Source organism: Muscardinus avellanarius (assembly GCF_963383645.1).
Source record: "Muscardinus avellanarius genome assembly, chromosome: 22".
Taxonomy (NCBI): domain Eukaryota; kingdom Metazoa; phylum Chordata; class Mammalia; order Rodentia; family Gliridae; genus Muscardinus; species Muscardinus avellanarius.
The window spans coordinates 16669736-16740215 of record NC_137808.1 but is presented as its reverse complement, the minus strand read 5'-3'; the positions used below and the strand labels follow the sequence as shown (position 1 = coordinate 16740215).

Below are 70480 nucleotides of genomic sequence, written 5' to 3'. Positions count from 1 at the left end.
TGGGGAACTAACCCCACCAGTTCTGTTTGTCCAGGGCGTCTCCCTTAGCATTTCCCTCCTGCATCTCGTTACCATGACCACAAAATACCTGCCGGCCACGACTCAGAGGAAGACAGATGTGCTTGTTACTCAGGGCTCTGGGCGTTCAGAGGTTCCAGTCCACGTTGGGCCGGCGAAGTCTGCGGAGATCAGGGCGTGGCGTGGGAAGAGAGAAGAGAAAGGGGGCTCTGCGCTCACATCAGAGGCCAGGAAGGGAGAGAGAAAAGGAAACGCGCCGTCTATAGTCCCAAGGCCACACCCTGGGACCCCTCCCTAGCAGCCAAGCCCGCCCCCAGCATGGCTGCTTGTGCGGTCTGGGGGACATCGTAGATCCTGACCATAGCACGCTTAGACCCCAATAAACCGGGACAGCTGGTCGACCTCACGATAACTAAAAGGCATGTGCTGATACTTGAGGGACCCAGGGGAAAGGGACAGAGCAGAAGCCATGTGGTGTCTAAAAATATCAAAAGTCATAAATCAAGCTCATGTGGTACAGAATAAAAATATGCTCTACCCTCCTACCATACCACAAGTGTTCAAAACAACCTGGTCAGGCTTAAATTTTACACTCTTCCAGGCCTGGTGGCATATACCTATAGTCTCAGTACTCGGGAGGTTGAGACTGGAGGATGACAGGCTCGAGGCCAGCCTCATCTACTTGGCTAGACCCTGATTCAAAATAAAAAAAGTAAGCCGGGCGTGGTGGGCACGCTTGTCATCCCCGCGCTTGGGAGGCGGAGACAGGAGGATCGCACAGGTTCAAAGCCAGCCGCGCGCACTGGCTTAAGAGACCCTGTTTCCAAATAAAAATATAAAATAGGTCTGGGAGTGTATACCAGGGGTAGAAGGGCTTCCAGTACCACCAAAGAATAAAATAAAATAAAATAAATAAAAAGTAAGCGGGGCGTGGTGGCGCACGCTTGCAATCCCACCATTCGGGAGGCTGAGACAGGAGGCTCTGGGTTTTCAGACAGCCTCAGCTACTTAGTGAGGCCCTTTGCAACTCAGTGAGACCCTGTTTCAAAATAAAGAATAAAAATAGGGCTGGGGGTGTCACTCAGAGGTAGAAATGCCCTGAGTTCCATCTCCAGTACTGAAAAAAAAAAAAAAAAAAAAAAAAAAAAATATATATATATATATATATATATATATGAAAGAAAGAAAGAATAAAAGTAGGGCTGGGGGTGTGGCTCAGAGGTAGAATGCCCCTAGGTTCTATCACCAGTACTGCAAAAAAGTAAATAAGTCAGGCGTGGTGGCGCACGCTTGTAATCCCCGCGCTTGGGAGGCTGAGACAGGAGGATGGCGCGGGTTCGAAGCCAGCCTCAGCTACTTAGTGAGGCTCTCAGCAACTTAGTGAGACCGTGTTTCCAAATAAAATATAAAATAGGTCTGGGAGGATAGCCCAGAGGTAGAAAGCGCCTGGGTTCCACCCCCAGTACCACCAAAAAAAAAATTAAATCAATCAATCAATCAATCAAATTGGGCTGAGGGTAGAGCTCAGAGGTAGGAAGTCCCAGGACCCCTCCCAAAAGAGAGAGGAGAGAGACGTGGTGCTGGGAGTACTCTGAGTGGGCCTCTGAGGCGGTGTGTCCCGGGTCCCGCAAGGACAGAGTTTTACAGGCGACAGAGATGCTGGGTAGAGAAAGCGCTTTGGGGACAGAGCCGTGCGGGGACTAAGCCTGCGGCAACCGCAGAAAGACCAAGAACCGAGAGGCAGGCGGCGAACGGTGCCCGCCAGCAGAGGACCGCCGCACACTGGCGGGGACACCGAGCGCACTCAGGGTCACAGGGACCCACCTGAGTCGCCTCGGCCGCCCGGAGCATCTCAGATGACAGCGGGCAAGCCAGAACAGCCCAGTCACCGCCAGCTTCAGCCGCTGTCTGACGCTGGGCCCCCTTCTGTGAGATGAATCACTCTAAATCAAGCAGGGAGAGTTCCAGATTAGCTCAAAAGGTTCCCACATTTGGACGGCAGCTACACATTTCTGACTCTGGACAGGAGTTAGGGGGCAAATAGAAGGCCGACATTGGGCATGGTGGCGCATGCCTGTGGAGGCCGAGACAGGAGGATCCCAGGTTCGAGGCCAGCCTCAGGGAGTAGGGAGACTCTCATCAACCTAGTGAGGCCCTGTTTCAAAAATAAAAATAAGCCGGGCGCGGTGGGCACGCTTGTCATCCCCGCGCTTGGGAGGCTGAGACAGGAGGATGGCGCGGGTTCGAAGCCAGTCTCACTGGCTTAGGAGACCCTGTTTCCAAATAAAAATATAAAAATAGGGCTGGGAGTGTAGCCCGGAGGTAGAAGGGTTTCCAGGTATCCAAGTACCACCAAATAAATCCATAAATACATAAATAAAAGCCAGGCGTGGTGGCGCACGCTTGTCATCCCCGCGCTTGGGAGGCTGAGACAGGAGGACCGCGCAGATTCGAAGCCAGCCTCGGCTACTTAGTGAGGCTCTCGGCAACTTAGCGAGACCCTGTTCCCAAATAAAATACAAAATAGGTCTGGGAGGATAGCCCAGAGGTAGAAAGCCTCTGGGTTCCATCCCCAGCACCACACACACACACACACACACACACACACACACACGCACACACGCACACATGCCTGTGTTCTGAGAGGAAACCATTCATTTTCTTTCGAAATAAGGGACCTATTTTTATAAAAATGTCTGACTCATTTTTTTTTTTTAATCAGTGTAAAAGAAAGAGGGCTGCGTAACGGACGCTTTACAACCAAATAAAGATGTCACCGGGACGCTAGGCTTTCTAATCCCGTTTATGTGACTCGAGCCATATCTACCCGGCGCGGCTGAGCAGCGATGACTCATCTTGGAGCTCGGGGGCGGGGGATATTTTGTGGGTGACTTTCTCGAGCTTTCTGGAAGGCATGAGCGCAGCTCACCTCCCCCCAGCTCGCTGACCCCGGTCACCCCGAGTCCCTGCTCGCCTGCGCCCCTGGGCCCCTCGGGAGGAACCCCGGCCCCCCCAGGCCTGGGTTCTCGGTGCCCTTGGCCACGGTTGTCCACTTGCGGGGCTGGGCAGGGAAAGGCGCTCGTGCTCCTCCCCCAGCTCCACGCCGTGGTACCGACGTGATGGTACCACGATGGTACCACGATGGGTACCGTGGTCCCCAGCTCCACGCCATCGGCACCGACGTGATGGAGGCCTGGCTGCTGGTGCCGTCTGCGGGCCGCGAGTCTGTGAAATGGGGGCGCTCCGGGCGGCAGAGAGGATTCCTGTGACTTTCCTGGTAAAGGGCTGGGCTCAGCGCCCGGCCACTTGGCCAGCGCCCCATAACTCTCAGCTCTTACTTTTTGAGGCCGATTTGGAGAGATTTAGGCGGACCCCCCGGAAGCCTCTGGAATCTGAAGCTTTGGCGAATAGAAACTCTCAGCTCCACAGCTGTGTCCGGATGCTCGTTTACGACCTTTTAGCGCTTCTTTCTTTCGCGTGTGGCACTGGGGATGCTACGCGCCCAGCCCTATTTTCTTTTTTTTTTTTTATTCTTTATTTTGAAACAGGGTCTCATGAAGTCGCAGAGGGCCTCACTAAGTTGCTGCGGCTGGCTTTGAACCTGGGACCCTCCTCTCTTAGCCTCCAAGTGCTGGGATTACAGGAATGCACACCCCACCCAGCTAAGCCCTTTGTATTTTTCTATTCTTTTTTTTTTTTTAAATTGCAGAACTAGGGATGGAACCTGGAGGCATTCTACCTCCAAGCTACACCCCCAACTTGATTTTTTTATTCTTTTTTTTTTGTGTGTGTGTGTGTGTGTGGTACTGGGGTTCCTGGAAGCCCTTCTACCTCCGGGCTCCACTCCCAGACCTATTTTTACATTTTTATTTGGAAACAGGGTCTCCTAAGCCAGCGCGCGCGGCTGGCTTCGAACCCGCGCGATCCTCCTGTCTCCGCCTCCCCAGCGCGGGGATGACAAGTGTGCCCACCGCGCCCGGCTTTATTCTTACTTTGAAATAGGTTCTCACTAAGTTGCAGAGGGCCTCACTAAGTAGCCGAGGCTGGCCGCAAACCCAGATCCTCCTGTCTCAGCCTCCCAAGTACTGGGATTACAAGCATGTGCTACCATGCCCAGTTTTTGTAGGTTTCATTTTGAAACAGTGTGTCACTAAGTTGCTGAGGCTAGCCTCCAACCCATGTCCTCCTGTCTCAGCCTCCAACATACCGGGATTCCGGGTACGCACCATCACACCGGGGCCCCTTTCATCGTAATTACTCTTGAATGTGTATTCTCCACAGGAGAGCAGAACTCCTGCGTCGACCTCCTTTCAGTGTCTTGCCAATTCTGGGCAGAGTAGGGTGTCCAGAAAGAGATACCCGAGAGCCGCTTGTTGAACGACTTAGACTGACTCACTGACCAACGCGGATCAATAGACCGACATACGGAGCCACAGATCAAAGCGCAATAAATGAAAGGCCAACTCTGAATTTCAATCAATGAACGAATGACCTAAGCCGTTCAAACCGGTCCCTACTTCAACTGGATTATTTCAAAGTCCTTGGAAGTCGAGTCAAAAGGTGGTAACGGGGCGTCAGGTTGGCAGGGAATTGGGGCTCCTTTGGGGGAACACACACTGGGTTTTATTTATTTTTATTATTATTATTATTATTATTATTATTATTATTATTATTTATTTTTGGTGGTACTGGGGTTCCTGGAAGCCCTTCTACCTCTGGGCCACACTCCCAGACCTATTTTTTAGTTTTGGAAACAGGGTCTCTCGAGCCAGCGCGATCCTCCTGTCTCCGCCTCCCAAGCGCGGGATCACCAGTGCCCGGCACCTCACTGTGTTTTAATAGCTTCTGGAGCAGGGTCCTTTTTGCCCGTTCCCACCTGTCTGAAGCCGGGCCTGTTTGACAGCTCCTGGCCTGGGGCGGCTATTTGTGACGGGTGACATCACGGCCGAGCCATGTGTCTCGGGCTGTGACAGCTGGGGACGTGGTGGGGAGGCCCGGAGCACTGACTCCCTGGTTTTTTGATAACTAGGAATCTTTCCTGAAACACCCACCCACAACTTTCTGCTCGCTGACCTCATCTGGTCTTTCCAGAACGGCTTCTGCGTGGGACAGCCCGGCTGGGCCTCGTCAGGGGGACCTGGCGTTTCTAGACCTCTCTCAGCAGCAGACACCTGGAACTCAGCCCGGGGCTGTCTGGCCTCTCCGCCCCCCGCAGAGGCCTCTGAGGATCAGTGCAGTCGGTTTTTCCTTGAAGATCAGTCCTGTTTGCAAACCCCTTTGAACAAATGTACTCAAAAAGGCCAGTGGTCAGCCGGTGTGATGGTGCACATCCCAGAGCTTGGGAGGCTGAGACAGGAGGATCGCAGGTTCAAGGCTAGCCTCGGCTACTTAGTGAGGCCCTCAGCAACTTAGTTAGACCCTGTCTCCAAATAAAAAATAAAATAGGGGTGTAGCTAGGAGGCAGAATGCCCCTGGGTTCAGTCCCCAGCATCATACACACACACACACACACACAGGCCACCGATTGGTATGTCTGTTCCCTTGTTCACCCTAAAGAATTTGTGATGGTGCTGGGCGTGGTGGTGCACGCTTGTAACCCCAGCACTTGGGAGGCGGAGACAGGAGGATCGCGCAGGTTCGAAGCCAGCCTCAGCTACTTAGTGAGGCTCTCAGCAACTTAGTGAGACCCTGCTTCCAAATAAAGTATAAAATAGGTCTGGGAATATAGCTCAGAGGTAGAAAAGCCCCTGGGTTCCACCCCCAGTGCCACAAAAAAAAAAAAAAACACACAAAAACAAAAACTAAAAAGACTAAAACATAGGTTTGGGGGTATAGCTCGGAGGTAGAATGCCCCTGGGTTCCATCCCCGGTACTGCAAAAAATTTAATAAATTTTTAAAAAAGCAAACAGCACCTGTCCAGCAATTTTTTTTTTTTTTTTTTTTTGGTAGTAGTATTAGGGACAAAACCAGAGGAATTCTACCTCTGAGCTACACCCCCAGCCTGAGTTTATTCTTTTATCGTGAAGCAGGGTCTAAGTTGCAGAGGGCCTCACGAAGGAGCTGAGGCTGGCCGTGAACCTGCGGTCCTCCTGCCTCAGCCTCCCAAGCACTGGGATGACAAGCGTGCGCCAGTTAGCAGGTAATAATGGCAGGGCGCCCAGCCGTCTCTACCTTACAGACAGACAGATTCTCGGTAGGTCGCCAGCTATGGGTTTGCCACACATCTGTCTGATTCTACAGGTGGCACCGAAACCCACCAAGACAGGTAGAAGAGCCAAAGGCCAACAAAGTAGAACGTGCCGCAGGACTAAGTTTAGGTGAAATACGGTAATGCGAGGCCAGAGGTTAAGAGGGAAAAGACCACTGCTAAACAAGGAATTATGGTTTCTTTCTTTTTGGTACTGGGCTCAAGCCACCCCCAACCGTGTTTTATTTTATTTTATTTTATTTTATTTTATTTTATTTTATTTTGCTGGGGATGAAACCCAGAGGCCTTCTACATCTGAGCTATACTCCCAGACCTATTTTATATTTTATTTGGAAACAGAGTCTAAGTTGCAGAGGGCCTCACTCAGCAGCTGAGGCTGGCTTCGAACCCGTGCGATCCTCCTGTCTCAGCCTCCCAAGCGCGGGGATGACAAGCGTGCGCCTTGGATTACAAACGTGCGCCACCACGCCCATCTTAAAAGTATATTTTTAAAAAATACAGTGTGATAGTGTTTCAGGCTCTGGCACCACGCCCCTCTTAAAAGTATATATATATTTTTTATTTAATTATTTATTTATTTTGGTGGTACTGGGGTTCCTGGAAGCCCTTCTACTTCCGGGCTACACTCCCAGACCTATTTTATACCTTTTTATTTTGGAAACAGGGTCTCTTACGCCAGCATGGCTGGCTTCGAACCTGCTTGATCCTCCTGTCTCCACCTCCCAAGCGTGGGGATTACGGGGATTACAAGCGTGTGCCACCACACGCTTTTTAAAAGTATATATTTTTTATTTTTTTATTTTATTTTATTTATTTATTTATTTATTTATTTATTTATTTATTTATTTTGGTGGTACTGGGGTTCCTGGAAGCCCTTCTACCTCCGGGCTACACTCCCAGACCTATTTTATATTTTTGAAACAGGGTCTCTTACGCCAGTGCGTCTGGCTTCGAACCTGCGTCTGGCTTCGAACCTGCGTCTGGCTTCGAACCTGCGCGATCCTCCTGTCTCCGCCTCCCAAGTGCGGGGATTACAAGCGTGCGCCACCACGCCCGGCCTAAAAGTATATATTTTTTAAATACAGTGTGATACAGTGTTTCAGGATCCAGCACCACACCCCTCTTAAAAGTATATTTTAAAAAAATACTGTGTGATACATTGTTTCAGGCCGGTAGAGGGAAGGCTCTGTACAGCGCGATGGGGCGGAGCTGGCTGGGAAGGCGTGAGCTCAGAGATGGCGCTGGGTACCAACCTCTCTGAGAGGGTTGATGGAGGCGGGATGGTCCCCTCTGACAGACATCAAGGATCCCATGAGACTGCTCCTGAAGGAACCAGGGACAACAGCAGTGGACCCCTGGGATCCGGAACCCTGGGGAGGTTCCCACAGGTAGCCATCCTGACTGGGAAGGGGGCTGATGGAGAGGCTGTTTCCAGGGGAACAGGGTTCAGGACCTAGGGATGTAGGCAGCTGGGGACCAGCAGAGCCCAGAGCTCAAGGGCCCAGGGGCGGCGCTGTCACCAACATCAGACAGCTGTGGCTCCCAGACCCGCCAAGCCCAACAAGAGGAAGCAAGAAAAAAACATGGTAGCTCCAATCTCACACCACCGTCCCCATGACTGAGCCCCAAGGGAGGAGGGACAGAAAGCCTGGGAGCCCCTGGAGGACGGGCAGGCATCTGGAGAGCGCAGGAGATTCTAGAATGATTCCCACAGGCTGGGAGTCCAGGCTGAGCCCTCGCCTGGAGCCAAGGAGAACCGGTGATTCCTGGGATCCCAACAGGCTGGGAGGCCCAGGGCTCATTGACTCAGTCCAGCCTCAGTTTCTAGCGTTTTCTTTATTGTTGTTTGATTTTTGTGATACTGGGGACATATCCTGAGGGCTTTCTACTCTACCCAGCCCAAGAGAGAGAGAGAGAGAGAGAGAGAGAGAGAGTAATTGGGGATGGAATCCAGGGGCATTCTACCTCCAAGTTACACCCCCAGCCCTATATTTTATTCTTTATTTTGAAACAGGGTCTCCCTGAGTTACAAGGGCCTCGCTAAGTAGCTGAGGCTGTCCACGAACCACGATCCTCCTGTCTCAGCCTCCCGAATGCTGGGATTACAAGCGTGCGCCACCACGCCTGGCATACCCCAGGCCTGTTTTATTTTATTTCTTTATTTGGAACAAGGGTCTCACTAAGTTGAGGAGGGCCTCACTAACTTGCTGAAGCTGACCTCAAATCTGCAATCCTCCTGCCTCAGTCTCCCAAGTACTAGGATTACAGGTATACACCGCCACTCCTGGCTCATATTTTATTATTTTGAAACAGTCTTGCTCAATTGCTGAGGTTGGCCTTGAACCTGCAATTCTCCTGTCTCAGCCTCCCAGTGGGGTTACAGGCATGCACCACTACACGTGACTCAATCTCACCTTGGTAAAGAAAAAGAATCAATAAACGCACCGCGGCCTGCGGCCATCCCAGGAACCAACTCCTAAGAGCACTAATGTCCACAGGAGACATCTGTCCCCTCCTTCCAGCAGTCTCGAATGGGGCTCGCTCCAATTCTGCAGCTGGAAACCCCAGATAGGCTTGTGCGTGCACACACACACACACACACACACACACACACACACACACACACGATGAGAGGACAGAGGCTGCCCAACCTACACACCTAGTTAAATCTAATGTGCAATACAGTTGATCTCTCCCATGACTTAAGAGCAAATACCCGAGGCTCCGTGGAGAATGCTCGGACCACACGGGCAGCACCACACACCCGCACACCAGAGACACCAAAGCTTTCAACCGAGATTAAGTCCTTGGAACAGATACGGCAGAGATTACGTCCTTGGAACAGATCCGACGATGGTGGTTGATAGCGACTTGGTGTGCTAAGCTGGGTACTCACCGAGCATAAATTCCGCCACTTAAAGCAACACTCTTAAGTCATATACACATTGCTGAAGGCTCCAGGGCACTCAACCCAATAAGCCCACTGTAAGCTAAAATATTATAAGTCAAAAGTACACCAAAGGTACATACCAAACGCCACAGGTGGGTACCAGGGTGCAGGAAGGCCAGGCTGCTCACCTGCATGGTGATCCCGAAGCTGCCAACCACCGCTCATCGCCGCACGCATCCCACACTGCGGACATTAAAGACCTCGGCGCTGTCTCTACTGAATATCTGTCACTTCAAATTCTCGTAAAGTCAGAAGACCCCGAGTTGAAGGGTCCTGGGTGGAGAACCTCCAGGACCGGATGCAAGTCAGGGCGGCCTGGTGGGGTCCTCACGCCCAAGCGTGAGGAGACTCGATGCCAGCTGTCAGCTGGGCACGAGGTCCCCACCGTGGCTCCGGGCAGAATTTCTTCTATTGCAAGTGAAGGATTCGCAAAGATGGCTGCTTCTAAGCTATGGGGCAGGGGAGGCTCGGCGTCCATCTTCCAGAGCTTCTGGTAAACATGCTCACCCGACCTGCGCGTGCAGGTTCCGGAAAACCCGCCCTCTGACCGACTGATTAGGGACCTTAATTGCACCTGCGACGGCCCTTGGCCTTTGCAGGAAGATTCGACGGAATCCTGGGGTGATCCCCAGCGCTTCCACTGTGGTCTGTTGGTTCAAGCAAGACCGATGGTACCCAGAGTCGTGGGGAGGGGCCCTCACAAGGGCGGAGCCCCTGGGGGTCATTCTAGAACCTGCCTAAAGAGCATTATCCCCACCCCAAAGTATGCCGTGTGTCTGTGTGTCTGTGTGTGTGTCTGTGTGTGTGTGTGTGTGTGTGTGTGTGTGTGTGTGTTGGGGGTCACTGGGGACCGAACCCAGAGGCATTTTACCTCCAAGCTATACCCCTTGCCTTATTTGTGTGTGTGTGTGTGTGTGTGTGTGTGTGTGTGTGTGGTACTGGGTGTGAAACCCAGGGGCTTTCTACCTCCAGGCTATACCCCCAGACCTGTTTTATATTTTATTTGGAAATAGGGTCTCACTAAGTTGCCGAGAGCCTCACTCAGTAGCTGAGGCTGGCTTCGAACCCGCGCGATCCTCCTGTCTCAGCCTCCCAAGCGCAGGGATTACAAGCGTGCGCCGCCACGCCCGACTTTTTAAATTTTTATTTTGAAACACTCTCGCTAGGTTGATGAGTCTCACGACTTGCCGGCTCAGCCTCCCAAGTACCCATTAGGAGTGCGCCACCATGCCTGGCTTATTATCCCCATTTTAGGGGACTCCAGAGAGTCGCGCTAAGATCCTGTGGCAGACCCCAAGCGACACACAGACTTTAGATCCAAGCCTCGGGCCCTCTCCTCTCCTCTCCGTTGTTGAGCCAAGGAAATCTCGGTCACATCACTCGGGAGGCACATCTCACGCGCGGGACACATTTCCCACCCGTGACCAGCAAATGATGATAAATGCCAGACACAGCTGATGGTCAGCGACGCTGATCCTAGCAGAAGCGAAATCAATGCTCAGGGCTCCTGTCAGGCCTGGCGACACATCCCTGGAACCCCAATACTCAGGAGGCTGAGACGGGAGGATCGCAGGTTCCAGGTCAGCCTCTAAGGCCCTGTTTCAAAATACAAAAATAGCCGGGCATGGTGGCGCACGCTTGTCATCCCCACGCTTGGGAGGCTGAGACAGGAGGATAGCGCGGGTTCAAAGCCAGCCTCAGCTACTGAGTGAGGCTCTCGGCAACTTAGTGAGACCCTGTTTCCAAATAAAATATAAAATGGGTCTGGGAGTATAGCCCAGAGGTAGAAAGCCTCTGGGTTCCACCTCCAGTACCACAAAAAATAAATAAATAAATAAATAAATAAATACAAAAATTAAAAAGGGCTGGGAGTATAGCTTAGAGGTAGAATGCCCGTGGGTTCAATCCTCAGTGCCCAGGACCAAATCAAAACAACAAAAAATAAAATAAAATAGGGCTGGGGTAGAGCTCAGAGGTAGAATTTCCTGGGTCCCATTCTAGGTACTCCCCTGCCCCCTCCAAAAAAAAAAGCCAGGCCCCAAGTCCCACCCCATGGTTTGGTTTATAAGTGGAAGCTTCTCCTGTCATCTCTCCCAGCCCCTGTCAATGACTGTCTGGCAGCCATTGCTTGGATCCGACAGTCGTGTTTTGTTTTGTGTGTGTGTGTGTGTGGTTTTTTTTTCTTTTTTTTTTTTTTTTTTTTTTTTTTTTTTGGTGGTACTGGGGTTCCTGGAAGCCCTTCTACCTCCGGGCTACACTCCCAGACCTATTTTTACATTTTTATTTGGAAACAGGGTCTCCTAAGCCAGCGCGCTCGGCTGGCTTCGAACCTGCACGATCCTCCTGTCTCCGCCTCCCAAGCGCGGGGATGACAAGCGTGCGCCATCACGCCCGGCTCGTGTTTTGTTTTAATCCAGATGATTTGGCATCATAGACAAAGCCTGTCTGAGTCTAGAAGCCCATCCAAACATCTGGAGAAAATTAGATAGTTATTCTTTTTCATTCTTTTTTTCTTTTTTGGTGGTACTGAGAATTGAACTCAAGGGTGTACTAATCTCTGAGCTACATGCCCAGCCTGATTTTATATTTATTTATTTATTCATTTATTCATTTTTACCATACGGGGATGGAATCCAGAGGCATCTACCTCTGAGCTACACCCGCTACACCCCCTGCCCTAGTTTTTATTCTTTATTTTGAAACAGGGTCTCACTGAGTTGCAGAGGGCCTCACTAAGTAGCTGAGGCTGGCCGCGAACCGCGATCCTCCGGTCTCAGCCTCCCGAATGCTGGGATTACAAGCGTGCGCCACCAGGCCCGGCTTCTTTTTCTTTTGAATCAAGGTCTCATTAAGTCGCAGAGGGCCTGATGAGGTTGTAGACACCAGCCATGAACCTGTAATCCTCCTGTCTCAGCCTTCCAAGTACTGGGATTACAAAAGTGTGTCACCATGCCTGGCTTAGATAGTTATTCGAAAACTTCCAGCCGGGCGTGGTGGAGCGTGTTTCTAATCCCAGCATTTGGGAGGCTGAGATAGGAGGACCACAGGTTCACGGCCAGCCTCAGCTACTTAGCGAGGCCCTCCTCAACTCAGTGAGACCCTGTTTCAAAATAAAGAATAATAGCCGGGCGTGGTGGGCACGCTTGTCATCCCCGCGCTTGGGAGGCGGAGACAGAAGGATCGCACTGGTTCGGAGCCAGCCTCGCTGGCTTAAGAGACCTTGTTTCCACATAAAGTTAAAAAATAGGTCTGAGAGTGTAGCCCAGAGGTAGAAGGGCTTCCAGGAACCCCAGTACCACCAAAAAATAAAATAAAATAAAGAATAACAAATAGGGCAGGAGGTATAGCTCAGAGTCAAATGCCCTGGGGTTCCATCCCCAGACCCCCCAAAAATAAATAAATAAGTAAATAAATAAAATAGGGCAGTAAACAGCACTGCAAAAATAAATAAACTGAGCTAAATACCGTGCACAGATAGAATGGTTGGAGCAAAAATGGCACTGGCTTTAATCAAAGCAGCTCGATTGCACAGAACAAAGACCATTTGAGTTGGGGCTGGAAAGGCGCTTGGGAATGACTTCACTGGGAGCGGACGCCTGGGCCTGCTCTGACGGGGAGCGGGCTTGCTCTGTCTCAGTCCTGGCCTCTGTTCCCATCCTCGGAGACAGAGGGCGTCTGGCCGGCCCCTGCTCCAGGTCTACTACCGACAGGGCTCCCACTCGGAGCCCTCTCTTCCAGGTGGGGCTTCTGTGGCCGCTGTTTATTTATGCAGTGATTTAACACGCAGCCCACTTTGGAAGTCTGGACTCACCTGACCGGGTACGCCTTTATATCACATGTCCGTGTGCATGCGTGCGTGTGTGTGTGCATTTGTGTGTGGTCCTGGGCATTGAGCCCAGAAGCAGTCTACCTCCATGCTGCACCCCCTGCTCGATATTATGTTTTTACTTGAATCCCTGGTCAAGAGTTGCGATTACTGAGCTGGGCATGATGGCGCCCGCCTGTAACCCTGGGAAGGCTGGGGCGAGAGGATCACAGGTTCAGGGCCGGCCTCAGCAATTTAGCAAGACCTTGTCTCAATGTAAAAAAATAAAACAGGGCTGAGGCTGTAGCTCAGAGAGGTTCCATCCCCAGTGTCTGTCTGTCTGTCTGTCTGTCTGTCTGTCTCTCTCTCTCTCTCTCTCTCTCTCTCTCTCGCACACACACACACACACACACACACACACACACACACACTCAAATGACCAAAGAAAATGATTGGCTAAGAACTGTTATGCCAGGCGTGGTGGCACACACTTGTAATCCCAGCATTTGGGAGGCTCAGACAGGAGGATCATGGTCTGCAGCCAGCCTCCATTACTACTAATGTGAGGCCTTTTGCAACTCAGTGAGACCCTATAAAAAAAAAATAGGGCTAGGGGTGTAGCTCGGAGGTAGAACGCCCCTGGGTTCCATCCTCAAAAAAAAGAACTAAATTGTTGGGTTGCAGCTTTAAAGAAGAAAATTCCTCCCATAAGACAGCGAGCCCCAGGGTGGGACCTGCAGCCCCCAGACCCCCACATCAGGCCCCAGTGAAATCCTCAGAGACCCCTCAACACCGGGCTTTATTGTGGCCCGCTGGAGCTCTGATTTCCGGCAGGCAGTGCTTCCAGCTCAGACTCCGCGCCTACTGCTTCAGGAGACAAGAGTTACATTCTCTAGGATGAAAAGGGCTTCTGTCCAGCAGGGAAAATGCCTCTGGGAGTCGGCGTCTGCAGAGCTGGCTGCACACAGAGGCGTGCGTTTACAGGTAAGTTCCATGCATGGCGAGGGAAGCTTGGCCAGTTCTGCCTTACCAGAGTAGTCATGTAGCGGGGTGCGGGGCGCACTGCTGTCATCCCAGTACTTGGGAGGCGGGGACAGGAAAATCACAGGCTCCTGGTCAGCCTCAGCAACTCAGCAAGGCTCTGTTGCCAAATAAAATAAGCGAAGAAGAAGAAGAAGAAGAAGAAGAAGAAGAAGGAGGAGGAGGAGGAGGAGGAGGAGGAGGAGGAGGAGGAGGAGGAGGAGGAGGAGGGAGGAGGGAGAAAGAAAGAAAGAAAGAAAAGAAAGAAAGAAAGAAAGAAAGAAAGAGAGAAAGAAAGAAAGAAAGAAAGAAAGGAAAAGAAAAAGAAGAAGGAAGATTTGGGGGTATAGCTCAAAAGCAGAATGGCCCTGAGTCCTGAGATCAATTCCCAGTACCAAAAAAAAGAGGAATTATGCCGGGCGTGGTGGCGCACGCTTGTCATCCCCGCGCTTGGGAGGCAGAGACAGGAGGGTCACGCAGGTTCGAAGCCAGCCGCGCGCGCTGGCTTAGGAGACCCTGTTTCCAAATAAAAATGTAAAAATAGGTCTGGGAGTGGAGCCCGGAGGTAGAAGGGCTTCCAGGAACCCCAGTACCACCAAAAAAAAAAAAAAAAAGAGGAATTATGTTAGATGATGTAGATGATGTTAGGTGTTACAATACTCTTTTCCATGGACACCAAAAATCTAAAGTAATCTTACTAGCCCCAGCCTGCATGACCCAATTTGTCTAAAAATTACTAATAATTTCCCAAATTATGCGTGTGCATATACCAATACATAATGAGTCTTCCTATTGTGTATAATCATAATGTATCAATTAAAAATACTAGGGAAGCCGGGCGTGGTGGCGCGCGCTTGTCATCCCAGCATTCGGGAGGCTGAGACCGGAGGATCGCGGTCGGTGGACAGCCTCAGCTACTTAGTGAGGCCCTCTGCAACTCAGTGAGACCCGGTTTCAAAATAAAGAACAAAAAAATAGGGCTGGGGGTGTAGCTTGGAGGTCGAATGCCCCTGGGTTTCATCCCCTAGACCTGCAACAACAACAAAAAAAAAGAGAGAGAGAAATAAAAACTGCTAAACAAAAAATAAAAACAAAAATTACTACCTCATCTATTTGCAGTAATAATAAAGTAATTATAAGGCTATGACGAGAAAATGTGTTTCCGGGACTGTCTATAAAATGAGCGTGTTCTATTCTGTGTGTGTGTTTAGTATCAGGGTTGAACCCAGAGGCATTCTACCTCCAAACTACACCCGCAACCCTTTTAGGTTTTTACTTCTTTATTTCTGTGTGTGTTTTAGAAACGGGTTTTCGCTAAATTCCTCAGGGCCTCACTAAGTCGCCAAGGCTGGCCTGGAACCCGTGATCCCCCTGTCTCAGCCTTCCAAGAACTGGGATTGCAGGCGTGGGCAGCTAAGCCGGGCTTCTCCCCTGCATTTCCCGTCAAAGGAGTTATGGGAAAGCTGTTTAATACTGAACAAATGTTAAGTTAAAAAAAAAAAAGAAAGAAAGAAAGAAAGAAAAAAAAGTCACAGCTCGCGGGAATCGCATCTTCTCTCCGGGAACGGGAGAACCTGCCCAGGTTTGGGGAACGCGTAGCCAGGACGAGGGTGCGCACCCACCTGCACCCCGCCTGCACCCTTGGGCCCCCACCTGCACCCTGCACCCCGCCTGCACCCTTGGGCCCCCGCGGGAAGGCCGGCAAGCCCGGCACTGCTCTCCGCGCTTATTTTTAGGCCCCGGCTCACTACAAATACCTCCGCCTGGGATCTAGTTCGATCGCACCCCCTTCTGACCTGAATGGATCACCGCCCCGCCCTCCGCCGTGGTCCTTTAAAGGAGAAGGGCGTGGGGAGAGATTCCTGCGGCGACAGATGGAGCCGGTGGGCGTGGCCGCGCCGGTGTCAGCGCCGCGGGGGAGGGGCGAGGCCTCGCGCTCTGATTGGCTGGCCCGGCGAGCGCGGCCGCGCCGATTGGCTGGCGGGGTTCCAGCGGAGTCCCGCTCTCGGGTTAAAGCGGCGGCGCCGGCCCGCGGAGCGCAGAGCTCCCGCCCGGGGCCGGGAGGGAGACCGGGCCGCCCAGCCTCCGCCGCCCGGAGCCCCCCGGAGGATGGCACAGGGAGCCAAGGACCGCAGACCCGGCGTGCCGAAGGTGAGCTGACATCTGCCTTTCCGCGGCCCCTCTTTTCCTAAAGCTCGCGCTTCCCATTCGCGTGGCGATGGGAAGGACATTCCAAGACTTCACAGGAAACCAAAGCGCTGGAGTAAGGTTCGCGCTCACAGGCACACCCCCAAAGGCACCTTTAAACCACTGTTGTTGTTGTTTTTTTTTTTTTGGGGGGGTTGGAGATGGAACCCAGGGGCATTCGACCCCTGCCCTATTTTTATTCTTTATTTTGAAACCGGGTCTCACTGAGTTGCAGAGGGCCTCGCTAAGTAGCCGAGGCTGGCCGCGAACCGCGATCCTCCGGTCTCAGCCTCCCGAATGCCGGGATGAGGAGCGTGCGCCACCGCGCCCGGCTGCAAACCACTGTTATGTAAAGCCGTTGCAAAGGTCTTTGCTCCCCCAGGATGCTAATTTAGACCGCATTGAGGTAAAAATTGGGGTGGGGGAAGAGGGTCCTGCACTGGTGGCTGGTGAGGAAAGCCCCCAGCCGCTGAAGCGAGGGCCAGCGGGTGTGCAAGGTTTACCCACCAGGCATCCCCTCTTTTCCGACATCCTCGGGTTCTGTGTTCTTCCCTGAGCCCACACCCACCGGTACCCACAGTTTTAGCACAGAGAAGTCATTTCTGTCCCCGAGGTCTGCGCGATTCCTTTTTCAAGAAGGACTGGCCGGGAGCCCAGAAGGTCACGGGGAAATTGCTGCGGGAAGGCCTGCCTCTGTGCCCCGGCCGCTCTGATACCCACTGGTGCTTAGCAGACACCAACAGTGCCAGGCCAGCGTGGTGGTGCGCGCCTGTGATCCCACGACTTGGGAGGCTGAGGCAGGAGGATGGCGGGTGCGAGGACAGCCCCAGCAAGAAGTGAGTCTCCGTCAACTTAGTGAGACCCTGTTTCAAAATAAAAATAGAATAGGGCTGGGGGTGTAGCTTGGAGGTAGAATGCCCCCCGGGGTTCAGTTCCCAGTAACAGTAACACACACACACACACACACTAGAGAGAGAGAGAGAGAGAGAGAGAGAGAGAGGAGAGAGAGAGAGAGAGAGAGAGAGAGAGAGAGAGAGAGAGAGAGGAGAGAGAAGGACCACCTAGGCCTTACAAATGGAGAAACTGAGGCACTCTGTCACAGAATGTTGGTTCTGGCAGGCAGCCCAGTAGAAAAGCCTTGGGTATGCAAAGGGCAAAGGGCAAATGCCACCCCTGGCACTTTTAAGCTGCGCAGTGTTGACTAAGTCACTTTCCTGGGCCTCAGTTTCTGTCTGGAACATAGAGTGGAGAGACCCCACCTCCTCCTTTGCCATAACAGCTATGGTGCCGCTGCTGACACCCAAAGCAGGGGTCATTTAGCTCTGCTTTCAGAGAACTTGCAGGGCAGAGTTCTCCCTAGCTGTCGGCCGTTACCTGTGAGGTACAGAGGGAAAAGAAAAAGAAAAAGAAAAAAACAGCATAAAAATAAAAAAAAACGCAAGCCAATTACCTAAAGGCGCAACCTTCGCCGTCTTCGAAATTGTGCCCTTCTCTGAGAATTGTGACCTGCCCCAGACCCCACGTGAACCCTGAAGGCGTGCGCCACGTCGGGTTTCATCCGGGCATCTGTCTGCCATGCCCATGACCCACCCCACTTGCCAGACTATTTGCTGAAGGGCGTCATCTCTCCTACAAAACTCCCGTGACACTTAAGCCTTTGGAAGCTACCTACTGATGCCTGCCCGGTATTCAGGCAGGCGGGAGCTGCTCGAATTTCTCTCTACGTTTTCCTGGCCTCTAGGAGGGCATAACCTTCTTTCCCCATCTTGGCTCAGTCCGTGCAAAGCAACAGGCCACACGCACCAGAACTCGGAAAACAAGTGAAGCCGGGCATGGTGACACACACACACACACACACACACACACACACACACACCAGGAATCCCAGGACTTGGGAGACTGAGACAGGAGGATTATAGGTTCGAGGCCAGCCTCTGCAACTTAGTGAGACCCTGTTTCAAAATTCTGAAAACAGAGCTAGGGGTATCGCTCAGAGGTAGAATGCCCGTGGGTCCTACCAGCACCACAATGGAAAAAACAGCCAGTCACCAGCTAAGACCCCGTTGTTTACCTGTGTTTATCTTACCTGCACGTGCGCGTGATGTGTGTGATCTTGAACTGCCAGGTCGTAGATGAACTGCCAGGTCGTAGATGAATCCAGGGCGGAGGCGACAGAGCCTCCTCGTCCTCTGAGAAGCAGAAGAGTCCCTAGTTATATTGACGATGGGCCGGTGGACAGGCAGAGATCAAGGCGGGACCGTGGAAGCCCCTCGTCCCCCAGGCCCGGGGCACTGACCTGAGAAAACCTAGCTTGGCTTCTCCTCTGCACAGGAGCGCGATTACCCGGATTAGAGGCGGAACATGTCCTCCTTCTCGCCGCCCTTCGGCGCCACTTTCCCTGGCTCGCAAAGGGTTTATTTTCCATCGAGATCGAGTTACAGGCTTAGAGGAAGAACGCGGTCCGCAGAGATGAAAGGCTAGATGGATCTGTTTTGCCTCTTGTGATTTTGACAGTCAGGGGCGAGGTCCCCGATTTGTAGGTTATCCAAAGCCCTTGCCGAACTTTTCCCGTGGTGTTTAAGGACCGTGGCCCATCGACAGCATGCTGAAAAGATTTTATGGCTTATTTACTTTGAAAAATCGGTGGCAGAGGGGGGTTTATAACCTTTGGGCTTGGGATGCATAATAATGCTTCGGCGTTTTGGAACCATCTCATAGATTCTTGGAGCCGCAAGGGACCCATCTGCAATATGAGAAATAGCTTTAAAATGGCATAGCATGCTGTCTCCACTGCCTACCCCCCCACCCCCAGTGGCTGGGAGAGGTGGGAATCCCCAGCAGCTGAAAAGCTATAAAAATGTCTGCGAGAGAGAACAGAAAATCCCAAACTGGATTAGGTTTAGTGGTCATGTGACCAAGCCCAGACAGGCCGAGGAAGTCCCTGTGGGTCACGTATATGTGGAGACAGAGCCGCAAGTATCTCCTGAGCTGAGTCAAATCCTCCTGAAGATGACTGGACTGAGCAAGAGAAAGTTCCCAGCTGGGCATGGTGGTGCGTGCGTGTCATCCCAGCGCTTGGGAGGCTGAGACAGGAGGATCGTAAATTCGAGGCCAGCCTCAAAAAGAGTCAGACCCTCATCAACCTAGCCAGACCCTATTTAAAAAAAAAAAAAAAGTGTCTGGAGTGTAGCTCGGAAGTAGAACGGCCCCGGTCCCAATCCCCAGTAAAAACACACACACACCGGTGTTTAGTAGTAGAGGTGTTCGCCTTGGATCTGGGTTCAAATCCCAGCTCCACCCTTTCTCAGAGGTGCGCTCTTGGGTCAGCAAATTAACCTTTTGAGTTTGTGCTCTTGCCTCATTTGAAAATCGGGGAGACTGTAGCAGCACCTTCTTTTCCAGGAAGCCGTGATAATTCGACTCGATAACGTATAAAAAGGGCTCAGTACACAGCACCCGACTAAACCATTCTGGGTGCTGGCGATGGGGGCGCGGCCGTGGGCGTGCGGCCTGCTAGCGGGCGGCGGGTTCACGGTTGTGGGGACCCCCCGCTCTCAAAAGCAACGGGCCTCACTCAGCAGATGCCGGGGCGGTTTCTCGGCCTCGGCGGGCCGGGTAGCGGCCCACGAGGTCGCCTTTGCTGTTCGCAGCAAAAATCAACGTGCAGAAGCAAGTCCGAGTTTGGGGCCGGGCCGGGGGCATGGGGCTCATTTTTGCTCTTTTAGACAAGGAAACTGCAGCCCCGATGGTCAAATTTCCAGCCTGAGGCCGCCGAGAAGAAGTATGAAGCCCACTGGACATCACAAGTGCGTGATTTCTGGAACCATTATCGGAAATTTAGAAAGGATAAGGACAGAGACCCGAGCGCTGGCTGGCGCTGGCCTGGGTCCGTGCCCGGGCACTGATCCCGAATGCCCCTGCTTTTCACCCCTCAACACCATGCCCAAGGAGCGCTGAAGTTGCCACTTCTTTTTTGTTTTTGTTTTTGTTTTTGTTTTTTTGGTGGTCCTGGGGTTCCTGGAAGCCCTTCTACCTCTGGGCTACACTCCCAGACCCATTTTTATATTTTTATTTGGAAACAGGGTCTCCTAAGCCAGCGCGCGCGGCTGGCTTCGAACCTGCGCCATCCTCCTGTCTCCGCCTCCCCAGCGCGGGGATGACGAGCGTGCCCACCGCGCCCGGCTTTTATTCTTTATTTTGAAACAGGGTCTCACCGAGTTGCAAAGGGCCTCGCTAAGTAAGTAACTGAGGCTGTCAGCGAACCGCGATCCTCCGGTCTCGGCCTCCCGAGTCCTGGGATTATAAGTGTGCGCCACCACGCCCGGCTTCTATTTTTTTTTTTTTTCTTTTTCTTTTTTTGGTGGTACTGGGGTTCCTGGAAGCCCTTCTACCTCCGGGCTACACTCCCAGACCTCTTTTTACATTTTCATTTGGAAACAGGGTCTCCTAAGCCAGTGCGCGCAGCTGGCTTCGAACCCGCGCCATCCACCTGTCTCCGCCTCCCCAGCGCGGGGATGACGAGCGCGCCCACCGCGCCCGGCCTGAAGTTATCACCTCTAAGCTAGTCGCCAGGCTGGGCCGGGCGCCTCCCAACGCGTCCCCATCCTACGGCCCCCGTCCTCCAGGTAGGTCCTCCTCCCTGGCCGAGAAACTCTCCCCGCGTTCACCTCCCGTTCCTGCCGGGGGCAAAACTGTTGGCATGAGGCCCAGGGAGCCAGTCCAACATAAACACACCACTTCAAGAACCGCCCCTGCTCCCCTCGCCCTTAAAAACATATTAAGCTGTCATTTAAAGAGCTTAATAGCCAACACGTCGGGGAGAAGCCTCGTGGTGTTTAGGCCGCTTGGCCCCGAAGGGGAGCTGGGCGCGGTGGCTCGCGCCCGCAATCCCAGCGCCTGGGAGGCTGGCAAGGGGGCACCGTAGGTTTGCACGGCCACCTTTAGCAGTTTAGCAGAGATCAGTTTCAAAATCTAAAGAAAGAGCCGGGCGTGGTGGCGCACGCCTGTAATCTCGGCGTGCGGGAGGCTGGCACTGGAGGATCTCCGTTCGAGGCCAGCCTCGGCTACCGAGTGAGGCTCTCGGCAACTTAGCGAGACCCTGTTTCCAAATAAAATAGAAAATAGGTCTGGGAGGACAGCCCGGAGGTAGAAAGCCCCTGGGTTCCATCCCCAGGACCACCAAAAAGAAAAAGAAAAAACAAAAGAAGGAAGGAAGGAAGGAAGGAAGGACGGACTGTCAGGCAACTCCAGTGGGTGCGCTTTCCTTTGTGGTCCCTCTCCTGGCAATTTCCAGTTCCGACCACTTCCTCTTCCGGTGAAAAACTGGGTGCAACGCACTATAGATTCCCCCTGGCCCCAGAGGAGGCTTCGATTTGACCCTAGGAAACGGAATCCATCTTTTTTATTCTGACTCTCACGTTGAAGAGTCTGTATATGTTAAAGTGGAGATCTGTCATGATGACTAATATACGTGGATATTTACTTCAAGACCCGGCTTCACAGTGGCGCACGTCTGTACGCCTGGCACTCGGGAGGCTGAGACAGGAGGGTGCCAGATTGGAGGCTAGCTTCAGGAACCTGGTGAGTCTGAGCAGTGGTGGGGTGCAGCTCAGAGGTAGATGCCCCTGGGTTCAATCCCCAGCACCAAAAACAATAAAGAAAAAGAAAACCATTTTCTGGCCAGGGTGTTAAGGCATTACCATACTTATAGGCCTGAACTTTGCTGGTGGCCATAGGCTCCTTTCCTAGGAAGTGGCAGAACCCGGTGGCCATCCTTCTGCCTCCGAACACCGCCCCGTCCTTTAGACCAGTTCTCAGAGAACAAGCGTTTAGTGTAAAATAGACCGCAAGGTCCAGCCCACGGAAGGAGGATTACAGGGCAGCTTTTCAGGGCTTCCCAAAGAAGACCCAGCTCTTGCTCTTAAAATTACTTCCCCTGAAACATGCCTCTCCCTTTTTCTTTTCTTTTTTTTTTTTTTTTTTTTTGGTGGTCCCAGGGGTTTTTCTACCTCCGGGCTATCCTCCCAGACCTTTTTTATACTTTATTTGGAAACAGGGTCTCACTGAGTTGCCGAGGGCCTCACTAAGCAGCCGAGGCTGGCTTCGAACCTGCGCGATCCTCCTGTCTCAGCCTCCCCAGCGCGGGGATGACAAGCGTACGCCGCCACGCCCGGCTCGCCTCTCCCTTTTCTTTCTGTGTGTGTGTGGGGAGGGGTGCTGGGGATTGAAGAGGGGGGGTTCTGCCTCTGAGCCTTAACCCCAGCTCTTTTAATTTTATTTATTTATTTTGATATTAGGAATTGAATTCAGGGGCATGCTACTTCCAAGATCCAGCCCCAGCCCTATTTTATTTTGCATTTGGAAACAGGGCCCCACTCAGTGTTGGAGGGCCTGCCTTGCTGAGGTTGAGTGTGGACCTGCGGTCTTCCTGTCCCCGCCTCTCGGGTACGGGGATTATAGGCATTCACCGCCATACCTTGCCTGTTTTTATTTTATTTTGGAACAGTCTCCCTGAGTGGCCGAGGCTGACATTGAACTTGGAATTCTCCTATCTCGGCCTCCCAAGTACTAGGACCAGTGCACCACCGTGCCAGGGACTATGAAACCTTTATTAAGAGTGAGAAACTTTTATAAGAAGTTTCATGTATACACTGAGACTTTTATAGTAGCTGAAACATGTATTTGGTATCGTGTGTGCGTGTGTGTGTGTGTGTGTGTGTGTGTGTGTGTGTGTGTGTGTTACCGGGGATTGACTGCAGGGACATTCTACCTCTTATCCACCCCCACATCTTTGCTTTTATTTCAAAATACGGTCTCTTGAGCCGGGCGTGGTGGCGCACGCCTGTAATCCCCGCGCTTGGGAGGCTGAGACAGGAGGATCGCGCAGGTTCGAGGCCAGCCTCGGCTACTGAGTGAGGCTCTCGGCAACTCAGTGAGACCCTGTTTCCAAATAAAATAGAAAATAGGTCTGGGAGGATAGCCCGGGGGTAGAAAAGCCCCTGGATTCCATCCCCAGCACCACAAACAAAACAAAACAAAACAAAACAAAACAAAACAAAACAAAACAGGGTCTCTCTTGGTTGCTGAGAGTCCTGCTCTGTCGTTGAGGCCGGCCTCAAACCTGTGATCCTTCTGTCTTAACCTCTGAAGTACTGAGATTATAGGCCTATGGCACCGCACCCCGCATATTTGGTATTTAATATTTAAGCCTAAATATTTGATGCAGAAGTTATGTCTTAAAAAAAAGAAATGATGCGTGAGTAGGGCTTTGTAAAGACTCTCAAATCACCTCCCAGCTCCTGGGCCTGCGCTCTTACACAAGACACGAATCCTGGAACATCTATTTTTTTTTTTCTCAAAAAGAATGTGTTTGTTCTTACTTTTATCAAGTGTTTGGATTCCTGCCTCCCCAAGGACGTCTCTGTTCAGTGTGAAGACAGGCAAGTTTAAGGAAAAAAAAAAAAAATCTCTAGGGTACAAAGGAGCCTGGATATGAGTGCCCTCTGTTCTAATTTTTTTTTTGTGGTACTGGAAATTAAACCCAGGGGCATTCTACCTCCAAGCCCGACCTCCAGCCCTATTTTTTATTCTCTAAACAGGGTCTCACTAAGTAGCTGAGGCTGGCTGCGAACCTGCCATCCTCCTGTCTCAGCCTCCCAAATGCCAGGATGACGAGCCTGCGCCACCACTCCCGGCTCCCAGTATCCTTTTTATATACAAGTCAGTGAACACCAAGAAGCCTCACATGAGTCAGGCGTGGTGACGTATAACTGTAATCTTAGCGCTGAGGAGGCTGAGACCAGAGGATCCCCAGTTTGAGGCCACATTCAGCAACTTAGTGAGACTGTTAGCAACTTAGCAAGACCCTGTTTCAAAATAAAAAATATATATATAATAATAATAATAATAATAATAACAACAACAACAACAGCTGGGCACGCTGGCGCACGCTTGTCATCCCCGCGCTTGGGAGGCTGAGACAGGAGGGTCGTGCAGGTTCGAAGCCAGCCTCAGCTACTTATGAGGCTCTCAGCAACTTAGTGAGACCCTCTTTCCAAATAAAATATAAAATAGGTCTGGGAGTATAGCGCAGAGGTAGAAAGGTTTCCAGGAACCCCAGTACCACCAAAAATAATAATAATAATAATAATAATAATAATAATAATAATAATAATAAAATAATAATAATAATAACAACAACAGCATAATAAGGCTGGGGTTGGCCGGGCGTGGTGGGCACACCTTGTAATCCCCGCGCTTGGGAGGCGGAGACAGGAGGATGGCGCAGGTTCGAAGCCAGCCGCACGCGCTGGCTTAGGAGACCCTGTTTCCAAATTTAAAAATATATTAAAAAAATAGATCTGGGAGTGTAGCCCGGAGGTAGAAGGGCTTCCAGGAACCCCAGTACCAAAAATAAATAAATAAATAAAATAAGGCTGGGGTTGTAGTGTAGAGGCGGACTGCCCTAAGGATTGATGTCTAGTACCTCAATAAATAAGTAAATAATAAATTTTGAGGTTCCGCACCCACAGTCCAGGAGATCCCGGCGTGGGGCTTCACTTGGTCTAGGACTGCGCACCTCACCTGCCTGGTCAGCCGGAGTCACGGTCCACCAGAGAATACGTGACTCAGACGTGTGGACCCCAGGGCAGGCCGGCGCCAGGGTATAAACTGTCAAATGAAATAAAATGGCTGAAGTCGGGAGAACAAAGGCCCCGCGTGGCAAGTTATTCTTTTGAAAGGTAAACTAGTGTCCAGCCGCGGGTACTGTTTCCAATCCACGTGGTTGATACCTCCCCACCCCCAACACACACACACACACACACACACACACACACACACACACACACACTTACGGTTAGTCTCTCTCCAAGCTATAATCCCAGCCTTATTTTTCAATTTCAAAATAGAGTCTTGCTAAGTTGCCGAGGGCCTCGCTACACTGCCGAGGCTGGCCTCGAACCCCCCAATCCTCCTGTCTCAGCCTCCCAAGTACCGGGATGACAGGCGTACGCCGCCAGGCTTGCTTTATTTATTTATCCGGAGACCAGGGAGGGAACCCAGGAGCGCTCTACCCCTGAGCTACGCCAGAGCGCCCCCTGCGTTCAGTCCTCGGCACTGCGCCCACAAATGATAGTTTAATGAAGTGCCCAGACACAGAGTAGGTGCTAAGTATTTCTTCTGCTGTTATTAGCACGAATTTAAAATATCTCCTAGCACAAAGCAAGAAATCTTACAAGGTTGTTCTGTGCGGGAGACCGGGCCCAGCCTGCCTCCATCGCACGGGCCTTCTGAGGAATCGGATTACAGGAACTTCCGTGTGGGCTCAGCCCAACCTGGCCATAAATATCCTCATCATGCGAAACGGCAAGAATGGTAATAATTCATCCTGGGTGTCTCGTGGACGCCCTTTCAGAAGGAACCTTCGCCTTGTCCGGTGCTAGTGGGTGACCCCAGCTCGCTCAGCTTCTTTTTGGTGTGTGTGGGACTGGGGATCGAGCCCAGGGACATTCTATCTCTGAATGATTCCCCCGGCCCTTTTTTTTATTTCTTTTAATTTCAAAATAAAGTCTTGCTAAGTTGCTGAGGCTGGACTCCAACTTTCAACCCTCCTATCTCAGCCTCCCAAGTACTGGAATGATAGGCCTGGACCACCACACCAAGAACAATGATTTCTTTCTTCTTTCTTTCTTTCTTTCTTTCTTTCTTTCTGTACTGGGGATGGAACCCAGGGGCATTCTACTTCTGAGCTACACCCCCAGCCCTATTTTTCTATTCTTTATTTTGAAATAGGCTCTTACTAAGTTGCAGAGGGCCTCACTAAGTAGCTGAGGCTGGCCACGAACCGTGATCCTCCTGTCTCAGCTTCCTGAACGCAATGATTTATTTATATTTATATATATATATATATATATATATATATATATATATATATATATTTTTTTTTTTTTTTTTTTTTTTTTTTTGCGGTACTGGGGAAGGAACCCAGGGGCACTGCACCTCCAAGCTATACCCGTAGCCTTATTTTTCAGTCTTTTGATTTTTTGAAACAGGGTCTCACTGAGTTGCGAAGGGCCTCGCTAAGTAGCCGAGGCTGTCCACAAACCACGATCCTCCGGTCTCAGCCTCCCGAATGCCGGGATTACGAGCGAGCGCCACCACGCCCGGCACCATGATTTCTTTTTAATCAGGACCTTTGGGGAGTATCTGAGGCCCCGGGTGGGAGCGAGTCTGAGGCAACGGGGACTAGTGGTGCTTCTCGGGAGCCTGCGGTAGACCAGTTGCCCGGGCCTAGCCTGTGTCTTCAGGGCAGCCGGATTGCCTGGGCTGTATCTCCCATGATAACACAAAGCACACAGGCGGGGGACAGGGCTTCTTGCTGACTAATGTTCCCCTAAGAAACCTGTCTTGGAGAAGAAGGTCTGTTTGGGATCATGACTCAGTGGCGATTTTAGGTACTGATTCACGAGGCTGACCACTGAGGTCGCCGCACCGGGTCATCTGTTGGCTGAGAGGCGACGGGCAAGCAGATGCCAGTGTGTACAGCCTGCCAAGGCGCCTGTGCTGCCCAGGCTGCGGCTCTGTGGCCAGCCAGAGCCTTGCTGAGGGAATCTGGCTCTAATGGGAGCCTTTAAGGGGAGGATTAGGGCGCCAGCTCTGGGGTGTTCTACCTCTGAGGTTTTGTTTGGTTTTTTTTTTTTTTTTTTTTTTTGGTGGTCCTGGGGTTCCTGGAAGCCCTTCTACCCCCGGGCTACACTCCCAGACCTATTTTTACATTTTTATTTGGAAACAGGGTCTCCTAAGCCAGCGCGCGCGGCTGGCTTCGAACCCGCGCCGTCCTCCTGTCTCCGCCTCCCCAGCGCGGGGATGACGAGCGTGCCCACCGCGCCCGGCTACCTCTGAGTTTTATTTGGGGCTTTGAAATGGGGTCTCCCTCAGTTACCGAGGGTCTCGGTAAATTGCTGGTGCTAACCTTAAACCTGTGACCCTCCCAGCTCGGCCTCCCAAGTATCCCGGGCTCCAGGCCTCTTTTTGGGGGTGCACTCTGCCCAGGTGCAGCTGTGGTGGTCTGCGTCTCCTCCCCGGGTGCCCCTCTCTGTCAGGAGGGCTGGAGCTGTGCCCTCTACCCCCACACTTTCTTGCCCCGGTTTCCCACCTCTGTCCCCTTTTCGTTGAACCCTAACTACGCGCCGGGCTTTCGGGGAGCACTCGGCGGGCACGGCCTGCCCTCTGGCCTCGGGATCCTGCAGGTGAGATGGGCATCTAAAGCCGGACGCCAGGGCCAGTCACACGGCCAGGACGGCGACCCGATGCTCCGGGCCCTGCAGAAAGGCAAACGTGTGCTGGCCGGGAGGGTGCTCGCCTACCAGGCTGGGCGCGGGGGCACGGGCTCGTAACGTGTACAGGTGTTCCTTCTAGAAACTTCTCTCGGGTTATAGTGGGGCTGGGGGAGTAGGAGGCAAACACGCTGGTGATATTTTAAGAGAATCTGAAGATGGAGAGAAAATGAAGGAAGCTGGGCGTGGTGGTGCACGCCCGTGATCCCAGTACTGGGGAGGCTGAGACTGGAGGATGGCACAGGTTCGAAGCCAGCCTCGGCTACTTAGTGAGGCTCTCGGCAACTTAGTGAGACCCTGTTTCCAAATAAAATATAAAATAGGTCTGGGAGTGTAGCCAGGAGGTAGAAAGCCCCTGGGTCCCATCCCCAGGAACACACATAAAAATAAATAAGCCGGGCGTGGCGGCGCACGCTCGTCATCCCCGCGCTCGGGAGGCCGAGACGGGAGGATGGCGCGGGTTCGAAGCCAGCCTCGGCTACTGAGTGAGGCTCTCGGCAACCTAGTGAGACCCTGTTTCCAAATAAAGTATAAAATAAGTCTGGGAGTGTGGCCCGGAGGTAGAAAAGCCCCCGTTCTCCACCCCCAGTCCCACACACACAAATAAAATAAATAAACCTCGCTGTGACGTACAGTTACAACATACCAGACTACGAGTCAAGCAAACAAACCGGGCCTGCACACTTCACACACGCACGCCCGCTTTCTCCCCCTCTCCACCCAGGCGGGGGGAGGCTCGGCCGAGGGCTGGCAGGTGGGCCCGCCTCGACTCGGTTTCCTTTCTCCAGCTGCTAACCAGAGCGTTCCCCCAAGGCCCGGGCCGTCCCTCTGGCTGGACGCGCCAGTGGCCTCTGCGATCCGGGGCGCCGGCTGCAGCGACCTCCCCAAGCGCCCAAAAAGAGCCAGGGGGAGGCCGGGGCCAAACCACGCCTGGCCCAGCCCCATATCTACTGGAAGTTTCTAGCCCTTGATGAATATTTATACCAAAATAGGGCCAGTGGCAGTGTTTCATCTGGGTGGATCTTGCCAGTATTTGCTCTTTGAAGTATGAGAAATTCTCAGAAGGCCCAGGACCGTCTTATCCTGAACACAAGAACTGGCTTTCTCTTTGTCTCGCCCTCTGTCTCTCTCTCTCTTCCTCCCTTCCTCTCTCCTGTGATAAGGTATTCTACCTCCGAGCTCACCCCAGTACTTTTTATCTATTTATTTTAATTTTGAATTCGGGGTCTCAAATTGCTGAGGCTGGCCTCAAACCTGCAGTTCTCCCGTCTCGGCCTCCGAAGTACTGAGACCACGGGCATACGCCACCATGCCCGGCAACGTTTCCCTTTTTTAAATTTTTTTATGTTTTTGTGGTACTGGAGATGGAACCCAGGGGCTTTTCTACCTCCGGACTACACTCCCAGACCTATTTTCTATTTTGTTTGGAAACAGGGTCTCACTAAGTTGCCGAGAGCCTCACTCAGTAGCCGAGGCTGGCTTCGAACCCGCGCGATCCTCCTGTCTCGGCCTCCCGAGCGCGGGGATGACAAGCGTGCCCCCCACGCCCGGCTAGGATTTATTTTAAAGACAGGAAAAATTAGCCCGGCGTGGGGCGCACGCTCGTCATCCCCGCGCTTGGGAGGCCGAGACAGGAGGATCGCGCAGGTTCGAAGCCAGCCGCGCGCGCTGGCTTAGGAGACCGTTTCCAAATAAAAATGTAAAAATAGGTCTGGGAGTGTAGCCCGGAGGGAGAAGGGCTTCCAGGAACCCCAGTACCACCAAAAAAAAAAAAAAATCGGGCTGGGGGTAGAAAAGCCCCTGGGTTCCATCCCCAGGACCACAAAAATATATAAATAATTAAATACACCACATGCTGGCAAAGAGGAGGGGGAGAGAGAGGAGAGGGGACTTATTTATAAGAAGGGTGCCGCTTTCAAACCAGAAAGACATCTTGCTGTGTGTGTGTGTGTGTGACTAGGGATTGAACCCAGGGGCATTCTCCTCTTAGCTATACCCCCAGACCTTTTTATTTTTTATTTTGAAACAACGTCTCGCTAAGGTGCCGAGAGCCTCGCTAAGTAGCTGAGGCTGGCCTCCGACCTGAGATCCTCCTATCTCGGCCTCCCAACTACCGTGATTCCAGGCGTGTGCCACCCCCACCCCCCAGCCCCCGCTTCAGACTTTTTGAATCGCAGCGCGGTGCGTTTATCCAAGCACATTTCCTTTCAGGATGTTAAGATCCAGACAGCCAAGATTTGGTTCACCCAGTCTCCAGCTAGTTCCAAAATTAACTCCAACCAAAGTGTGTTATCCTTGGAAATATCAGAAACACGGCAAATTTAGAATTCACACACACACACACACACACACACACACACACACACACACCAAATTACATTCTTAGCATTTCCGGCTGCTAAAAGCAGAAATGTCTCATAAAATTGAGCGATCCGTATCACAGTCAAGTATTTGTTTATGAAGAGTCGGCACCTAAGAGCCAGGAGGCCAGTTAGATTTTAATTTCTAAGCATCACTCGAAGGCAGGAGGCCTGGGATCGCCCACAGCACGCTCGCACTGAGGAACCGGGGTCCCGGGGAATAAGGGATCCCGTGGGGACTTGGTTCGATGTTTTAGAAACAGGATTTTGCTCTCTATGGTACTTAGACTTCCACTAAGCAGCTGAGCCTGGCCTCGAAGCTGCGATCCTCCCGCCTCGGCCTCCCAAGTTCTGGGATGACAGGCGAGGACCTGGAGGCCCGCCGAGCCTGGCTGGTAGTGTCTGCATTGGTACAAATTTTCTGTGCACAGGAGCCTGGCTCTTGGCTTAAGTGTCAAAGTAAATATATCAGTTCAGCACATCAGCCTGGCCGCGTCTTTCAGATTTAAGATGCGCGCGCTTGCTTTGGACCCGGGGATTGTGTAAACACGGCCTGTCAGCAAGAGGCCGGCCGAGAGCTGTTTCCTCTCTCCCGGCTCCGCTTTTGCACGCCGACGTAGAATGGTAAACAAAAAACTGTGTCCAGACGGGAACTATCAGTGTCTTTTCCATTGCACAGATCGCTCCGTTGAGAATTTGTAACTTTTTTTTTTTAATTCATGGCGGCGCCGGTGATCAAACCCAGGGCCTCATGCATATGAGGCAAGCCCTCCACCACTGAGCCAAAAGCCCCTGGGTTCCACCCCCAGTACCACAAAAAAAAATAATAATAAAGATAAATAAAGAAAACAGGGCTGGGAGTGTAGCTCAGGGGTAGAATGCCCTTGGGTTCAATCCCCAGTAGCAAAAAATAAATTAATTAAATTTTTTTATTTATTTATTATTATTTTTTGTGTGTGTGTGTGGTACTGGGGTTCCTGGAAGCCCTTCTTCCTCCGGGCTACACTCCCAGACCTATTTTATATTTTTGAAACAGGGTCTCTACGCCAGCGCGGCTGGCTTCGAACCTGCGTGATCCTCCTGTCTCCGCCTCCCAAGCGTGCGCCACCGCGCCCGGCTTTAAATTAATTAAATTTAAAAATAAAAATCAGGAACACTAAGAGATGAACAGCAGTCGCTATAATAAAACTGAACAACCTACACAATGCACTATAATAAAACGGTCGGCATCACTCCTTTGGGGTTTTAGGTACGTTATCAAGTCATAGTAAAGGGACTGGCACACAAGCCCCTGACAGTCCGTGTTAAGCGCCATCGCTCCCAGTGACGGCCGGGAGGGTAGCGTCTGTGGGTGGATCCGCTGCGGCGCAGGGAAGTGCACATCTGGATGCAGCATCCTGCCACGCGGCGAAGCTTCCATCTCGGGACTCTGAGTGCCGATCCACTGGGCACCGAGGGGTTGTTTCTTTGCGGAATTTCCTGCTTAATATTTTTGAACTCGTTGGGCGTGGCAACGTGTGCCTGCGATCCCTGTACTTGGAAGGCTTGAGACAGGAGGATCGCAGGTTCGAGGCCAGAGCCTCAGACACTTAGTAAGACCCTATTTCGAAATAAAAAATAAATGCCAGGCGCGGTGGCGCGCGCTTGTCATCCCCGCGCTCGGGAGGCCGAGACAGGAGGATGGCGCGGGTTCGAGGCCAGCCTCGGCTACTGAGTGAGGCTCTCGGCAACTCAGTGAGACCCTGTTTCCAAATAAAATAGAAAAAAGGTCCGGGAGTGTAGCCCGGAGGTAGAAAGCCTCTGGGTTCCACCCCCAGGACCACCAAAAAATAAATAAATAAATAAAAACCAAAATAAAAAATAAATAAAGGTCGGGCATGGTGGCACACACCTGTAATCACAGTACTCTGGAGGCTGAGCCAGGGAGGTCACAGGTCAAAGCCAGTCCTAGCAACTTAGCGAGGCCCTCGGAAATTAGCAAGACACTTTTTTTTTCTAAATTAAAAAAGACCTGGAGGATACAGCTTAGAGGTAGAATGCCCCTGGGTTCAATTTCCAGCATCATACACGCACAACAAATAAATATAAATAAAAAGGGCTGGGGATACAGCTTAGTGGTAAAGCGTGCCTGACTTCCAAAATACCAATAATAATAATAATTACTATTATTTTATTATTATTATTATTATAATGATACTATTTTCAGACCATGGCAGACCATAGGTACTGAAACCATAGGAAGCAGACCCACAGATAGAGGAGACCGCTGTAACAAGTTATTATTATTTTTTGTTATTACTATTATTATTATTATTTATTTTTATTATTATTTATTTTTCATTATTATATTTTATTATTATTTATTATTATTTTATTTTATTATTATTTATTATATATTTTATTATTATATTATTATTTTTATTATTTTTATTATTATTTATTTTTCATTATATTTTATTATTATTTATTATTATTTTATTATTATTATATTTTATTATTATTATTTATATATTTTATTATTATATTATTATTTATTTTTATTATTATTTTTTATTATTATTATTTTTTGGAAAACTGGGGGTGAATCTCTTATGTTACGCAAAGCCTAAGCAAATACTCTGCCACTGAACTCTATCCCGCAGCTCTTTTCTTTTCTTTTCTCTCTTTTTTATTTCTTTTTAATTTTTGAGACAGGGTCTCACAGAGCTGCTGAGTCTTGCCAAGATGCTGAGGCTGGCCTTAAAACTTGGAATCCTCCTGTCTCGGCCTCCCCAGGCCTGGGCTTCCAGGTGTGCGCCGCTCTGCCTGCCTTAATCTTACCTATTACCCGTGACATGCTGAAAGAGAGCGTGACATATTTTGCTCCAAACCTGAATTTTACTAAAGTCGAGCCTGGACAGCTCATCTTTTTTGTACGTGCGTGTGTGAGGTTCTGGTGATTGAAACCTACAGATCCAGTCCTAGTTTATTTTTTTTTATTTGGAAACAGAGTCTCTCTAAACTTCTGAGAGCCTTGCTAAGTTCCCGAGGCTGGCCTCGAACCCGCGATCCTTATATCTCAGCCTCCCAAGTACTGGGACTGCAGGCGTCTGCCACTGCCCCCGGCTTGGACGAACCATTTTAAGAGACGAATTGAGTGGGCGAATGAAAAATATAGCCCTTAAAGGGAATACTACTTCTTTTAGGGGAAAATGTCTTGTTTTGTTTTGGGGTTTTTGTTTTTGTTTTTTTGTTTTGTAGTACGAGGGATGGAACCCGGGGGCATTCTACCTCTGAGCTGCACCCCAGCCCTATCTTTTTTTTTTATTATTATTCTTTCTTTTGAAACAGGGTCTCACTGAGTTGCAAAATGGCCTCACTGAGTAGCTAAAGCTGTCCTCGAACCCGCGATCCTCCCGTCTCGGCCTCCTGAATGCTGGGATTGCAACTCTGCCACCATGCCAGGCTAAAAAAGTGTATTCTTTTGTATAGCATTTGATACATTTGAGATGCCAGAAACTTCCTTCTCAGGAGAAGCACCCAGCTGCCTCTTTCAGCTGCAGCGTTCCCGAGAATAAATATCAAACACACAAATCCACTTACTGGGAATATGACCGACTCTCCAGAAGTCTGCCGGGCGCGGCGCCGCTGCCCCGGCTCCGGCCCCAACTGTAGTCCTATCTGTTACTTTAAATAGGTTGGGGTTTTTTTTTTTTTTTAAGTTTTCCATCCACAGAATTCTTAAGTATCCGACCAGGAAGGCTAACCTCCATTTGTTTAGTCTGTGTATTTTTATCTGCCTTAAACAATTCCAAAAGAAAAGAATGAAGTTAAAGAAATTCATTCACACCCATTCTGGGTCAGATGGGGGAATGAGAATGTCCATGGAGCTGCCCCAGGGACAAACCAGAGATCTGGGACACACTCACTCACACACACACACTAACACACACTCACATACACTCACACACACACTCACACACACTCACACACACTCACGCTCACACACACTCACACACACTCTCACACACACTCTCATACTCACACACACTCACACTCACACACACTCACACATACACACACACACACTCTCACACTCTCACACACACACTCACACACACACATTCACTCACTCACTCCTGGTCCTGGTGGGGAATGGTGGTGCACACCTGAAATCCCAGTACTTGGGAGGCTGAGAAAGGAGGACCGCGGTCCGAGGCCAGCCTCAGCTACTTGGTGAGGCCCTCTGCAACTCAGAGAGACCCTGTTTCCAAATAAAAAGAAAGAAAGAAAGAAAAAATAGGGGCAGAGAGGTTAGCTCGGAGGTAGAATGCCCCTGGGTTCAACCCCCAGTACAGAAAGAAAGAAAGAAAGAAAGAAAGAAAGAAAGAAAGCCAGCCAGCCACCCGGGCGCGGCGGGCGCGCTCGTCATCCCCGCGCTCGGGAGGCGGAGACAGGAGGATGGCGCGGGTTCGAAGCCTCGGCTACTGAGTGAGGCTTAGGAGACCCTGTTTCCAAATTAAAATATAAAAAATGGGTCTGGGAGCGGAGCCCGGAGGTAGAAGGGCTTCCAGGAACCCCAGGACCACCAAAAAAAAAAAAAAAAAAGCCCCTGGGTTCCATCCCCAGTGCCAATAAATAAATAAATAAATAAATAAATAAATAAATAAATATGAAAGCCAGTGCCCACCATAAATAAATAAATAAATAAATAAATATGAAAGCCAGTGCCCACCATAAATAAATAAATAAATAAATAAATATGAAAGCCAGTGCCCACCATAAATAAATAAATAAATAAATAAATATGAAAGCCAGTGCCCACCATAAATAAATAAATAAATAAATAAATAAATAAATATGAAAGCCAGTGCCCACCATAAATAAATAAATAAATAAATAAATATGAAAGCCAGTGCCCACCATAAATAAATAAATAAATAAATAAATAAATAAATATGAAAGCCAGTGCCCACCATAAATAAATAAATAAATAAATAAATAAATAAATATGAAAGCCAGTGCCCACCATAAATAAATAAATAAATAAATAAATAAATAAATAAATATGAAAGCCAGTGCCCACCATAAATAAATAAATAAATAAATAAATATGAAAGCCAGTGCCCACCCCAATCTGCACAGGCCCCCGCTGGGCTCCTCCCTGGAGCGGGCTCCTCACGGGGGGCTGGAGGCGCTGTGAGGACACCCGGCCTCGGGGATGGGGCGCCGGCGCCAGCGCACATGTGACGGAAACAATATGACGACCCAGGCCAGGCCCCTGCCGGCGGCCGCCGTGGAGGAAGGCGACCGGGCGCTCGGCCTCCGAGGGGACAGTCGCTCTTGTCTTCTCCAGGCATCGTTGAGAAAAATCTGAATGCGTTTAAGGTGCACGCGGTGACGTGTTGACGTCCATATGCAAGGCTTACTAATGGAACTGGTCAAGTACCCGTCATACAGACACGTCTGCTCTTGTAATGAGAACTTTTTATCTTTTTATTTATTTATTTATTTATTTTTGTGATACAGGGGGTGGAACCCAGGGGCCTTCTACCCCTGGGCTACACTCCCAGACCCATTTTCTATTTTATTTGGAAACAGGGTCTCACTGAGTTGCCGAGAGTCTCACTAAGTAGCTGAGGCTGGCTTCGAACCCGCGCGATCCTCCCGTCTCCGCCTCCCGAGCGCGGGGATGACAGGCGTGCGCCACCACGCCCGGTTCACTAGGACCTCTAACATAGACAAACTATGAAGAGTTGAGGGAAATATAATCAGAAATGACTTTCGTCTTGGTTTGTGGGGTTTGTTCTTATTTTATAAAGTAATGACAATCGTGGGGGGGGGGGGTACTGGGGATTGGATCCAGGGGCATTCTGCCTCTGAGCTCCACCCCCAGCCCTTTTTAGTTTTTGTTCTGAAACAGGGTCTTGTGAGGCTACTGAGAGTCTAAGTAGCAGAGGCTGGCCTCAAACTTCCAATCCTCCTGTCTCAGCCTCCCCAGTACTGGGATTCCAGGCACTCATCTCCACGCCCGGCTTTAAGCCACTGTCCGCGCGGTTTCCCCCGGGGTCCCTGCGCCCACGGCCCCAGGCGGCCTCTTTTCTGGTTCTAAGTCCTCTGAAGTCCCACATCCTGTCGCCTGAGTCCGAGAAACCCACCTGGACGTTCTGTTCCCCCCACTTAGGGGAAAGTCGAGCTATCTGCCGCATCGCCAGGCCGCCTCGTTCTCCGGGACGGTGTTGGGGTTTTTTATCTGTGCTAGTCTCCGCCGCTGGGCCACGGGGCGCTCGGAGCGCGGCCTCCCGATAAACAAGCCCATCGTTTGCTCTGTGCAAACACAGAGCAGCCCGTCTGGCTCCCGGACTGACAGCGCGCACAGAACAGATGGCTGTTTGGCGTGCCAAGAAGCCGCCGCGACAGCTCCTCTCCCCCCAGCGACTTCTGTCGCCATGGAAACCGTCCCCTTCGTGAGATGCTCTTCCTGTACCCGCATCTTTTTTTTTTTTTTTTTTTTTTTTGGTGGTCCTGGGGGTGGAACCCAGAGGCTTTCTACCTCCGGGCTATACTCCCAGACTTTTTTTTTTAATATAGATTTTATTTGGAAACAGGGTCTCACTAGGTTGCCGAGAGCCTCGCTAAGTAGCGGAGGCCGGCTTCGAACCCATGCGATCCTCCTGTCTCAGCCTCCCGAGCGCGGGGATGACAAGCGTGCGCCCCCACGCTCGGCTCCCAGCCCTATTTTTTATTCTTTATTTTGAAACAGGGTCTCACTGAGTTGCAGAGGGCCTCGCTAAGTAGCCGAGGCTGGCCTCGAACCCGTGCGATCCTCCTGTCTCAGCCTCCCAAGCGCGGGGATCACAAGCGTGCGCCCCCACACCCGGCTACCTGCATCATTTAAGGTTTTATTTGTCCTTTTTTTTTTTTTTTTTTGGTACTGGATATTGATTGAACCCAGGGGCAATCTACCTCTGAGCTGTATTCCCCAGCCCTATTTTATTTTATAATATTTGAAACAGGGTCTCGTTGAGTGGCACAGGGGTGCGGAGGCTGGCCTCCAACCTGTGGTTCTCCTGTCTCGGCCTCCCAAGCACTGGGATGAAGGCGTGCACGGCTGTGCCTGGCTCCCGGGCGCATTCTGCTGGGAGGACCTGCCAGTCGCGCTGCGGGCCCCGTGGCCCAGGCCCAGCCCGCCTCTCTGTTTTGGATCGACCGCGTTGGCTGCCCGTGAAACCCGCACCGGCTCTCCTGGGAAGGCAAACCCCTTTCTGTGTCCTTTTCCAGGTGTCCCTGGGTCAGCAGACAGCAGCACGGAGTGTGGCGTGTCTGAGGTGCAAGGGGACGTGTTTGGGCTTTGAGCCGCATTCATGGAGGTAACGAGTGGGTTTTGTCGAGGGATGGAGGCTCTGCTGGCCTCCTTTTCTTGGCTTCCTTCCGGGAGCCCTGGGCTTGCTTTCTGCTGGGGCTGCTCGGGACGCTTGCTCTGCCAGGGAGGGGAGGCTGTCCGGCCTGCCCCCGCTGGGGATCAAGAAAGAAGCCAAGCCAAGGCTGGTGGCTGGCACGGGTTTATAATCCCAGCACTCGGGAGGCTGAGACAGGAGGATCGCAGCCTCAGCTACTTAGTGAGGCTCTCTGCAACTTGGTGAGACTGTTTCAAAATTTAAAAATTTTTTTAAAAAAGGGCAGGGGGTGTAGCTCGGAGGCCAAATGCTCCTGGGTTCCATCCCCAGACCCACGGAAAAAAAAAGAAAAAAAAAAAAAAAGAAGAAGAAGAAGCCATTGAAGCTAGGCATGGTGACGCACAGCTGTCACCCAGTAGTTGGGAGGCGGAGACAGGAGGATTGTGGGCTTGAGGCCAGCCTCAGCAATGTGTCAAGACTCAGCAACTTAGCGAGACCCTGTTTCAATAAATAAATAAATAAACAAACAAACAAACGGGTAGGGGTGTAGCTTAGAGGTAGAGTGCCCCTGAGTTCAATCCCCAGTAACACACACACACACACACACACACACACGCACACACGCACACACGCACGCACACACACGGCAAAGACGAACATTTTAGTTAGAGGAAGGCTCCCAACCCAGCACTGTTGCTGTTCGGTCGTTCTGTGCCGTGGGAGGCTGTGCTGGGGACTGCAAGGTGATTCTCAGTGTAGGTGCAATAATATCGCTTCCTCCGGTATAATCCCAGCGCTTGGGAGGCCGAGGCAGGAGGATCGCAGGTTCTGCGTCAGCCTCGGCAACTCAGCGAGGCTCTGAGCAACTTAGTGAGACCCTGTTTCCCAACAAAAAAGAAAACAGGTAGGGCGAGGGTGTAGCTCAGACAGTGAACGCCCCTGGGTTCAATCCCTAGTTCAAAAACAGAGGGGCAGATACTAAATATTTTAGGCTCCGGGTCCACATAGTCTCAGCTATAACTACTCAAGTCTGCCACCGAAGCCTGGGAGCAGCCACAGACAAGCTGTAAAGGAGAGGACTGGGGCTGTGTGCCAATAAAACTTTATTTATAAACAGCAAGTGGCGGGCCGGGTTCCAGCCCCGGGGCCGCGGGTACTCCCGCTCTAGCGCAGCCGTGCTAAATGACTTGGCTGTTGGCACTGGCAACCATCAGGAGATGAGCAGCTATTCTAGTCACTGATGGCAAGCTCCTCCATGTTCACATCCCGCGAGCAGACGCGTTTCCCAAGCACCATCCAGGCCGGGCCGGGCTTGCCCACGCCCGCGCGGCGCCGGGAGCTCGCTTTCCTCGGGGCAGATACTTTCCCGGATGCCGAGCCCGCCTGACCCCGCTCTCTCCCCAACCCAGGAAATTATGCAAGTCGTGCAGATGCAGCCAGGAGGACCACTGCTTGACCTCAGACCTGGAAGACGACCGGAAAATCGGCCGCTTGCTGACAGACTCCAGATACGCCACGCTCACAGCCCGGGTCAAGGGCGGAGATGGCGTCCGGATCTACAAGAGGAACCGAATGATCATGACCAACCCCATCGCCACGGGCAAAGACCCCACCTTTAACACCATCACCTACGAGTGGGCTCCCCCCGGGGTCACCCAGAAGCTGGTGAGAAGGCTCTCCCGCCCGACCGAGGGGCCATCGCCCCTGTCCCTGTAATGGCGGCTTCCTGTATCTCAAAGACGAGGTCGTCATAAAATAGTAGGAGAGGCCTTGGTTTCGGCTCATGGTATTGAAGTAAAGACCGTCTGGGCCTCGGCAAAAATGATCTATTCAAAGCCGGGCGCGGTGGCGCACGCCCGTCATCCCAGCACTCGGGAGGCCCGAGACCGGAGGATCGCGGTTCGCGGCCGGCCTCGGCTACTTAGCGAGGCCCTCGGCAACTCAGCGAGACCCGGTTTCAAAATAAAGAATAAAAAATAGGGCAGGGGGTGGAGCTCAGAGATCGAATGTCCCTGGGTTCCATCCCCAGTACCACATATACACAGACATAGAACATTTTTAATAAATCCACCTATGAAAAAGTCTAGAAAAATAGACCCAGTGTTACCAAGTCCCCTCACACAGGTCAACAAGGTATCTATTTTAAAATGCTTTTCATTTACTAACTTCTTATTTTTTTTGCAGTAGTGACAATCAATCCCAGAGGTACCCTACCAGTGAAGCTCACCCCCTGCCCCTTTTACTTTCTATGTTATTTATTTATTCATTCATTTATTTATTTTTGCATTACTGGGGGATTGAAGCTAGAGACGTTCTAGCTCTGAGCTATACCTGCAGCCCTTTTTATTTATTTATTTATATTTTTATTTATTTATTTATTTTTGCAGTACTGGGGATGGAACCCAGGGTCATACTATCTCTGAGCTATACCCCAGCCCTATTTTTTTATTCTTTACTTGGAAACAGGGTCTCACTGAGTTGCGGAGGGCCTCACTAAGTAGTAGCCGAGGCTGGCCGCGAACCGCGATCCTCCCGTCTCAGCCTCCCGAGTCCTGGGATTACAAGTGTGCGCCACCAGGCCCGGCTTTCTTATCTATTTTTAAATTTTTTATTCTCTGTTTTTGCAACACTGGGGATGGAACCCAGGGGACTTTTCCCACTGAGCGACACTCCTGGCCCTTTTTCTTTTTTATTTATTTATTGTGTGCGACTGGGGATTGAACCCAGGGGTGCTCTACCACTGGGAGACACTCTCAGCCCTTTTTATTTGATTTTGAGATAGGGTCTTGCTAAGTTTCCGAGGCTGGCCTCGAGCCTATGATCCTCCTGCCTCAGCCTCCCAAGGGCCGGACTGACAGGCATGCCCCACTTTCATCCGCCTTTCCCTACCTGTGATCATGGACAGATACTATTGTTTTTGATGAGGAGGGAAAGAAAGCAATATTGAATTCACAAATAAGGACTCTGGCCATTTGGGTTGCTGGTAACCCCGAAGGGCGCCCGGGGTGCGCGCTGCAGGTGGGGTTCGGGGGGCCTCTTGGGCTGCGGGGCCGGCCCCGTGACCGGTGTCCTGCCCCCACCCCAGGGCCTGCAGTACATGGAGCTCATCCCGCAGGAGAAGCAGCCGGTGACGGGCACCGAGGGCGCCTTGTACCGCCGCCGCCAGCTCCTGCGCCAGCTGCCCATCTATGACCAGGACCCTGCGCGCTGCCGCGGCCTGGCCGACAGCGAGCGGGGCGCCATGGAGGAGTTCGTGAGGCGTTACAAGAGCGAGGCCATAGGGGTGGGCGAGGTGGCCCTCCCGGGCCAGGGCGGCCTGCCCAAGGACGAGGGCAAGCACCCCGAGCAGCCGGAGGGCGCAGAGACGACGGCCGCCGCGCCCAGCACCAATGGCAGCCTCGGGGACCCAGCCAAGGAGGCAGAATACGTAAGTGTCCCCACCTCTGCCCCGGCCCTCCGCGGCCCTCCTCCCACACGCGGCCATCCACCCATCCCTCCGTCCGTCCATCCACCATCCCTCCATCCGTTCCTCCATCCATCCATCCACCCATCCCTCCATCCATTCCTCCATCCATCCACCCATCCCTCCATCCATTCCTCCATCCATCCACCCATCCCTCCATCCATTTCTCCATCCCTCCATCCCTCCATCCATCCATCCACCCATCCCTCCATCCATCCATCCATTCCTCCATCCCTCTGTCCATCCATCCACCCATCCCTCCATCCATTCCTCCATCCATCCACCCATCCCTCCATCCATTCCTCCATCCCTCCATCCATCCACCGATGCATCCATCCCTCATCCATCGATCCATCCCTCTGTCCACTGATCCATCCCTCATCCCTCGAGCCGTTATTCCTCCTTCCACTCCTCCATCAGCATCCCTCCCTCCCTCCCTCCCTCCATCCCTCTGTCCACCCATTCATTCGGCGGCCATTCAGCAGGTAGCTGGTGCTCAGACACTCGGTCCCAGGTACTATCCCTGGAATACAAGGTCACCACTGGCAGAAGCTCGCGGTATAAGACAAGTCACAGAAAACTAAACCGTGCGCCTTAGAAAAAGGGCGCCCAGCCTGGGGGGCGTGGGGACTGCAAGATACTGGCCTGTAAAGAACAACTACGGCCCCCCGAGCCTTGAGGTTGGCGGGAGGGGGGTGCCGCTCCTTAAATAGATGTGAGCACGCCTGTCATTCTAGTTCATGGGAGGCTGAGACGGGAGGATTGCAGGTTGGAGGCCAGCCCCAGCCACTGAGCCAGCCAGGCCCTCAGCAACTCAGCAAGACCCTGCTTCAAAAGAAAAAAAGAAAAAGGGCTGGGGATTGCTCGGCTCCCGGCACGCTCCCCCCACCACCCCCCGGGAAAAATCGCCTTACACACGTACGCTCAGCCAAAATGATACCAGCAGCCTGGTCAACCGCGAGCGCCCAGGAAATGGCAGCCGCGTTTTCTAAAGTGATCCCCCCGGCTTTACGGCCGCTTCTGGTTTTGGTGGATTCCCCCAGGGGAACCTCCTTCGCGCCATCTGTGGGAAATGCTAGACAGACAGGCACAGAAGCCAGCTCACCCCAGCTGCGACCTCGACGCCTCCGGCTCAGCCTGAGGCCAGGAGCTGCTGCGGTCAGTGCAGCCTCCAGCTGGGGGCTCCAGGCCCCCCGCCCTGCTCCCCGCGAGGGAACCTCAGGAAACGCCAGAGGAAATTTAGCCTCCTCCTCTTGGCCTCAATTATCCAATGGAGGCCGACACAAGAGGCCCTGGGCAAAATATCTCCTAAAATGTTTGTGGCAACTGTAAAGGGGAATTGGGGTTCCGTTTTCTTTTTAGGGGGGGGAAATAGCAGGGATTGAACCCAGGGCCGTTCTACCTCCAAGCTACACCCTCTACCCTATGTTATTTAGAAACGGGGTCTCGTCAGGTGGCTGAGGCCGGTCTCAAAGCCTGCCATCCTCCTGTCTCAGCCTCCCAAGTACCGGTGTTACGGTGAAACCGTTCCGCGCCCCCGTTGGGCCCCGAAACTGTAACAGTGACCTGCAGCTGTGGGTTCTTGTTCTCAGCTCTTTGTAGGAAACAACGGCCAGAACTCCTTTCTCCTAGAAGCTTAAGCGATTTTGTTAGTACCAAGACAGAAAGACAGGAGTAGATTAAGCGCTGCGTTAAAGGAATAAATCCAGCGAAGTAACTTCAAAATTAGTCACTAAGTTTTTGGACACGGACCGGTTTTATACCAATAATCTTCTGGCCGACCAGCTCCGCCCCTTCTTGGGGCGCGCCTGTTGATGTGGGGATTCCTTCCCGTAGACCCGCCCTGTCTCTGGTTACGGGCCCCAAGCCTTTTGTTATCCCCCAAATGTGTTCATTGATGATGGAGTCTGGGACCTCCTGAAGGCCCGTGGCATCCCCCCACATCCTTGGGAAGTTTTGCTTGTCTTTCAAATGCAAAAGCTCCTCGGCCTCGCCGACCCCCTCGGTGCCTGGGATTGCGCGGGGTCCCTGCCCTGTCCGAGGCTGTCTCTGGCTCTCCAATACCAAAGCCATCTCCCAGTACCGGCGCGCTGGGATTACAGGTATATGCTACCATCGTGCCCGGCTTGGGGCATCCATTTTGCAGATGAGAAACCCAGGTCCCAGCCAGGCTCGCTGGGGAGGGGAGAGGGGTCCCCCGGGTCTTTCTGCTTCGGGAAGGGGCGGAGGCTAGCGGGGGTACGGGGTGAGTCCGCCAACAGGTCCCCGGGCCACAGGTTGGGGGGGGGTGTCTCTTGGAATCTTGGGAGCATCCGGGGCTCTGCAGCCGCAGAGATGCCAACCCTGCAGCCTGGACCATTTCTCACCATCTGCTCAGAGCCCTCCGCTCTCTGGTTTGGGGATGGATGGGCATCTGCACGATGTTGGACCACAATCTGTGTGTGTGTGTGTGGGGGGGGGTGCCTGGCACTGAACCCAGAAACATTATACCTCCGGGCTCCCGCCCCCTCCAGCCCTATTATTTTTTTTTTTTTAATTTTGAAACAGGGTCTTGCTGACACGCTGAAGGACCTTGCTAGGTTGCTGAGGCTGGCCTCCAACCTACGACCCTCCTGCCTCAGCCTCCCAGGTCCTGGGATTACAGGCACGCGCCTCCGTGCCTGGCTTCGACTGTAAGCTTTGCCGTTCTCTGACAGCTAACAGTTCGGTGAGCCTGCCGGCTGCATTCCAAGTGCTCGGAGGCCTGGAAGCTTTCTGGGAAATTAAATATGCAGATTTCCTGGGAGTGGTCTGGTCCTCCTGCCCGCGCGTTTCCGCCCTGCCCTTCCTGTGCTGGGGAAGCCAGCCAGAGCAGAGCTCTTGGGCATTTACCATTCCTTACAGGGCCCTCCCCCTTCTGCAGCACCCCCTTTCCCCTGCCAAGTGATCGCCCCAAGGAGGGTACACTGGGAGAAGTAGGGGTGCTTCTCATCCCGACTGGGAATGGGCTATGAATCCCTTTTACCTACCCCCACACAAACGCAAAGGCCGGCCCGGGGAGGGACATATTTGTGGGCAAAAAACTTCCAAGTCTTCCTCCCAAGCAGATGTTTGGCCTGTGGGCCGGGCGGGGCTTTTCCTGCCAATTACCACTTGGGAACTTGAAGTCGCCCCAGCCCTCCTGAGCCTCTGCTCACAGCCGAGGGAGGGCGGCGGGGCCAGAGGTGGGGGACAGACCTGGGTGCACAAAGCCAGAGGAGTCCCTGGCCCCATCACTTCCCCACCCCGGGGTGCGGCAGGAGGACCTGGGAGCAGCTGCTGAACACACCGACATTACTAGGTGCTTTCTCTTCCTAGTGGGGATATTTTAATGATATTTCAAGGAGGTCTTTTTTCCCAAAAAATTTTTCTTTTTTTTTTCTGGTACTGGGGATTGAACCCAAGGGCATTCTACCTCTGAGCTAAACCCCCAGCCCTTTTGATTTTTTTATTTTTTTGTTTCAAAACAGTCTATTAGGTTGCTGAGAGTTTTGCTAAATTGCTGAGGCCGGCCTCGAACCTGTGATCCTCCTGTCTCAGCCTCCCGAGTACTGGGATTACAGGTATGAGCCACCATGCCCGGCTTATCCCACTCGAAGTATTTTTCCATGTTGCCACCCGGCCTTTACAAGCAGTTTTTCTTCTTTTGAGAGGGTTGCATAACTCTCCACTGACTAAAACAGAGGTTGCAAAATTTTTCTGTAAAGGGTAAGCAGTGAATATATTTAAGTCACTCCAGCCCTGCGGCCTCTGTCGCCTCCATTCAACTCAGAATCTGTAGCACTGAAGCTGCCACATGCCGTATCTGAGCAGGTGACCGTGGCTGTGTGTCAGTAAAACTTTATTTACAAAAACAGATAGTGTGCTCGACTTGGTCCATGGACTCCTGAACGATAAGAATCCGACAAGATGATTTTAGCTTTTCACTAATGACTTTGTATCTGATTTAGTTTGCTTTCTAGTTTAAGTGATGATTATGGTAATGATGACGGTGGAGATGGTGATGATGATGTCAGTGATGATGATGGAGACGATGGTGCTGATGGTAGTCATGGTGATGATGGTGATGGAGGTGATGGTGCTGGTGGTAGTCATGGTGATGATGGTGATAAAGATGGAGATGATGGTGCTGGTGGTAGTCATGGTGATGATGATGATGAAGATGGAGATGATGGTGCTTGTAATCACCATCATGATGATGATGAAGATGGAGATGAATGTGCTGATGGTAGTCATGGTGATGATGGTGATGGAGGTGATGGTGCTGATGGTAGTCATGGTGATGATGGTGATGGAGGTGATGGTGCTGATGGTAGTCATGGTGATGATGGTGATGGAGGTGATGGTGCTGATGGTAGTCATGGTGATGATGGTGATGGAGGTGATAGTGCTGATGGTAGTCATGGTGATGATGGTGATGGAGGTGATGGTGCTGATGGTAGTCATGGTGATGATGGTGATGGAGGTGATGGTGCTGATGGTAGTCATGGTGATGATGATCATGATGGTAGTGATGATGATGGAGGAGATGGTGATGAAGATGGTAGTGATTGTGAGGATGATGGTGCTGGTGGTAGTCATGGTGATGATGATGATGAAGATGGAGATGATGGTGCTGGTGGTAGTCATGGTGATGATGATGATGAAGATGGAGATGAATGTGCTGATGGTAGTCATGGTGATGATGATGATGATAAAGATGGAGATGAATGTGCTGATGGTAGTCATGGTGATGATGGTGATGGAGGTGATGGTAGTCATGGTGATGATGGTGATGGAGGTGATGGTGCTGGTGGTAGTCATGGTAATGATGATGATGAAGATGGAGATGAATGTGCTGATGGTAGTCATGGTGATGATGATGGAGATGGTGATGATGGTCATGGTGAAGATGGTGATGGAGATGGTGATGATGGTTATGATGATGGTAGTCATGGTGATGACTGTAATGATGGTAGAAATGGAAATAATGACGGTGACGGCGGCGGTGGTGACGGCGGTGGTGACGATGGTTACAGTGTCAGTGACGATGCCGATGATGGTGACGCCACGGGTGATAGAGGTGATGTCATCATCTGCCTGTCATTACTATCTAGATTGCGCTGACCTCTGTGCCAAAGATTTTCCATCTTATTTTATTTGATCCTAAGAATTATCCTACAAAGTATTTTGGCTCCCTTTTTATAGAAAAGGAGATGGAGGAGCCAGGTATGGTGGCCCATGCCTGTAATCCCAGTACTTAGGAGGCTGAGAGGAGGATCACAGGTTCGAGGCCAGTCTCAGTAACTTAGAGAAGCCCTTGGCAACCTAGGGAGACCCTGTTTCAAAACAAAAAATAAAAAAGGCTGGGGGAGTAGCTCAGAGGTAGAATAGCCCTGGATTCGATCCCCAGTACCAAAAATAAATAAGTAAATGAATGAATGAAAGAAAGAAAAAGAAAGAAAATAGAGGCATTCCAAGCAAAGTTAAACGGTGCTTACAACCGTGAAGTTACCATCCCACAGTATACGGTACATCAGCGCAGTGGGTTACAACTGGAAAGTTGTCTTTATTTTTTTTAAAGAAGCCAGGAGTGGTGGCTTGTACCTGTGATCCCACGACTCCGGAGGCTGAGACAAAAGGGTCTCGGGTTTGAAGCCAGCCTCAACAACTCTTAGTTAGACCTTGTTGCAAAATAAAAAGTAAAAAAAGAGCAGGGGGTTTAGCTCGGTGGTAGAACGCCCCCGGGTTCAATCCCTAGTAACCACACACACACGCGCACACGCACACATTGTAATAAAGAAAGACTGTTTGGGAGGTAGCAAATATTTTTCTGGGAAATGCTTGTTTCAGGGCTGTATGTATGCATTCGATTAGGAAATAAAAATGTCTTTTGAGTCACAGACAAGAGCAAAAATTCCAGAAAGCCATAAAACCGTCTAGTCACCTCACGGCCCTGACCTGCCGCCCCAAGGCCACCCGGACGCCCAGTGACGCGCGGGCTGGTCCGAGCGCGTGGGGCTGCGGGCATCACAGGCCGTCAGCACGCGGAGGGAGGGACGCTCCGCGGCTCTGTGCATCCTCACCCTGGAGCTTGTGCCTGTCAAAGCTGGGTTTGAGAATCGCAGCACAGACGGGCGCCCAAAGCCGGTGACCTCGACCACATCACACCAAGCCTGCTTTACCTGCGCCATAAGGAGTCTCCGGAAGGCAGTGGCGCAGCGAACGGACTTAGGAGACTTAAAGCTACTGAAAAGCCGGCTCGGTGGCGCACGCCTGTCATCCCTGGAGTTGGGAGGCTGAGGCAGGAGGGCTGCAGGTTTGAGGCCAGCTTCAGCAACCTAGCGAGACCTTCTTTCAAAAAAGGGGGGAGGGCTGGAGTTGTAGCTTGGAGGTAGGCTGCCCCTGGGTTTAATCCCCAGTACAAACAAACACAAATAAGTAGTTGCAGAAATGATAGTAGGCCTGAAAAGGAAAAAGAGGAGGAAAAGGGGAAAGGAGAGGAGGAAGACGAGGAAAAGAACCACCCTCTGGGGTCCACCAAACAGCAACAGAGAGATGTAACCATAAGAGGCGATGGGAAACGCTGTTTATAAATAAGTTGCTGAATGTTTGCGCTGGGGAGAAGCCAGCGCCTGATGGGAGGCCCTTGTGCTAATATTTACTACACTGCCCTGGTGAGACCCTCTGGGTTTACACTGGGCAGAACGCGGCGAGGAGGCAAGATTCCTGGGAAGCCGGGAGAGATGCCCACTGGGCCCTGAGGGCCGTCCCTCTGAAGGCCAGCAGTGCCCGGCCTCACGGCCAGCGCAGTGCCACGCACCCCGGGCCACCATCCCCAATCCGCCGCCGCCTGTGACCCCCGGTGACGAGGTCGCTTGTGTCGCCGTGGTGGTCGCTATCGCGGGCATTTCCCACTGGACTTGCCCGAGGCGGAGGCAGAAAGAACTCCGAGGATGAAATGGCTTTTAAACAAGGGTTTGGCTCCCTCCCCACGGTGGCCCGGGTTTGTTTTTTGGTTTTTTTTGTTTTTTGTTTTTTGTTTTTTGTTTTTTTTTTTTTGGTGGTCCTGGGGTTCCTGGAAGCCCTTCTCCCTCCGGGCTACACTCCCAGACCTATTTTATATTTTTATTTGGAAACAGGGTCTCCTAAGCCAGCGCGCGCGGCGGGCTTCGAACCTGCGCCGTCCTCCTGTCTCCGCCTCCCCAGCGCGGGGATGACAAGCGTGCCCACCACGCCCGGCTAACGCTTTCAATTAAGAATCCGGCACCACTTGAACGCTGGCACAGAGGGCACCTTGAGCCATTCTACCCCCAGAGGATTGTTCCACACCTCTGCTGCCCAGGGAAGAAACAGCCTGCCAACTAGGTTCCTCGGAAAATGACAGAAACATTCTCACGAGCAAAGTTCAATTTAAGATAGTTGGGCTGGAGCCGGGCGCGGTGGCGCACGCTCGTCATCCCCGCGCTTCTGAGACAGGATCGCGCAGGTTCAAAGCCAGCGTCCGCTGGCTTAAGAGACCCTGTTTCCAAATAAAAAAATATAAAAAATAGGTCTGGGAGTGTAGCCCAGAGGTAGAAGGACCTGGGTTCCATCCGCAGTACCACCAAAAAAAGAGAGAGAGAGAGAGAGAGAGAGAGAGAGAGAGAGGTAGTTGGGCTGGGTGTTATAATATATGCCTGTAAGCCCAGCACTCTGAGGCTCAGACAGGAGGATCATCAGCTAGCCTCAACAACTAAAGAGAGACTGTTTCAAATTTTTTAAAAAGCTGGGCCTGGTGACCTTTGCCTGTAATCCTAGTACTTGGGAGGCTGAGACACAAGGGTCGCAGGTTCTCAGCCATCCTCAGTTACTTGGGCCTTCTGCAACTTAGTGAGACCCTGTTTCCAAGTAAAAAATAAAAAGTAGGACTGGGGATATAGCTGAGAGGTAGAATGCCCCTATGTTCAACACACACATACACACACATACACACACATACATACACATACACACACGCACACACATATACACATACATACACACACATACACATGCACACACATGCACACACACGCACACACATACACACACGCACACACATTCACACACGCGCACACACATACACACACACGCACGCACACATACATACACGCACGCACGCACACATACATACACGCACGCGCACACACATACACACACATACACACACGCATATACACACACACTTTGCCTCTACCCCAGTGCCAAAGAAACCCGCCTTGTCCGGGGACACCAGTCCTCAGAGTGATGAACCCTAAGAATGGCAAATTAGTGATACAACCCCAATAAGCAACTAAGTGCTTGGTGCGGGGCTTCCTCGGAACCGCAGCATGCCGGGAATTCCAACTGGTCTTTGCCTATCCAGGCCAACCCGGGGACACTGGTTTTGCTGTGCTTTGACACCAGCCATTTTCAGCCCTCTGCTGGGGCCCGCGCTTACCAGCCCCCCCCCCCCCCGCCGGCCTCCTGAGTCGGACCCTGTGTCGGCAAGTCCCCAGGGGTGGGGGGTCCAGTCGGGACCCGCCCAGCCAGGCGCCACGGGCTGGGTGTACGAGCAGTCGGACAAGGACTGCGCGTGCGCCCCTGTTCTGTGGCCGGGCACAGAGGAGAAATTTTACCGGGACAGAACACTGAGGCCCGGCGTGGTGGGCACGCTTGTCATCCCCGCGCTTGGGAGGCGGAGCCAGCCGCGCGCGCTGGCTTAAGAGACCCTGTTTCCAAATAAAAATGTAAAAATAGGTCTGGGAGTGTAGCCCGGAGGTAGAAGGGCTTCCAGGAACCCCAGTGCCACCAAAAAAAAACCAGAACACGGCCTTCAACTTGAGTGTGTTGTGTAGGAAGGTAATTAGCCTTGGCCCAGCCATGCCTTTGGGTCCTAGCCTAGGAGGAGGCCTGGGGTCAGGGTGACAGGTGATTACAATTCTTCATCATTATTTTGTGTGGCACCGGGGGTCTAACCTAGGGAGCACAAAATAACCTACGAGGGAGACAACATAATTTTCCTACCCTGCCAGTGATAGAACCGAGGAACAGAGAGGTTGGTTCACTTGCCCGAAGTTGCACAGGGAACGGCTGGGTTTGGAACCGGGTGCACCGTGCTCGCCTGACCGCCTTTCTCCCCCTGGCCCTCTCTGACCTTTCCAGGTCTGTGAGCTGTGCAAGGGGGCGGCCCCTGCCGACAGCCCCGTGGTCTACGCGGACAGGGCCGGCTACGACAAGCAGTGGCACCCGGCCTGCTTCGTGTGCGTCCAGTGCTCCGAGCCGCTGGTGGACCTCATCTACTTCTGGAAGGGTGGTGCTCCCTGGTGCGGGCGTCACTACTGCCAAAGCCTGCGGCCTCGCTGCTCCGGCTGCGACGAGGTGGGAGTCAGGGAGAGTGGGTCAGGTGCACGGTCACAGAGCCGGAACGTTAACTTCTACGTGAAAACGCATCTTGGTTGCTCTTTGACTCCAAAGTCCAAAGGTCTGCTTAACTGCGAAGCCTTCAAAAGTCCTGACAAGCCGGGCGTGGCAGTGCGCGCTAGTCATCCCAGCATTTGGGAGGCTGAGACCGGAGGATCCCGGTTCACGGCCAGCCTCAGCTGCTTAGTGAGGCCCTCCGCAACTCAGACCCGTTTTCAAAATAAAGAATAAAAAATAGGGCAGGGGGTGTAGCTCAGAGGTCGAATGCCCCTGGGTTCCCTCCCCAGACCTGCAAAACAAAACAAAACAAAAAAAGAACAGCCTCAGTTATTTAGTGAAGCCCTTTGTAACCTAGTGAGACCTGGTTTCAAAATAAAGAATTAAAAAAAAAATTGGAACCGGGCGTGGTGGCGCATGCCTGTAATCCCCGCGCTTGGGCAGCGGAGACAGGAGGATCGCACAGGTTCGAAGCCAGCCTCGGCTACTTAGGCTCTCAGCAACTTAGTGAGACCCTGTTTCCAAATAAAGTATAAAATAGGTCTGGGAAGATAGATAGGTCTCGGAGGTAGAAAGCCTCTGGGTTCCACCCCAGTACCACCAAAAATAATAATAATAATAAGTTAAAAAGTAATAGGGCTGGGGCTGTATAGCTCAGAGTTAGAATGGGTTCTATCCCCATTACCCGGTACCGGGGATGGAACCCAGTACCATCTGGGTTCCATCCCCGGTACCGGGGGGAAAAAAGAAAAAAAGTCCTACCAAGAACAGGACCACCGTGGCGTAGCCATGGCCCTCGACGTGGGGACAGAGTCTGAGACATGCTTTTCTCTGCTCCTCTGTTCCCAGATCATATTCTCCGAGGACTTCCAGCGTGTGGAGGACCTGGCCTGGCACCGGGAGCACTTTGTGTGTGAAGCCTGTGAGCAGCTGCTGAGCGGCCGGGCGTATATCGTCACCAAGGGTCATCTCCTGTGCCCCACCTGTAGCAAGTCCAGAAACTTCTGAAGGGCCGCCAGCCCGCCCGCTGCAGGAGCCCCGCAGGCCCGCAGGCCGGGGCCGCCCGGCAACATGCACAGGGATTTTATTTTCCAGCAAAAACGTATCTGTGTGTGTTGAGTCGTGGTGGGTCCCTGAGGGTCGGTAGTGTCAAAGCCAAGAATGTTCTAAGAAGTCTTAGGATAGATCTGCTTCTCTTGTTGGTTCCCAGCCGTGACCTACTCAAGGTACAAGTGGCGCCCGGCAAGAAGGAATTTCCCAGCATGCAATCTGGAGTGGCCCAATCACGGGATGCGCGTGCGGTGCGGGCCGCACCGGAGGGCTCCTCCCGGGCAGGCTGGGGAGGTGCAATTCAGATTTTAAATAAAGAATGGATTGGGGGGCAGAGGGGCATGGTCAACATATCAATAAAAGTTTCGTGAAGTCCACATACACCTTTACCTAATTATTGATGGGGGGCCGAGGGGAGGCGACCTTGCCGCATCCGGTTAAGCCCCGTCATCTGGACGGCGTTGGCCGCAGGAAAGTCCGAGTGCTGAGGGATGAGGGATGCTCCCTCCTCCCCTCGTCCACTCCTGCTTCCAACCCCGTGAAGTGGGAGCGAAGCGTAGGCTTGCCCTTGCTCTACTTCCTGCGGCTGCACCCTGAGATCCAGGGCCCCTGGCCTCAGAGGGACTGGACCCCCAAACCGTGAGCTAACACATCTTCCTCTGAGTTACGTGGTCAAATCTGTAGGTTACAGCCACAAGAAAGCTGAAGAATACGGCAACCAGCTGGAATCACGTGGGGTGCAGTGAGCACCGCGCTCGGCTCTTTAAAGATGTCCGCCGCACGCTTGTCATCCCGGTACTTGGGAGGCCGAGACAGGAGGATTGCAGGTTCATGGACAGCCTCAGCTACTTAGTGAGGCCCTCTGCAACTCAGTGAGACCCTGTTTCAAAATAAAGAGTAAAGCCGGGCGTGGTGGCGCACGCTTGTCATCCCCGCGCTCGGGAGGCCGAGACAGGAGGATCGCGCAGGTTCGAAGCCAGCCTCAGCTACTTAGTGAGGCTCTCGGCAACTTAGTGAGACCCTGTTTCCAAATAAAATTTAAAATAGGTCTGGGAGTGTAGTCCAGAGGTAGAAAGCCTCTGGGTTCCACCCCAAGTACTACCAAAATAAAAATAAAAATAAATAAAGAGTAAAAAAATCAGGCTGGGAATGTAGCTCAGAGGTAGAATGCCCCTGAGTTAAATCCCCAGTACTGCAAAAAAAAAAAAAAAAAAAGCAATTTTAAGCCAGGAATGGTGGCACACACTGTCCTCTCAGTACTTGGGAGGCTGAGACGGGAGAATCAAAGAATTCAAGGCCAGCCTCAGCAACTTAGAAAGAGGTGAAGACCCTGGGTTCCATCCCCAGTGCCCACACACACACACACAAAAAAAAAAACAAAGCATGGAATTTTTACAAGCTACTTCTTGATTTGCTGGGGATGGGACCAGGCTCACACGTGCTGGGCAAGTGCGCCATTTCCGAGCCGCATCCCCAGCCCCGGGAAACCTCCATTTTAAATCCTGCCAACTGAGCGTTGAATCAGCCAAACAGAAGAGACCTCCGGGCCACATTTTATCTCCCTTTTATGGTTAATATTTTCAGCCCTCAAATTTATTGCCTTCCCATAAAGAAAAAGAAACACTTTTTTTTTCTACTGAGGATAGGCAGATGATTAAGACCCAAATCCTAGGAGCTTGAAATCTGGTCATCAATGATATCTATCTCTCTTCTCTCTCTCTCTCTCTCTCTCTCTCTCTCTCTCTCTCTCTCTCTCTCTCTCTTTCTTCTTGGTACTGGGGATAACCCAGGGGCATTCTGCCTCTCAGCTACACTTTCAGTCCTTTTTTATTTGTTTTACTTTTAAAGAGGGTCTCACCAAGTTGCAGGGGAACTCGCTAAGCTGCTGGCCTTGAACCTGTGAGCCTCCTGCCTCAGCCTCCCGAGTCCTGGGATGACAAGCGTGCGCCACTACGCCCAGCATGCTGCTCTGGACTCTTATTGTAGACTCGAGAGTCAGACCTGGAGTTACTTTGCTTCTAAATGGTAGAGTCAACCCAAGCACATACACTGAGAACAAACAACTCCTCCTCCCCCTCCTCCTCTTCTTCTTCTTCCCCCTCCTCCCCCTCCTCCCCCTCCTCCTCCTCCTCCTCCTTTCTTTGTGGTACTAAGGATTGAACCTAGGAACATTCTATCACTAAGCTATATCTCCAACCCTTTTTTATTTTATTTATTTATTTATTTATTTGCGGTACTGGGGATGGAACCCAGGTTCGAAGCCAGCCTGTGTGATTCTCCCGTCTCCGCCTCCCAAGCGCGGCCACGCCCAGCTAACAAAGTAACTTTTACAAAGTAACTGTAAAGCCAGGGAAAATGGTTGCTTGCAAAGGCCTGAGCTTTATAACATACTGTGTAACAAAGTAACTACGAAAATGGCGATGCTTCTAAAAGTCTGAGCTTTTTGTAACTGTATCATGTCCTCCCATCCTGCGGAGACACCACCAGCGCTTTCAGATCGTCTCTTTCAGATCAAAGTTCCCGGCGGGACCCTCCTTATGGTTACATTCTACTTCACATGCTGGTCTGGGCAACTTGGCCCAGAGTTTTCACCTGTCTGTTTTCTCTTCTGGAAAATAGAGTCATATCATTTTCCTCCTGTGTTGATTTTCTCTCTCCTCTCCTCCTGATACACTCGTTCTTAGAGCCTCGTGGTTGTCGGGACAGGACCTTTGCACCTACAATGTGCCAAATTCATGTTTTTTCTATCAATGCTTGGTGCTAAATAAATACTGGCTCCAGGTTAACTGACCTAGCTGACTAATTTAGCAAACCTTGTAATTCAACAAAAAAAAAGTCATTTCCAGCTGGGCGCGGTGGCGCCCGCTTGTCATCCCAGCCTTGGGGAGGCTGAGACCTGGAGGATCGCGGTTCGAGGACAGCCTCAGCTACTTAGTGAGGTCCTTTGCAGCTCAGTGAGACCCGGTTTCAAAATAAATAATAAAAAATAGGACTGGGGGTGTAGTTTGGAGGGAGAACGCCCCTGGGTTCCATCCCCAGTACTGAAAAAAAAAGAAAAGTCATTTCCTGCTCAGCATCTTCCTCCCCAAATTCCTGTTCTCTTTCATGCAATCCTAGAGAAAACGAACTGAAAGCCATTTGACTATGAAAAAGCCATAAGCTAGAGGCTGAGGCAGGAGGATCGTAGGTTTGAGGCCAGCCTTGGCAACCTCATGAGACCCTGTCTCAAAATGAAAAAATGAATTTATTTAGGCCAGCCATAAAGTTAGAGGGTACCGTTCCCCCAACGGCCACTTTCCTTCCTGAGGCCAAACGTACACGTACTCAACCCTCAGATTCCATCATGTCCTAGAAGAACTCCAGACCTCGATGGAAGCCGTTCTGCCCACAGCCCAGCGTATCGCAGAGAACAGACGCAGGTTCGAGTCAGGGTGAGGATGTGCGTGAGGCGGGGCACAGGGCACGCCTCGGCATGGTGCTCCCCATGGACCTTGGCTGTGCTCAGTGGGTTTAGTGGGGCCCCACTGCAAGGGCTCGATGGGTGGGTGGGTGGGTGGGTGGATGGATGGATGGATGGATGGATGTGTGGATGGATGGATGGATGGATGGATGGATGGATGGATGTGTGGATGGATGGATGGATGTGTGGATGGATGGATGGATGTGTGGATGGATGAGTGGATGGATGGATGGATGGACGGATGGATGGATGAGCGGATGGATGGATGGATGGATGGATGGATGGATGGATGGATGGATATGTGAATGGATGGATGGATGGATGGGTAGGTGGGTGGATGTGTGGATGGATGGATGGATGGATGTGTGGGTGGATGATGGATGGATGGATGGATGGGTAGGTGGGTGGATGTGTGGATGGATGGATGGATGGATGGATGTGTGGGTGGATGGATGGATGGATAGATGTGTGGGTGGATGATGGATGGATGGATATGTGGGTGGATGGATAGATATGTGAATGGATGGATGGATGGATGGATGGATATGTGGATGGATGGATGGATGGATGGATGGATGTGTGGGTGGATGATGGATGGATGGATGGATGGACTGTTGGGTGGGTGAGTGGTGAATGGAAGAATACATAAGTGGGTGGGTAGCTGGACTGATGAATGGATGGATCGATATGTGGATGGGTAAGTAGACGGGTGGATGGATGAGCAGATGAGTAGATGGACAGATAGATTTCCCACAAGGCTGACATAGTCTCCACATCTGTTGCAAGTGCATGACCCAAATACCTACCTCAAATCACATCTTTGGTTTTTCTGGTGCGGTCAGACCCACCCAAGGCCACACTTGCTATCTGCCCAGACCTAAAGGCCTCCTGCCTGGAGCAGAAGGCAAGAGCCAGATGTCCTTTCAGGCAGTTACAATCTTCACTGCATCCCACAAACACACACATTATGTCTGTATTTACACCAACAACACAATGTGTATAAACACAGAAAAAAAAATCGGAACCAACCAAACCAAACCACTATCAGGTAGAACTGAAACACCATGGGCTGTTTACAACAGGTATGGGCAATGTCTGGCTGCTATGATCCAAAATGCCTGACCACAGAACGTACAGGAAGGAAGATATATTTGTGAGGCCGGGTCTGTGGATCTCAGGACAGGACAGCGGGAAGCACACGGGCCCTGCTCCTCACAGCACAGAGGCCAAAGCCAGAGAGCCAGCAATGGGGAGGAGATTCAGAGACAGAAGCACGATGGCTCAGGCCGCCCCACCAGAGGCCCGCTTCTCTAGCCACTGGCCTCAGTGACCACGCAGCGAATCTACTTCAATGGGTTTTTCTCCCGATGACAGCACAACCCCATAACTCAATGACACCAGCCCTGAGCCTTAGACATGAGCTCTTCGGGGGCGGGGGCGTTCTCTGGCTAACCATGACAAGATCCTTCCAATATTTATCGATTTTCATTTCCGACGAGGTTATGTTACCGCGCGTATCTCTGAGCCTTTGGAGAATAAAGAAAAAAGAAAGCACACACGGTAGCTGCCGCGGCGGTGCCAGGCCTGCACGGCGCCATGGTTCTATAAATAGGACGGACTCTGCCGACCGACCTGGTGTCCCAGGGCTGCGTGGCCGCGACGCAGGACGGTGGCGCTGGGAAATTCATAGGAATCAGCGCAAGGCTGGCTGGCGCTCAGGAGGAAGGAGAAGGAGGGAGACCTCGGTGGGAGGGAAATTATCATCAGACCAGGGTCAGGTTGGCCAGCAGCCAGATAGTAAAATAATCGCGCCAACCCTGTACCGAGTGCCTGGCGTGAAGTTCAGTCAGTGACGCCGGGGCAAGCCGGATGTCCTGCCCCGTTGGACAGATGTGGACGGCTGGGAAGCTTTAAGGCTCAGGACCACACAGCTGTCTGACATCAGTGTCTCCGCTCCCGCCAGAGGGTCCTGAGAACCCTGGCTCCTTCACGATCCCAGACCACAGCTGACCCGGCCCCCAATGTCACCTGGACCTCCGGTGGGGGAGGGTCCTGGGCGGGCACCGTCTCCAAATCCAAATGCATCCTGAATCTCAAAACCTGATTTGAGAAAAGGTGACTTTAAGGTCACCTTTGAGAAGGAGACATTTTCTCAACTGGAAAAAAAAAAAAAAAAAACGCCAGACAGAATGGTCATCTAAAAGAGTAAAAACACTAACGAATGCTGGCGAGGAGGTTGGGGAACGGGAACCCTTAGACGCTGTGGCTGGGCCTGCAAATGAGCACAGACACCATGGAAACCCAGGCAAAGGCTCCTCGTCGACTTGGGAATGGGAAGACCATACGATCCAGCCGTACCGCCCTCCGGTTCTTTCCAAAGGAACTGACGTTAGGATACTAGAGTGCAACATGCATACCTGTGTTTTGTTTTGTTTTGTTTTGTTTTGTGTGTGGTCCTGGGGGCGGAACCCAGGGGCTTTTCTACCTCCAGGCTACACTCCCAGACATATTTTATATTTATTTGGAAACAGGGTCTCACTGAGTTGCCGAGAGCCTCACTCAGTAGCCGAGGCTGGCCTCGAACCCGCGCGATCCTCCTGTCTCGGCCTCCCGAGCGCGGGGATGACAAGCGTGCGCCGCCACGCCCGGCTCATACCCAGGTTTATTGCAGCATAATTCATGATAGCCAAATCTATGGAGCCAGCCTCGGTGTCCATCCACAGACAAATCAATAACAAAAACATGTCTACACACAGTGTGTTTATATAGACACAGAATGGAATTTTACTCAAAATTTGAGCCAGGCGTGGTGGCGCGCGCTTGTCATCCCCGCGCTGGGGAGGCGGAGACAGGAGGATCGCGCAGGTTCGAGGCCAGCCTCAGCTACTTAGTGAGGCTCTCGGCAACTTAGTGAGACCCTGTTTCCAAATAAAGTAAAAAATAGGTCTGGGAGTATAGCCCGGAGGTAGAAAGCCTCTGGGTTCCACCCCCAGTACCACACACACACACACAAAGAACAAAATTTGTTATCACTTGCAGGAAAATGGGTGCAATTCGACAAAATGATGCTGAGAGCAGCCAGTCTCAGAGAGCCAGGCGTATGTTTTTCTTTCCTATGTCAAAGCTAAAGAGAAAACAGCAAAGAAAAAGAAACTTCAGATAAATGAGGAGAGAGACCAGGAGAAGAGTGTCAGAGGCTTGGGGAGGGGTGAGGGTAACGTGAGAATTAAGGAAAGAGACAGTTTAAATATTGTTCTATCTTTTCGCTTGGGAGGCGGAGACAGGAGGACCGCGCGGGTTCGAAGCCAGCAGTGCGCGCTGGCTTAGGAGACCCTGTTTCCAAATAAAAATGTAAAAATGGGTCTGGGGGTGTAGCCTGGAGGTAGAAGGGCTTCCAGGAACCCCAGTACCATCAAATAAATAAATAAAAATAAAAAATAAGAATAGGGCTGGGGTGTAGCTCAGAGGTAGAGTGCCCCTGGGTTCAATTCCCAGCACCAAAAAATAAAATAATAAACAATAAATATAAAATAAAATAAAAGCACGGAGTGTCTGCCAGGCAAAGCTGAGATGGCCGTGCGGGAAGGTCAGGGTAGAGCGAGCTCCACTCTCCTCTGCTCGGAGCAGGGCCCCGCCGGACAGTGAAAACTGGTCACCGAGGACCCCGGGGGCTCCCGTGTCCAAGACCCGCGTCCCCAGCAAGGCGCCTCCAACCTCCACGGCCCCGGCCGAGACACAGGAGCCCTCGCAACAGCTGCCGCCGCTGACTCTGCTGCTAAATCGGGCCCAGGGCGGGCGCCGGCCTCGGCTGCCGTTCTCCTGCCCACTTGGGCTCCTGTCCCCGCGCTCCGGCCAGCAAGACAGAAATAGAGCTGGGCTCCTGCACCCGGACGGACGGACGGACAGACGGACGGACGAAGGAGACACTCTCGGTCAAGGACGCGGCCAAGAGGCTCCGCCACCCCAGGCCTCCCGCAGGCCTTCCTCTTCCCCTTCTCCTCCTCCTCTTCCTCCTTCTTCCCTTCTTCCTCCTCCTCTTCCCCCTCCTCTCCCTCCTCCTCTCCCTCCTCCTCTTCGCCCTCCACCTTCTTCTCTTCTTGTTCCTCCTCTCCCTCCTCCTCCTCTCCCTCCTCCTCTTCGCCCTCCACCTTCTTCTCTTCTTGTTCCTCCTCTCCCTCCTCCTCCTCTCCCTCCTCCTCTTCGCCCTCCACCTTCTTCTCTTCTTGTTCCTCCTCTCCCTCCTCCTCCTCTCCCTCCTCCTCCTCTTCTTGTCACTCCTCCTCCCCCTCCTCCTCATTTTCCTCCTCCTTTTCCCCATCTTTTTTGGGGGAAGCGGGTCCTGGGGGTTGAAAGCAGGGGCTTTCCATCTCTGACCACACCCCAGCCCTATCCTGTTTTTTTATTTGAAACGGAGGGATGAATAGAGAGGGCTCTGCTCGAGTCGGGCTGAGAAGGGCCGCCGGCCTCCGCGGCCCCCACGCTCCTCCCTGCGGGCCTGTCCTCGGGTCTGCGGCAGTCGTCATGGAGGCCCGGCCTCTGGCGCAGCCTCACGCCCCAGAGCTACCCAGAGACTCAGCAACGCGGCCAGGCTGTTTCCAAATTAAAAAAGGGCTGCTAGGTAGAAAGCCCCAGCACAGCCTCCATTCGCCCCCAAAAGCATATCTAGAGATAAATACATGGCTACGTGTGTGTGTGTTCATGGGAATGGGACCTACGGGTGTTCTACCTCTGAGCCACACCTCCAGCCCTTTTTATTTTATTTTTATTCTTTATTTTTGTGCGGTAAGGGGGATGGAACCCAGGCAGGGGCATTCTACCTCCGAGCTCCACCCCCAGCCCTATTTTTTTATTCTTTATTTTGAAACAGGGTCTCACTGAATTGCAAAGGGGCCTCACTAAGTAGCCGAGGCTGGCCTCGAACCGCGCTCCTCCTGTCTCAGCCTCCCAAATGCTGGGATGACAAGTGTGCGCCACCACGCCTGGCCTATTTTTTATTCTTTAACTTGAAACAGGGTCTCACTAAATTGCTGAGGGCCTAAGTAGCTGAGGCTGGCCGCGAACCTTCGGTCCTCCTGCCTCGGTCTCCCAAGTAGTGGGATTACAACTGCGTGCCAGCACATGTGGCTTTTTTGTTGATTTTTGTTTCTGTGTTAAACAGGGTCTCTCTAAATTACCGAGGCTGTCCTTGAACCTGCGATCCTCCTGTCTCGGCCTCCCTGGCACGGGGATTACAGCCCGGCTGTGGTTGGCTTCTTGTGGGTTAAGCAGGCTTCGCTGTTAGGGCTCCGGGGATGCGATGGACCGATTTTTCTGGAAGGAGAGCCAGCCCCTGCGTGCGGCTGACAGCCAGGCCGCAGGGACCGTGGCGCGGACACCGACCGTGGCCTCACAAGATGGCGCAGCCGCAGCAGTAGCGCTCGGGGTAGTCCCCCACGTACACCTGGTGGTCTGTGCCATAGATATAGTAGACGTAAGCCTTCCCTTGGTAGCAGGAGCGGACTTCCGTGAGGGGGACCAGCTCGATGGTCTGGCGCTGAGAAAAGAAAGGGCCGCAATGCGTCAGGGCCGGGGGCAAGCCGCTGACCTGCTCCGAAGCCTTCAGGGGCTCCCTGTTGCCTGCGGAAGAAGGTCAAGTCTCCGGCTGGGTGCAGCTCATGGGGTTTCAGGAGTGGAAAGTTGCTGTTTCACCCCGTCTCCTCCCCATCACCGTATGCACTCAAATCCCCTCCCTGGCATCGACCTCTTTTTATTTTTATATTTATTTATTTATTTGTTGGTTGGTTGGTTGGTTGGTTGGTGGTGCTGGGGTTCCTGGAAGCCCTTCTACCTCCGGGTTACACTCCCAGACCTATTTTTACATTTTTATTTGGAAACAGGGTCTCCTAAGCCAGTGCATGGCTGGCTCCGAACCCGCGCCATCCTCCCGTCATCGCCTCCCGAGCGCGGGGATGACGAGCGCGCCCGCTGCGCCCGGCTCTACGGCCCCCTTTAGTGAGATCCCCCCACACACAGCAATTTAACAACACTGATTTCAAAATAAAAAATGCAAAGGGCTGGGGAGTAGCTGAGGGATAGAACACCCCTGGGTTCAACCCCCAGGACCACACAAGAAAAGAAAGATGTGCCAGGATTTGGAAGCTGAGACAGGAGGATCGCAGGTGCGAGGACAGCCTGGCGGTTAGTGAAACCTTGTTTCAAAAATAAAAATAAAGCCAGGTGTGGTGGCGCAGGCTTGTCATCCCAGCATGCCGGAGGCTGAGACCGGAGGAGCGCGGTTCCAGCCTCAGCTACTTAGTGAGGCGCTTTGCAACTCAGTGAGACCCTGTTTCACAAATTAAAAAGACTAAAAAATAGGGCTGGGGATGTAGTTCAGAGGTACAATGCCTCTAAATTATATCCCCGGTACCACCAAAAAATAAAAAATAAAAAATCTAGATGTGCAAAGATATATGAGGTGATACGCCCCCTGCGGGTAAAAATTCAGAGAAAACAAAGACTTTTTTGTGTGTGTGTGTGGTGGTGGTGGTACTGGGGTGGAACCCCGGGGCTTTTCTACCTCCGCGTTACACTCCCAGACCTATTTTTTTATACTTTATTTGGAAACAGGGTCTCACTAAGTTGCTGAGAGCCTCACCCGGCAGCAGAGGCTGGCCTTAAACCTGTGTGAGCCTCCTGTCTCAGCCTCCCAAGCGCGGGGATGCCCGGCCCACAGGGACACTTTTGAGAACCAGCTACCAAGGACTCTAAGAAGTATTTCCTCTCTACACAGCAACCTGGGAGAGGTGCAGGCGGGGCTGGGGACTGGAGAGAGAGTGACCCCGGGACCCCGACCCGCCCGGCCTGGGAGGGAGCACCACCCCAACCCCAGGAATCGCCGGGAGAGCGGCGGCCGACGGCGCCACCTCGTGGCCATAGGAAGCCATTGCCCAAACAGGAGAAGACGGGGCGGACGGGGGCTGGAGTTGCTGGGGTCCAGATGCTGGGGTGCAACCCGGCCGAGAACGAGGATCCCCAGCTTCTGTCCCTCTATCCGAATACCAGCGAGTCAGCCGGGCGTGGGGCGCACGCTCGTCATCCCCGCGCTTGGGAGGCTGAGACGGGAGGGTCGCGCGGGTTCGAGGCCAGCCTCAGCTACTGAGTGAGGCTCTCGGCAGCTCAGTGAGACCCTGTTTCCAAATAAAGTATAAAATAGGTCTGGGAGTGTATCCCGGAGGTAGAAAAGCCCCTGGGTTCCACCCCCAGTACCACCAAAAAAAAAAAAAAAAAAAAATACCAGTGAGTTAGGGTCAAAATCACTCCAGAGCCCGGTCATCCCAGTACTCGGGAGGCTAAGATAGGAGGATCCCAAGTTCAAGGAGAGCCTCACCACCTACGGAGACCCTGTTTTAAAACAAAAATAATTTTTTTAAGCTGGGTGTGGTGGCGCACGCCTGTAATCCCAGCATTCCAGAGGCTGAGACTGGAGGATGGCGGTTCAAGGACAGCCTCAGCTACTTAGCGAGGCCCTCTGCAACTCAGTGAGACCCTGTTTTAAAATTAAAAAAAAAAGGTGTATTCATTTCGAGTCGCCCCCTCATGCCATTTGGGCATGGGGCTGTATTTCTATTTTCTGTATTTCTATCTTTTAATAAATTTATTTAAAATAAATAAATAAATAAATAATAAAATAAATAAAAAGTAGGGCTTGGGGTATAGCTCAGAGGTACAGTGCCCCTGGGTTCCATCCTCAATACCATAAAATAAAAATAAAAAAAATTTTTTTTTAAAAAGGGCTGGGGGTATAGCTTGGAGGTAGAATGTCCCTGGGTTCAATCCCCAGTACCACAAAATATAAAAATAAAACCCCAGCCCTCTCCAGTATCCTGGGGCTCAGCCCTGACACTTCGGTCTTCCTCCGTCTTCCCGGTTGGGCCTTCCCTCCCTCGCCCAGACTCCAGGGAGAGAGGAGGGAGGGCTCAGGCTCCTTCTCCTGGCCCAGGAGCCTCCCCTCTCAACACCCCCTGGCCAGATCTCCAAAGCGTCAGCAGCCCCAAGAAGTGAGGTCAGGCCCCGGCCGCCTCCGGGCCTCTCCCTCACCCGGCCCGCCCAATGCTTTTACAAATAAAGTTTTATTGGCACACGGCCCCACCCTTGGGCCTGGTCCAGCTCACCTGCTGCAGGATGCGGGCGCGGGAGGCCAGGGCTGCGCTGTGCTCCGCGATGCCCCTCTGGGAGGCCAGAGAGATCTCTCTCAGGGGGAAGTCCACAATGGGGTACACCTGGGGGCAGAAACGCACGTCGTGTCCCTTCCTGGGACCCAGAGCCCCAGAAACTGGAAACAAGGTCTTTTATTTACGTTGCCGAGAGCCTCACTACGAGATTGCTAAGGCCGACTTGGACCCGCGATCCTCCTATCTCAGCCTCCCAAGTACTGGGATCACAGGCATGCGCGAGCCCACCCAGCTCTTTCTCTCTTTCTGGTACTGGGGATCGAACCTAGGGACCTTCTACCTCCAGGCCGCACGCTAGCTTGATTTTACTTTTTGTTTCTTTCGAAACGGAAGTCTTGCAAGTTGCTGAGGCTGGGCTGAGGCTGGTCTCCACCCCGCGATCCCCCACCTCGGCCACCCAAGCCCTGGGCTGACAGGCAGGCACCGCCATGCCCGGCTCTTAGTTTTGATTTCCAAACAAGGTCTCACAGCTGAGGGCGGTGGCCCATGCCCGTAATCCTAGCACTTAGGCTGAGGCGGGAGGACCATAGGTTTGCAGCCAGCCTCGGCCACTTAGTGAGGCCCTGTTTCCAAAAAAATAAAAAATAAAAAACAAAAAATAACAAGGGCTGAGAGTGTAGTTCGGTGGTTCAATCGGACGGAGGGAAGGAAGGCAGGCAGGCAGGCCTGTCAGTAAATTGCCAAGACTGGCCTCCGAACTGAGAGCCTCCTGCCTCCCCGAGGCCTCCCCGTTCTGCCCGGCCTTGCTGACTGATACCTTTTCTTCTGGCCCGCTGGACACTTTGCTCAGCACCCCTGGGCTCGGCACCGCTGCCCAGCCCGGGGCCGCCTCCCAGCGCACCCTTCGGCAGGCCGGAGCGCCCCGACGAGCAGGACAGGGGCTGCGCGGGGCGCCTGTCCCGGGCCGACCCGCCGCGGGGTCCTGCAGCCTCTCTCCTCGCCAGTGCAGCCCCCGCAGGCAGCGGAGACCCCGCCAGGGGCAGGGCCGGGGACCCCGCTTCTCTGGCCCCCTGGGTGGCAGAGCCCCCCACTCACAGCTGAGTCTTCGTCCCTGAAGAGGCTCTCTCCCCTGGCCTTGGTGAGAAGTTCCCCGGGGCAGCCGAGCTGGCACTCAGACACAAACTCGAACAGGCTGTTCTTCCTGGGGTGGGAGCGGGACAAACACGGGCCTGGGGCCGCCATCTTGGAATCTGATACACCTGGTGGAGGCCTAAGCGCTCACCTGTGAAGTGCGGCTCGGTCGTCTCTCTCTCTCTGAACTTGGGGGAGTCCAGGGGTGTTCTACCTCTGAGCTACACCCTCCCCCAGCCCTGTTTTATTTTCCATGTTGAACCAGGGTCTCACCGAGTTGCAGAGGGCCTCACTAAGCTGCTGAGGCTGGCCTCCAAGCCTGCGATCCTCCGGTCTCAGCCTCCCGAGTCCCCGATGACAGTCCCGCACCCCCACGCCCGGCTTAATGGTGGAGTTTGAACCCAGGTCTATTCTCAAGTCCGCCGCAAAGCTTGACCCCACGCCACCTCCCCCCGGGGGGGGGGATTCTGCCCCCTCTTCCGAGGCCTGGCCGTCCCCAAAGCCCCCTACACAAAGGTTTCTCTGCTGCCCTCCCTTCCCGGGGTCCCGGCGCCCAGGCTTGGCCTCTACCACATCACGACGAGCTGGGCAAAGTGCAGCAGCCTCTTCTCCCCGTTGCATGTGGTACACGTCTTGTTCCCGCTCCCCGAACACGTGCTGCACCTGCCGGGGCCACCCAGATGAGCCGGGCCCGGGGAGGCCTCAGCCCCGGCCGGCCTCGGATGGACGGGCGACCAGCGCCGGGCTCTGGCGCCACCGTCCACCTCCTCGCTCCCGCTGGGGCCAGCCCTTCCCCTGCGGCCCGCGAGGTCCAGTCGGGGCGCCTACCTGCGTCTGCCGGCGCCCGAGCACGTGGGGCACCTCCGGGGCCGCCTGGCTCGGCGCTTGGCCCCGCTGCAGGACGAGCACCGCACCTGGGGACGCCGCAGCTCAGCCCCGCGGCCCGGCACCCCGCGAGTGCCCGCCACCCGCGGACCCTCCATCCACCCAGGGAAGGGAGACCCAGGGCCCAGGAAGAGAGGGAGGGAGAGACGGACAGCCGGACGAGGCCTGAGCAGTGCGTCTGTCTCGGGAGCCTGAGATGGGAGGATTGCGGGCTAGAGGCCAGCCTCAGCAATTTGGGAGGGCCTCAGCAACTTAACGAGGCCCTGTTTCCAAAGAAAATGTTTAAAAAGGGCCCGAGGAGCCGGGCGCGGTGGCGCACGCCAGCATTCTGGAGGCTGAGACAGGAGGATCGCGGTTCGCGGGCAGCCTCGGCTACTTAGTGAGGCCCTCGGCAACTCAGTGAGGCCCGGTTTCAAAATAAAGAATAGAGCCAGGCGTGGTGGCGCGCGCTTGTCATCCCCGCGCTGGGGAGGCTGAGACAGGAGGATCGCGGGTTGGAGGCCAGCCTCAGCGTCTGAGTGAGGCTATCGGCAACTTAGCGAGACCCTGTTTCCAAATAAAATGTAAAATAGGTCTGGGAGAGTAGCCCGGAGGTAGAAAAGCCCCTGGATTTCATCCCCAGCACCACAATAAATAAATAAATAAATAAATAAATAAATAAATAAATAAATAAAATAAAATAAAAAATAGGACAGAGGGTGTAGCTCAGAGGTCGAATGCCCCTGGGTTCCATCCCCCAGACCCGCAAAAATTAATAAATAAAAATAAAAATAATTAAAAAGGGCCTGAGGGTGTGTTGCTCGGGGGTAGAACGCCCCTGGGTTCAACTCCTAGCACACACACACCCAAAATTAAATAAATGAAAAATAAAATTCAAGCAGGAACCAGAAGCCACACCGGATGGGGTCCCGGCAGCCCCTTCACCGCCCGGGCGGCTCTGTCCTCCCTCTCGCCCGTCTACAGATCCTAAGATCCAGCCGGGCATGGCGGTGCGCGCTGGTGATCCCAGGCTGAGCCGGGAGGATCACAGGCTTGAGGCCGGCCTCGGCGACTGAAAGGTCACAGATTTCTGTCATTTTGTTCGTTGGGTTCGATACTGGGCGTGGAACCCGGGGGTGTCCACCTCCAAGCTCACCTTCAGCCCTTTTGATTTTTTATTTTGAAACAGGGTCTCGCTAAGTTGCCGAGGCCGGCCTCGCACGTGGGGTCCTCTCGTCTCGGCCTCCCAAGTTCTGGGATAAGAGGTGCGCGCCATCGTACCCGATCGGCTTCTGTGGTTTTCAGCCGCCAGGACCCGGTGGAGACGGCCCAGCCTAACCCTCCCGTGTGATGGAAAGGAGGATGGCGGCCCAGGAGCGAGGCCAGGCCGCGGAGCCCCAGCCCGGCCACGCACACACACACACGCGTGCACACACACACACGCACACGCACACCCCCGGCAGGGACTCACCGTTCCAGGCCCGTGGCAGCTGCTGCACTTGTACCGTCCACGCCCGTGGCACTTGTAGCAATCCTGAAAGCCACGCGCGCCTGAGACCCCGCTGCCGAGCCCCACGGCGGCCGGGACGGGAGGAGACGACTGGGCCCTTCCCCGACCAGAGACAGCCCTGCGCCCCCGATGCCCGGCTAAGGCCCAGGCGCTTAGGAGCCAAGTGATGCCGGCGCGGCGGCGCGCCCGGCATCCCGGTACGGGGGAGGCCGAGACCGGAGGATCGCGGTTCACGGCCGGCCTCGGCTACTTAGCGAGGCCCTCGGCGACTCAGTGAGACCCGGTTTCCAGATAAAGAAGAAAACACGGGGCTGGGGGTGCAGGTGGGAGGTAGAATGACCCTGGGTTCCATCCCTAGTGCCGCAAAATAAATAAATAATTGAATAATAAAAACAGGGCTGGGGGTGCAGCTCGGAGATAAATGCCCCTGGGTTCCATCCCCGGTACCGCAAAAATAAACAAACAAATAAGTAAATAAATAAAAATAAGGAATAAAAAATAGGGCTGGGAGCATAGCTCGGAGGTAAAAATGCCCCTGGGTTCCATCCCCAGTACGTCAAAATAAATAAATTAATTAATTAATTAATAAATAGAGGATTCTATTTTCGTCAAATGGCCTGGTGACTTCCAAGGAACAGCCCAGCAACACGTGGGCGGTTTGTTTCATATTAATTTCACGCATTGTTCCAGTTATTTACTGTCAGGCGGAGAGAGAGAGAGAGAAACAGAGAGAGAGATAAAAATACCCTGGACCGTCCTAGTAACACCACTGCCCACTATTTAAAGCCGGGGACATTTGTAAACGGGATGGCCCCGTGCTCTCTGGACGCTGAATACTCGCTCCCTCATTTGTGTGGAATTTTCTGAGACCACATTCCAGGCGCTGTTTTCTAGTGAGGCTTATTTATACCCAAGGGAAGGGAACAAGCCACCAAGCTGAATTTGGATTTTTCTTTTTTTTTTTTTTTCCTGACCTATGCCCCCAGCCCTTTTTATTTTTTTATTTTACTTATTTATTTATTCTTAAATTTTTTTTATTGGTGCGTTATATTCACCCTCTTTATTTCTTATTCCAAAACAGGGTCTCGCTAAGTTGCCGGGGCTGGCCTCGAACCTGCGACCCTCCTATGTCTGCCTCCCAAAGTACTGAATTCTTTTCTAAAAAGAAGGTGTGAGGCTCCTTATCTAACAGGATAGAGATCAAAGGGTCAAAGAAAAAGACAGACGGGGCGGAGAGGATTACCTTGACCAGCGAGGAATGCGGGACTTGGAACTTCTTGGTGTCCTGCTGGAACATCGGGGGGACCTGCACCTCGAGGTCCCAAAGCCCGGGGCGGGCGCCTCTTTGGGGTCCGTCCACCGAGCGGCCTGACCCCGGAAAGAGCCATCGTGAGAGCCGCTCGGGACGGCAAGAAGAAACTTCCATTCAGTCAACAAGCAGCGCCGAGCCTGGGTTAGGCGCTCCGCCGCCGTCAGGGTGGGAAACGCCGCCTTGGCAGGCCTACTGTGATCCCAAGTACCTGGGAGGCTGAGACAGGAGGATCTCGGGAATAGAGGCCGGCCTCAGGTCCTCAGCCACCTGGCAAGATCCGATTCCCAAATAAAAAACATAAAACAGGGCTGGGGGTGTAGCTCAGAGGTGGAATGCGCCCGAGTTTAAATGCTCAGCAGAACACACACAAGAATTCAAGATAAAACGGGAAGCCGGGTGTGGTGGGCTCGCGATGAGCGGCTCACGACTTGCTGCGGCTGTCCTCGAACCGGCGGCCCGCCCGCCTCAGCCTCGAGGAGGATGCCGGCTGGCTTGCTTTTCCCTCTGTGGCTCTGTGCATGGGAGCCAGGCCTGTCCTACCTCTGCGCTGCACCGCAGCCCCTCCCCGTCTTTTGAGAACTTGCCGCCCAGGCTGGCCTCCAACCCGCGGCCTCCTGCCTCGGCCTCCCAAGCATGGATGGAGGGCGCGAGGCGGCTCTGAGGCCGCCTGGGCCCGTGCTGGCGGGCTGCCTGACGGACAGACGGACTTACTGCCGAAGGGCTGGGACGCCCACTCACTGGTCCTGGACTCGGCGAAGGTCTCCAGCCGGTACTGCGGAGGAGAGGGGACAGGGTCGGGCGGTGAGCCCCTGCCACCCCTGCCGGGCCTGGACTGCCGGCACAGGCCCACACGGGGAGGGGGGCTTTTATTCAGCCTTTTTAAGTTTTTTTATTTTTTATTATTTTTATTTTATTTATTTACTTATTTATTTACTTATTTATTTACTTGTTTATTTACCTGTTCATTTATTTATTTGCGGTACTGGGGATGGAGCCCAGGGGCATCCGACCTCCGAGCTCCACCCCCAGCCCTATTTTTTTATTCTTTACTTTGCAACCAGGTCTCCTTGAGTTGCAGGGGGCCCGCACCACGTGGCTGAGGCTGGCCTCCGCCCTCGGAGCCTCCGGCCTCAGCCTCCCGAGCCCCGGCAGGTGCCCGGCCCCTCACCCGGCACAGCGTCTGCTGCCGCAGCTCTCGGATGACCAGGCGGCCGGCGGCGGCGCGGCCATAGCAGCACCTGGAGCTCACGACGCGGAGCAGGGCCTCCCGGGCCAGCGCCTCGGTCACCGCGGGGACCCTGCGGCCAAGCTCGGCGTCGGCAGGGGCGCCGGGGAGGACGGGCGGGGAGGACGGCGAGGAGGGGGAGGACGGTGGGGAGGACGGTGGGGAGGACGGAGAGGAGGGGGAGGAGGGGGAGGACGGGGAGGACGGGGAGGAGGGGGAGGACGGCGGGGAGGACGACGGGGAGGACGGGGAGGAGGGGGAGGAGGGGGAGGAGGGGGGGAGGACTACGGGGAGGATGGAGAGGACGATGGGGAGGACGACGGGGAGGACGACGGGGAGGGCGACGGGGAGGACGGGAGGACGGGGAGGACGGGAGGATGGGGAGGACGGGGAGGAGGGCGAGGAGGGCGAGGAGGGGGAGGAGGGCGAGAACGAGGAGGAGGGAGAGGACGGGGAGGAGGGGGAGGATGACGGGGAGGACGAGGAGGAGGGGAGGACGACGGGGAGGACGGGGAGGACGGGAGGACGGGGAGGAGGGCGAGGAGGGGGAGGAGGGGGAGGAGGGGGAGGAGGGGGAGGAGGGGGAGGAGGGGGAGGACGGAGAGGACGGGGAGGAGGGCGAGGAGGGGGAGGAGGGGGAGGACGAGGAGGAGGGCGAGGAGGGTGCCCCGGGGCGGAGGCACTGTGAGCGTGGCGGGGGGCTGCGGCTCAAGAGGAGGCGGCGGAGGTGCCGCGTGCGGGCGGCTGTCACCCCAGGACTTGGGGGCTGAGACGGGGACCGCAGGTTCGCAGCCCGCCTCAGCTACCTAGCGAGGCCCCCGCCACTTAGTGGGGCCATGCTTCGAAATACAGAATAAAACCTAGGGCTGGAGGTGTAGCTCGGAGGTAGAGCGCCCTTGAGTTCAATCCCCGGTACCCCACACATTATAACAATATAATAATAATAATAATAATAATAATAATAATAATAATAATAATAATGATGATGATGTAGCAAATCCAGACCAGGTTCCCCGCCGTCCCTGCTCAGGGGCTGGGGTGCGAGCCGCCCTGGGCCCCGGGGCTCAGTCCTCACCTGTGCTCCAGCAAGGAGGACCAGGACGCCGGGCTGGCCAGCGCCTCCGGGGGCGGGGAGAAGGCTTGTCCTGGAGGAGGCGGGAGGGAGCGGGTCTGGGCCCAGAGGGGCAGAGATGGTGGGTGAAGGGGGAGAGGTGGCTGGGGGCCCCCCAGTGAGACGCCTGGGGAGGGCTTCAAAACAAACAAGTCGAGGAGGTGGGGTGGAGGCCGAGAGAAATGCCCCTAAGTGTCATCTCCAGTGCCAATAAAGGGGGAGGAGGGAGGAGGGAGGAGGGAGGAGGGAGGAGGAGGGGAGAGGAGGTGGAGGAGGGAGAGAGGAGGAGGGGAGAGGAGGAGGAGAAAGAGAGAATGGAGAGAGGAGGAGGAGGGAGAGAGGAGGAGGATGGAGAGAGGAGGAAGAAGAGAGGAGGGAGGCCGGCGTGGCGGCGCACGCTCGTCATCCCCGCGCTTGGGAGGCGGAGACGGGAGGATCGCGCAGGTTCGAAGCCAGCCGCGCTGGCTTAAGAGACCCTGTTTCCAAATTAAAAAAAAAAAAAATATATATATATATATATATATAT

General features: G+C 53.0%; 2 protein-coding genes across 2 annotated transcripts in view; one reads left to right on the top strand and one right to left on the bottom strand.

Moving 5' to 3' along the window:
* Positions 1-16111: 16111 nt before the first annotated feature.
* On the top strand, positions 16112-51149 carry LMCD1 (LIM and cysteine rich domains 1; the record flags this gene model as incomplete). Its single annotated transcript, XM_080718246.1, has 6 exons — positions 16112-16153; positions 37146-37234; positions 38671-38926; positions 40347-40688; positions 49887-50102; positions 50991-51149. 6 exons carry the CDS (start codon positions 16112-16114, stop codon positions 51147-51149), a joined length of 1104 nt encoding a protein of 367 aa, XP_080574372.1.
* An 8888-nt stretch (positions 51150-60037) lies between these two features.
* SSUH2 (ssu-2 homolog) overlaps positions 60038-70480 on the bottom strand; it is a gene marked incomplete at both ends in the record, with an annotated part of 12271 nt that continues 1828 nt past the window's right edge. The window contains 10 exons of the mRNA XM_080718245.1: positions 60038-60184; positions 62802-62909; positions 63897-64002; positions 64503-64595; positions 64761-64846; positions 66268-66330; positions 67550-67674; positions 68330-68390; positions 68787-68916; positions 69919-69988. Coding sequence (XP_080574371.1) covers positions 60038-60184; positions 62802-62909; positions 63897-64002; positions 64503-64595; positions 64761-64846; positions 66268-66330; positions 67550-67674; positions 68330-68390; positions 68787-68916; positions 69919-69988 — 989 coding nt within the window. The remainder of the gene's footprint in view (positions 60185-62801; positions 62910-63896; positions 64003-64502; positions 64596-64760; positions 64847-66267; positions 66331-67549; positions 67675-68329; positions 68391-68786; positions 68917-69918; positions 69989-70480) is intronic.